The sequence below is a fragment of the Rhinopithecus roxellana genome, chromosome 15, assembly GCF_007565055.1.
Source record: "Rhinopithecus roxellana isolate Shanxi Qingling chromosome 15, ASM756505v1, whole genome shotgun sequence".
NCBI lineage: Eukaryota > Metazoa > Chordata > Mammalia > Primates > Cercopithecidae > Rhinopithecus > Rhinopithecus roxellana.
Genome location: NC_044563.1, coordinates 10768595 through 10829542, shown reverse-complemented (window position 1 = coordinate 10829542; position 60948 = coordinate 10768595). Strand labels below are relative to the sequence as shown.

At 45.2% G+C, this 60948-nt stretch overlaps 3 protein-coding genes across 3 annotated transcripts in view; all 3 read left to right on the top strand.

Annotated features, from left to right (window-relative positions):
- The first annotated feature begins 5956 nt into the window (after nucleotides 1-5956).
- Nucleotides 5957-39102, top strand: PLAAT3 (phospholipase A and acyltransferase 3). Its single transcript, XM_010376678.2, has 5 exons — nucleotides 5957-6172; nucleotides 6489-6557; nucleotides 22858-22960; nucleotides 25999-26267; nucleotides 38833-39102. Exons 2-5 carry the CDS (start codon nucleotides 6543-6545, stop codon nucleotides 38932-38934), a joined length of 489 nt encoding a protein of 162 aa, XP_010374980.1. The 5' UTR covers nucleotides 5957-6172; nucleotides 6489-6542; the 3' UTR covers nucleotides 38935-39102.
- Nucleotides 39103-42591: 3489 nt separating this feature from the next.
- On the top strand, nucleotides 42592-42959 carry LOC115893667 (40S ribosomal protein S27). Its single transcript, XM_030918861.1, has one exon. It carries the CDS (start codon nucleotides 42630-42632, stop codon nucleotides 42882-42884), a length of 255 nt encoding a protein of 84 aa, XP_030774721.1. The 5' UTR covers nucleotides 42592-42629; the 3' UTR covers nucleotides 42885-42959.
- A 9712-nt stretch (nucleotides 42960-52671) lies between these two features.
- PLAAT2 (phospholipase A and acyltransferase 2) overlaps nucleotides 52672-60948 on the top strand; it is a 16746-nt gene continuing 8469 nt past the window's right edge. The window contains exons 1-2 of the mRNA XM_010376665.2: nucleotides 52672-52800; nucleotides 56193-56307. Coding sequence (XP_010374967.1) covers nucleotides 52792-52800; nucleotides 56193-56307 — 124 coding nt within the window. The 5' untranslated portion in view covers nucleotides 52672-52791. The remainder of the gene's footprint in view (nucleotides 52801-56192; nucleotides 56308-60948) is intronic.

The following is a 60948-nucleotide window of genomic DNA, read 5'->3' as shown; positions in this document are numbered from 1 at the left end:
TCTCAAAATAAATAAATAAATAAAAAATAAACAAATAAATAAATAATAGATTCCTCCTTGTCACAAGAGGAATGGGGCTTCATAGCCGTGCTATGCAGAAAAGCCTGGAAGCTGTGGAGTTGGACACTAGTTGGATCCTGGCATCACAGTCCACCTGTTCGCCTGCTCTGTGTGGGGGGTAAGGACCGTCTTGTTGGTGATGGCTTGGCATCATGGGGTAGTTTCTTAGTAAGTCCCGGGGCTTTTCTTAGAGAGCTCCTCTTTTGAGAATTGTGTGAGAAGTGAAAATACATAGCCCTCAGTACTGCTCCCCCTTCCCAGTATGATTTTTTGTTTCGTTTTGCTTTTTTTCTGGCACAGTGACAGGAAAAGAAAAGATAAGGGAGGTGACATCTGGGTGCTTCTGGAAGCAGAGGGTGAGGAAAGGCAGAAGTCAGCTTGGCTGCCTCAAAACCGAACCTGTCCATCCTGGGTTTGGATGATCTTACAGTTAGTCTCTGGCTCAGCATGCTCCGTAATTTGTTTGATGAGTGATAAGGCACATAAAACTCTGGTATTTATATTGCCTCTGACTGTCCTTGTCAGAAAGCTAGTGAAGATCATGTGATGCTGATGGGCACTTACCTATTCTCATGTTAATAACAGCCACCATGTGTTGTGCGAGGATTTACCACGTGCCAGACGTCGGGCTCAGCACTTTATTTTTATTTTATTTTATATATTTTTTGGGACGAAGTCTCCCTCTGTCGCCCAGGCTGGAGTGCAGTGGCACAATCTCGGCTCACTGCAAGCTCCGCCTCCCGGGTTCACGCCATTCTCCTACCTCAGCCCCCCGAGTAGCTGGGACTACAGGTGCCCGCCACCACGCCCGGCTAATTTTTTGTATTTTTAGTAGAGACGGGGTTTCACCGTGTTAGCCAGGACGGTCTCGATTGCCTGACAACATGATCTGAGGGCTCAGCGGTTTATAAGCATCATTTCATTTGTTGCTCTCTCTTTGGGGAATGTATTTTTTTTTTAAATTTTTTAATTTTGAGACAAAGTCTCACTCTGTTGCCTAGGCTGAAGTGCAGTGGCATACCTTGGCTCACTGCAACCTCCATCTCCCGGGTTCAAGCGATTCTCCTGCCTCAGCCTCCCGAGTAGCTGGGACTACAGGTGTGTGCCACCACACCCGGCTAATTTCTTATTTTTGGTAGAGATGGGGTTTCACCATGTTGGCCAGGATGGTCGCAATCTCTGGACCTCATGATCCGCCCGCCTCAGCCTCCCAAAGTGCTGGGATTACAGGCGTGAGCCACCGCGCCCGGCTGGGAAATGTATTCTTATACAATATCACCAAGGCCTCATTTTACAGACAAACAGGTTCAGGGAAGGAACCACGGCCTGGGCCCTACAACTAGTATAATAAGTAAAAGGGTCAGGATTTGGTCCAGGCATCCTAACTGCAAGACTCAGTACTGGCACTGGAGTGGTAGGAATACAGAGATGAACAAGAGCTGGTTCTACTAGTATGAAGTCATATCCCAGTGCAGAGAAAGAGCCTGCATTGGTCATTCATTCTTCATTCATGCATTCATTCATGGAATGCCTATGGTGTGCTAGGTTTTTTTTTTTTTTGAGTTGGAGTCTGGCTGTATGGCCCAGGCTGGAGTGCAGTGGTGCAATCTCAGCTCACTGCGACCTCTGCCTCCCAAGTTCAAATGATTCTCCTGCCTCAGCTTCCTGAGTAGTGGGGATGAGATTACAGGCACCCAGCACCATGTGTGGCTAATTTTTGTATTTTTAGTAGAGACATGGTTTCACTATGTTGGCCAGGCTGGTCTCGAACTCCTGAGCTCAAGTGATCTGCCTGCCTCGGCTTCCCAAAGTGTTGGGATTCCGGGTGTGAGCTACGATGGCCAGCCGATGTGCTAGGTTTTGTGCAAGGATTTGGGGATATGTGATGGCATTAAGACCCAATAGTTAAAAGCACTTTCTGCTAGATCCTTGCCTTTGAATGGCTTTACATTTAATACGGTTTTGTGAGTCCCACCTCCATCCTCTTAGGGTCTCAGCTGGGCCTAAGGACTAAACTGACACAAGATAGATCAACAGGGCCAGGTGTGGTGGTTCACACCTGGAATCCCAGCACTTTGGGAGGCTGGGGTGGGACGATTACTTGACCCCAGAGTTGCAGACCAGGCTGGGTTACATAGTAAAACTCTGTTTCTTAAATAAAAAAAGAAATTAGCCAGGTGTGCAGTGGGCATCTGTCATCCTAGCTACTCGGGAGGAGGTCAAGGCCATAGTGTTGAGCTATGATCTCACCACTGACTTCCCCCTGGGTGACAGAGCGAGACACTGTGTTATTGCACTGGTACAAATAAATACCTGAGACGGCCTGGCACGGTGGCTCAAGCCTGTAATCCCAGCACTTTGGGAGGCCGAGACGGGTGGATCACGAGGTCAGGAGATCGAGACCATCCTGGCTAACGTGGTGAAACCCCGTCTCTACTAAAAAATACAAAAATCTAGCCGGGCGAGGTGGCGGGCGCCTGTAGTCCCAGCTACTCGGGAGGCTGAGGCAGGAGAATGGCATAAACCCGGGAGGCGGAGCTTGCAGTGAGTTGAGATCCGGCCACTGCACTCCAGCCCGGGCAACCGAGCGAGACTCCGTCTCAAAATAAATAAATAAATAAATAAATACATACATACATACATACATACATACATACATACATACATACCTGAGACTGGGTAGTTTAAAATGAAAAGAGGTTTAGTTGGTTGCAGTGGTTCATGCCTGTAATTCCAGCACTTTGGGAGGCCAAAGTGGGCAGATCACCTGACTTCAGGAGTTCAAGATCAGCCTGGTCAACATGGCAAAACCCTGTCTCTACTAAAGATAGAAAAATTAGCTGGGCATGGTGGCACATGCCTATAGTCCCAGCTACTTGGGAAGCTGAGGCAGGAGAATTGCTTGAACCCGGGAGGCAGATGTTGCAATTAGCTGAGATTGTGCCACTGCACTCCAGCCTGGGTGACCGAGGAAACTCCCTCTCAAAAAAGAAAAGAAAAGAAAAAAAAAGAGGTTTAATTGGCTCATGGTTCTGCAGGCTGTACAGGAAGCATGGGGGAGGCTTCAGGAGATTTCAATCATGGCAGAAGGAAAAGGGGGAATGAGGACCTCACATAGCTGGAGCAAGAGAAAGGGAGAAAGGGGAGAGGTGCTACATGCTTTTAAACAACCAGATTTCCCGAGCATTCACTCACTGTCAGAGAGCTGCACCAAGGGGGAAATTCACCCCTCTGATCCGGTCACCTCCCACTAGGCCCCACCTCCAACTTTGGGGATTACAATTCGACAGCAGATTTGGGTGGGGACACAGATCCAAACCATATCACTCTGTCTCAAAAAAATAAAAAAAGATTAACAGGAGAAAAACATACACATTTCTTTAATACTAGTTTTACTGGCGCAGGTGAGGCAGAAATTTAAAAATAATAATAATAATAAGTACTGCATTCATTCACTCCAAGAAAAGTAAAAGCCAAAGCCCAGAATGTGGCAAGGCAATGGTTAAAAAGAAAAGAAGAGCAAGTTTTCCTCTGCCTAGCGAGCTCACTTCAAGGACAGTTATAAGATAATGCTGTTTGAGAAGTCAAAACCAAACAAATAGGCTCCAGATGCCCCACCTCCGGAGCAAAGGGGAAAGGGGGAAAAAACAGGACAAATGTCTGTATTTAGCCAGTTCTTGTTTTTTCTTTCAACGCAGCTACAAGGCCACCAGCTATGCAAGGCCACAAGTTATGCCAGGTCATCAGTTATGCTATAGATGATGTGACCTGTCATTATATGGTTAACTGCCTTTGTTTTACTTCTGTAAGTTTGCTTATAAAAATCCTGCTTGGTCTTTGTTCAAGGCTCAGTTTTTTTGGATGTGAATCCACTGAGCCGGTGCGCACCTTAAAATAAATATCCTCCTGTATTCACCCATACTGGTCTCTGTAGTCCTCTGCGTCCTGCAACACAGGAGCCCTCATAAGGAAATGAAGACCCAAAGAAGCAGCTGGTGTCAGTTACTTCTGTACCTAATTGGACAAAGAATAGTAAGTGCAAGGAAGCAACTAAGAGCGAGGCCGGTAGCTCACTCCTGTAATCTCAGCACTTTGGGAGGCCGAGGAGGGAGGATCACTTGAGTCCAGGAGTTTGAGACCTTGTCTCCATTTAAATTAAAATTAAAATTAAAAAGAAGCAACTAAATTATGTGGGGGAGGCTTACCAGATAAGAGTTATTTTCCTGGAGAACATTATGTTCAGTGAAATAAGCCAGGCACAGAAAGACAAATACTTCATGATCTTACTTATATATGGAATCTAAAAAAATGGAACCCACAAGTAGGGAGTAGAATGGTAGTTATGGCTGTTGGGGGGAATAGAGGGGTGTGGAGAAGATGTTGGCCAAAGGATACAAAATTTCTGTTAGGAGGAATAGAGTATTAGTTCACCAGATCTATTGCACGACATGGTGATTATGGTAAACAACAATGTAATATCTTCTTGAAAATTACAGAGAGGTTTTGTGTTCTCACCACAAAAGAAGTATGTGAGGTACTGCATATGTTAATTAGCTCAATTTAGTTATTCCAAAATGTATACATTATTTCAAAACAACATGTTGTACATGACAAATACATGGCAATTTTTGTGAATTAAAAAGTAAAAAATGGGCTGAGTGGTGGCTCATGCCTGCAATCCCAGCCCTTTCAGAGGCTGAGGCAGGTGGGTCACTTGGGGCCAGGAGTTCGTGACCAGCCTGGTCGACATGGTGAAATACAAAAATAAAAAATACAAAAATTAGCTGGGCATGGTGGCGTATGCCTGTAATCCCAGCTATACGGGAGGCTGAGGCAGGAGAATCACCTGCCGGGGAGGCAGAAGTTGCAGTGAGCTGAGATCAAGCCACTGCACTCCAACCTGGGTGACAGAGTAAGACTGTCTCAAAACAAACAAACAAAAACCCAAAAAAGTAAAAAATGAAAAAATTATTTCAACAAGGTCTGTACTGAATTCTTTCCGTCTCAATGCCTCCTCTTTGAGGATAAGGATGTTGCTTTTTCTTCTAGTATAAGGAAGGTGTCCTTCAACATGGGAATTTCATCTGCTTTTAAGAAACAGAATGGCCGGGCGCGGTGGCTCAAGCCTGTAATCCCAGCACTTTGGGAGGCCGAGACGGGCGGATCACGAGGTCAGGAGATCAAGACCATCCTGGCTAACACGGTGAAACCCCCGTCTCTACTAAAAAATACAAAAAAACTAGCCGGGCGAGGTGGCAGGCGCCTGTAGTCCCAGCTACTCGGGAGGCTGAGGCAGGAGAATGGCATAAACCCGGGAGGCGGAGCTTGCAGTAAGCTGAGATCCGGCCACTGCACTCCAGCCTGGGCAACAGAGCGAGACTGTCTCAAAAAAAAAAAAAAAGAAAAGAAAAGAAAAAAAGAAACAGAAAAGGGGTCTTCTTGCACCTGCTGATTTTTAAATGGCTTTAATTCAAAACAGCCAACATGCCATGGTGGTATTTACTCTGTCACGCAGGCTGGCGTGCAGGGGCGCGATCTCGGCTCACTGCAACCTCCGCCTCCCGGGCTCAAGTGATTGTCCTGCCTCAGCCTCCGGAGTAGCTGGGACTACAGGAGCACGCCTCCACGCCCGGCTACTTCTTTATATTTTTAGTAGAGACGGGGTTTCATCGTGTTAGCCAGCATGGTCTCCATCTCTTGACTTCGTGATCTGCCCGCCTCGGCCTCCCAAAGTGCTGAGATTACAGGCGTGAGCCGCCGCGCTGGGCCCATGGTGGTATATTTTTAACTCCTTCAGTTTTTAAACTATAAGCCCATTCTTGACTGAAGGCGAAAGTAAACTGATCATGGCCCTGCAGTGTGATGCGTGTGCAGAGGTCGAGTGTGTGCGACTCCTGGATGCTGGGCGCGGAGGGCACGGGTGAGGCGGGAAGAGGCGGTGCCAGGGACGCGGGCGTCCTGCAGTCCCCGGGGCTGGGGCCGGGCGCTCTGCGAGGCTCTCATTAGCCGGCGGCGCGGGGAGGGGCCGGGTGACCTTACGCTGGCCCGGCCACTGCGGCCATTAGACCCGGTCCAATTGCTGAGGCGGCAGCGCTGCCTCGGAGTCCGCGAGGTGGGTGGACAGGGTCTTCCTGGAAGGGTGCGATAAGGCCGGGCGAAGTGCCTGGGATGCTTCTCCCCGTCCGCGAGGAAGAGATGAAATTGGGTGGGGCGGGTGCAGACGAGCCTGCCGAGCCGCCCTTTGGCAGCTGCAGCCTCCTGGGCGCCCGCTGGGCCCCGGTGAGAAAGTTGTTAAAGGGAGCGAGGTGGTTGTTCCCGGGTTCCGAGGCGCGCCTCGAACGCTCTCCCCAAGAGAGGCCGCCGTCCCCTGGGGTCTGGGGATGCAGTTTCCTGTTAATGACAATAAATCCCTGCTCCCCCTGCCTCAGACATCTACGAAGCGAAATCGAGCCTGGCCTTGAGGGTCCACACCGCGAGAGAAGATGCGTGCGCTCATGGTAAGTGCGGGGCGCGGCTGGGCAGGCGTGGGAGCCCCTTGTGAGTGGGGACTCGTTGTCTCGGAGCCTGAATTACTGCTTCCGAGAGAGGAACCTGGAGGATGTGGGGCCCACACCTCTGTCAGCTGCGGGGCATTGGTGTCAGCTGCGGGTCGGCGCGCACCTGTTGGAGTTGTCTCGGCGCATCCTTCCGGGGGCCGGTGTGGGGGCGCCCTGCCTGAAACGCGCCCAGCGGAAGGCGGAACCCTCAGGAGGGAGGTGGCCAGGGGGGCAGGTCTGTCCGCAGAAGTCCGGCGCTGCCCTCCGGAGCCACACCCGGACACCGGGACAGGCCTTGGGGGCTGTGTCAGCTGACTCATCCCATGACCAGCCCTGCCAGCGGACTCCCAGCGTAACTGTGCCGGGCGACTGCCCCCCTTCCCCTGGCCGGACCGCAGCAGAGGGATTCAGAGGACAGGATTTGGAGGTGGACCCACCTAGTGCTGAGCATCTGGCTGTGAGACTCCGATGAAGTTCAAATCCACTGTTTCCCAGAGTGAAGGTTTTGTTTTGTTTTGTTTTGAGATGGAGTCTCACTTTGGCACCCAGGCTGGAGTGCAGTGGCGCGATCTCGGCTCACTGCGACCTCCGCCTCTCGGGTTCAAGCGGTTCTCCTCTTCAGCCTACCGAGTAGCTGGGAGTACATGGGCGTGCCACAACGCCTGGCTAATTTTTTGTATTTTTAGTGGAGACGGGGTTTTACCGTGTTAGCCAGGATGGTCTCGACTTCCTGACCTCGTGATCCGCCCGCCTCGGTCTTGCAAAGTGCTGGGATTACAGGGTGAGCCACCGAGCCTGCTGCAGAGTGAAGATTATATGACTTAACACTCACGAAGTGCCCAGAACAATGCCTAGCATACATTTTGAGTGCTCAACCATAGTTCACTGTTGTTATTATCTCAGTCCATATAAAGAGTTTTGCCTGGCGTCAGGGTGTATCTGGCATGTTTGACACCTGGAGTGGTCACTTTTTAATATCCTTCTCTATCTGACAACATTATTTTTAGCAATAATCATGCAATGAATAGTAATAATGTCCAGAAAGAAACACAGTGAACATTTTCTTTTATTGAACCTTCTATATGTAATCATGACAGTTAAAACCTCATATATGTAAGCATGAGAGTAAAAAAATGAAAAATGAAAAATAAAGTAAATGTGATAGTGCAAAAACAGGAGAAAGTAATGGATTAGTAGGTTTGAATCACATTAATGTATTTTTGAAAAAAGGAAAAACTTATTCTTAGGTGTAGGCTGGTATCAGTGATGAATAATAATAACATTACAATTTCTGTTTTGGAAATTTCTGAAGAGTTGTCCATGACATTGTCAAAATCAATCTTCTTTGCATATTCATGGTTAGTATTCAGGGGAGCTATATCTACTGGTCCATCTTTGCTCACAGTTGATTGAAGAACTTTTTTATTAATTTTAATTTCAAAAGCTGCTTTCATATAAAACTCGAGAGACAAAGGAAAAGCCTTAACCATCAGGATTAGTTTGGCAGAGATTTATAAAAATCCCATTTCATAATAAATTCCAGACATTGCAATACTGCCCAAGTCATTTTTCTTTAATCATTTCTAGCAGCCTAAATATCTCCTTTTTAGAGACATTTTCACTAAGACAGGCTGGGTGCAGTGGTTCATTACTGTAATTCCAGCACTTGGGGAGGCCAAGGTGGGAGGATCACTTGAGCTTAGGAGTTTGAAACTACCCTGGGTAATATAGCAAGACCCCATCTCTAAAAACAAAAACAACAACAACAAAATCTTCACCAGACAGTTCCTCATACTTTTTTTTTTTTTTTTTTTTTTTTCTTGAGACGGAGCCTCGCTCTGTTGCCAGGGCTGGAGTGCAGTGGCCGGATCTCGGCTCACTGCAAGCTCCGCCTCCTGGGTTCACGCCATTCTCCTGCCTCAGCCTCCCAAGTAGCTGGGACTACAGGCGCCCGCCACCTCGCCCGGCTAGTTTTTTTGTATTTCTTAGTAGAGACGGGGTTTCACCGTGTTAGCCAGGATGGCATACATTTTTTTTTTTTTTTTGAGATGGAGTTTCACTCTTGTTGTCCAGGCTGGAGTGCAATGGTAAGATCTCGGCTCACTGCAACCTTCATCTCCTGGGTCCAAGCAATTCTCCTGCCTCAGCCTCCCAAGTAGCTGGGATTACAGGCATGCGCCACCGTGCCTGGCTAATTTTGTATTTTTAGTAGAGACGGAGTTTCTCCATGTTGGTTAGGCTGGTCTCGAACTCCCCACCTCAGGTGATCTGCCCGCTTCGGCATCCCAAAGTGCTGGGATTACAGGCGTGAGCCACCGCGTCCGGCGCATCATACATTTTAATTATATTTGGCAAAATCCCCCAAGTTTTTCTTCTGTAAAAATCAGAGAAAATGACTGAGTGATAGTGAACCTTGACATTTATTTAATCCATTGCTTTAGAAATGATGAAAATCACCTAGGCTTTCAAACATCATTCTTTTTGTTTCTTTTGGCACTGGGAGACAGGCTGTTTTATGTTTAAACACAGGAAAATGCAGGACCACAGAGACTGGCTACATAAACTGTATAAATGGAGTTCAAATTATTCTGAGCCTTTAGGAACTGATCACTGAAACAGAAATTGTTGCTGAGTCTGTGTTTCAGGAACTGACTGTAACTTTGTGTTCTCCGATTTAACTTGTAGAAGACAAAAGTTTTAGAAGGATAAGAAATAAAAATGTGCTAACTGGAGGCTCACATGTATATGATTAAATCTCAATGGTAACTGCAGCAATTAGAATTTAGGCAAATAAGACATTTTTTGGGGCAGTGGTATTTTATCACTGACATTGTTTAAAGTGGCCAGCACACGGTAGTAATAAAAGGCAGACCGAATTTTTTTTTTTTTTTTTTTTCAGACTGGAGTGCAGTGGCGGATCTCCGCTCACTGCAAGCTCCGCCTCCCGGGTTCACGCTATTCTCCTGCCTCAGCCTCCCGAGTAGCTGGGACCACAGGCGCCCACCACCATGCCTGGCTAATTTTTTGTATTTTTAGTAGAGATGGGGTTTCACTATGTTAGCCAGGATGGTCTCGATCTCCTGACCTCGTGATCTGCCCTCCTCGGCCTCCCAAAGTGCTGGGATTACAGGTGTGAGCCACCGTGCCCGGCTGGCAGACCGACTTTTGATAGGTTTTATTTTTGTTTTAAAATTCCCTTTGGGCCAGATGGGATGGTTCGTGCTTGTAATTGCAGCACTTTGAGAGGCCAAGGTGGGTAGATCACTTGAGCCAGGGAGGTCGAGGCTGCAGTAAGCCGTGATTGCAGCACTGCACTCCAGCCTGGGTGACAGAGCGAGACCCTGCAGAAACAAAACAAAACAAAACAAAACAAAAAACTCCAAACAAAACTATCCTCTACAGAAATCTTGCTCATATTTGTCTACAGTGGGGAAGGACAGCTCCTGCCTCCCCACTGTGGGCCTTTATGGCTTTTATGTTAGTTGTTGTTGAAGCAGCTCCCAGGAGCCTCCTGGGGGATGGAAGAGGCTGTGTCCACAGTTTCCTGAGCCTTTTAGTTCAGCCTGTGATGCCTCCTGCTGTGATTATTTCTTTCCTCTCTGTGTTCCAAATTTGCTAGAATGAGTGGGCGGGGAGCCTTTCCCTTCCCTCCTCCACCTGCCCCATCCCTGAATCTGTGGCTTGTTGAGCAGCTGCTGCCAAGGAAATGAAACCCCAAAGTGAAAGTGAGGCTCCATAATATGAGGAAATTGATAGGCCTTCCCTGTTCTCTGAGTCTAGACTCCGTCACTGACTGCTCTGTAACCTAAGTTTGCTTGATGTTCTGATGGATCTCTGTGGAATTAGTTAAGGTGCAAAAGGGAGGGGAGAGAAGAAGAAAAGAGGACCCTTCTTAAATAGCAGTTGGGGCTTCAGGCCTTGCAGGGTTTCATCCTTATTCAGCCACAGGCTGAGAGGGGCTTGAGGAGGAAGCCGTGCATCCCTCTGCCATATACCTCTGCTGAGAACATTGTCAGTGCCAGGCTGGATAATGGTGAATGAGATGGAATCCTGGCCCTTGGAATGCTGGCAGGCTGGGCAAGGAAATTGATCACTTCTTCCCACAGGCTAGGCTTAACAATGAGTCATCCAATAATAGGGCTATGGCTTGGCTCTGGTGGCAGCAGCAACTCGCTTTGCTGAGGCATCAGGGGATGCATTGAGGAGTGGACATGTTGAACCCGTCTGGAGGGATGAGTAGGACTCTTCCAGGTGAACGGCAAAAGGGCATTTCAGGCCGAGAGTGCGGTGAGGCAGAGGCCAGTTTTGCCATGGGAGCACAGTTGTTGAATGTCAGTACCTTGGTGTGAATTACTTGGTGTGGTGGGAAGAACCTCACCTTGAAGCTCAGGCAGGTCTGCTGCGGAATCCTGGTGCTGCTTTATGGGGAGCTCCGAGACCTTAGGGAAGTTAATTCCCATCTCTGAGCTCCGTTTCCCGACTGGTAACATGGGGCTCTTATAAGGATTCCAGGTAACAGGTGAAAACCCCCAGCAGTGCTTGCTGGTAGTAGTGGGGGTGAGTAGAGGGGCAGTTCTGACTCAGCAGAAGGTGAGGTTTGCCCTGTAGGAGAATAGGCCCGGGCCTGGTGGTCAAAGCCTGGGAGGGTGGATGAGCTTTGCTTCCTTTTGCAGGATGTTTATGACCTTTGGGCAGCTGAGGCTGGGCCTGATGCCTGCCAGAGCTGCCACTATCTTTCCCCCATTTGCTAAGAGGCCTGGGCACAGGGTGGCAATAAGGGAAAGTGTAATGTGTCAGGCCAGCTGCTGTTCATCCCTCCTCCTCCTTCTCTGTGTGCCCGAGGCTGGGAATCTGGGGAGCCAGGCCTCCTCCTTCTCCTACCTGTCCTCAACCCAGCCTGTGGCATGGGGTCTCAACCCTCTCATAGGCATAAGTGCTTTTACAACTTTCACTTCCATTATTTCAATGATTCCTTACACAAACCCTGACAGATGGGTCTTAGCCCTGTTTACCAGAGAAACTCAGAGAGGTGAAGTGATCCCTGGAGATCACACAGCAATAGAGTACAGAGGGGCTCAGTTGAGGCCCCCGGGGGTGAGCTGGGCCCTGTTTCTGGGAATGCAGCCTCAGAAAATAGACACCTTGCTCCTCATGAGTTTTTTCTTTTCCTAAAACCTTGCCACCAAAACTCCCAACTGGGAAACCATTTCTCAGTACCCACCTTGGACTTTAGCCTTTCCTTGTATCACAAGCTTTTCTCCCAGGGCGTCAGAAGTGAAGGGGGTGAGTTTAGGGGTTTCCACACTCACCACAGAATGTGATTTTGCGAACATGGAGAATTGGTTTCATTCTGGGTTTCACAGCCTCCACCGTGTCTCCAGCTGGTCCCAGAGCTATCTGTGACCTTTCCAAATCAAAAATAATGACAACATCCTGGGGAACGGTGGCAGTAAAAGCTGCCAGTTAGTGAATGACTCCTATGTTATCAAGCCCTATTTACTGAGTGTCTTTTAGGTATTAACTCCATTGATCCTCAGGATAATCCCACAAATCAGGTGCTATACCTATCCCCATTTTACAGCTGAGGAAACTGAGGCTAGGAGTAATTAGGTAACTTGGCCAAGACTATATAGTTAGTAAGTAGTAGAGCTCAGATTTGAACTCAGAGCCCCAAGTGTGTAATGCTGTTTCTGAAAATTAAATCCATCTTGATTTAAAAGTAGAGCACTCATGCTCTTTGTCCCACTTTCTGTATTTTTTTTTAGTCCGGAAATATGTCATAAACAACCCCAAACCTTCAAACTCTGATGAGACAAATGACACGTAGGTGGAGTGGAATGCTTCCTGCATAGCCTTGAGTGAAAGAAAAACATTCTTTTTGTTTTGTTTCAACCCTTGGGTTAAAAAGTATTCTGAAAGCATCCTCACTGTCCTCCCTGGTCCTGCACAGTGGCAGAGCCGGGGGTCTGGGACTGAGTCAGAGTTGCATGGATGCATCTGGAGGGACCTTGATTGGAGAGAGGTAAAGTCCGCTGTAGGGCAGGGCTGTCTTCTTTCTCTTTGCAGGGGCAAGGAAGAGGCTGGTTGCCACTTTCAGGTTGCCGTGGGCAGGTGACATCACCTCCCTTAGCTACAGTTTCCCCATCTGTGAAATGAGGCATGACTGCCTATCTCAACCCAGCTCTTCAGTCTTCCCCCACTTTCCCCTTTAGACAATGCATCTCCTGTGGTCTCGCTCCAGGCTACACAGTAGAATCACCTGGGAACTTTATTTTATTTATTTATTTATTTGAGACGGAGCCTTGCTCTGTTGCCCAGGCTGGAGTGCAGTGGCACGATCTCGGCTCACTGCGACCTCTGCCTCCTGGGTTCAAGCGATTCTCTTGCCTCAGCCTCCTGAATAGCTGGGACTACAGGCACATGCCACTACACCTGACTAATTTTTTGTGTTTTTAGTAGAGACGGGATTTCACCGTGTTAGCCAGGATGGTCTTGATCTCCTGACCTCTTGATACTCCCGCCTCAGCCTCCCAAAGTGCTGAGATTATAGGCATGAGCCACTGTGCCCAGCCCACCTGGGAACTTGAAAAAAATACCAGGCTTGGGCTCCACCCCGGGGACCCTGCTTCTGACCAAACCCCAAGAGCACCTTGAGATTCCCACTCACCACAGTGGAAGCCCCTGCCCTGCCTGCCTCTCCTCCCGTCTCCTTATCTCCTGCTTGCCTGTCTCCATACATCTCCTTAAAGGCCACTTCCTCCCCACCAGCTTCTATGATTGCAGTATGGTGTGTAGGATTTGGATGTCCTTAGATCTGGGTTAAAATTATGTCTCTACCACATACAAGTTTCCTTCATCTTTCAAGACCAAAACAAAAATTTCAGGTGCTCAGGTGTTCTCTTTGACATCACCTCCAGTTCATCTTCTCCCATTCTCTCCCTTTATTTTCTTTATTATTATTATTACATTTTAGAGATGGGGGTCTCATATGTTTCCCATGCTGGCCTTGAACTCCTGGCTCAAGTGATCCTTCAGCCTCAGCCTCCTGAGTAGCTGGGACTACAGGCACATGCCACTGTGTCCCCATTCTCTCAAACACATTTCAGCCAGGCGTTTGCCTCCAACTCTCAGTAGGAGCTGCTCTCATAAGGATCACAGATGATCCTCATTCTAAACCATGATCCATCTGATGTGTGCGCTGTGTCCCTGCCTCTGGTTGGGATACCTGCTGCCCAGTGTGAGGGCCCGGTTCTTCCCCAGCCTACTCTGTCTCTAAACAGCCCCATCCCAGCCTCCCAGTTGCTCTGTCCAGACACCTTGGGGTCATCTGACTCCTCTTTCCTTCACATCCTACCTCATTCTGTCAGCACAGTCGGTGGGCTGCAGCTTCAAGGGAGATCCAGCATCCATTACTATTCATGCCCGGATCCCCGCTCTCCGCAGTTTGCCTCCCAATAGGTTCCCGCTTCCTCCTTGCACCCTACATCTCATCTCTTCTCAACACAGCAGCCAGAGGGACCCTTTTAAAACCCAAGTTGGATCCTGAATCTCCTGGGTTCTAAACTTGGCAGTGGCTCCTGCCAGTGACAGTCAGAGGCAAGGGTGTAGCGCTGTCAGGCGCTGCGTTGCCTGCCGGCCCGGCTGCTCTTCTTCGACCCTCCGTTCCATTCCCGCTTCCCACCCTCTGCCCTCCTGGCACCCCTACTCCAGCCTCGCTGGCCTCCTTGTTGTTGCTCAGACATGCGCCCGCTGGGGCCTTTGCTCGGGCTTCTCCTCTTGCCGGAAGTGTTAGCCACCTGCAAGGCTCATCCCCGGCCTTTCTGTTGGTTTGGAATCTCTTCTCCTATTCTAGATTATTTATTTATTTACTAAATTATTTATTTAAAAAAATTTTTTTTCTTAGAGACGGGGTTTTGCCATGTTGGCCAGGCTAGTCTTGAACTCCTGACCTCAGGTGATCCACCCACTTCAGCCTCCCAAAGTGCTGGGATTACAGGTGTGACCCACCGTGCCAGCCTAAGGTATTTTAAAAAACTTTTTGTCTCCTGCTACTGAGCAAAAGCTCCACACTCTGGTCACAGACAGAGCCCAGGTGCCTAGATTGGTGCTGGGCGCACAGCTCACCCAGTATATGGGTTTCTTGGCCCTCCAAAGCAGAGGTGGGCATCCTCCCAAGGTGAAGGGATTCTCCAGGGTGTCATTGACTGCTTACACCATGCCCTTGACGGGGGAGGAGGGGAACTGCCAAAAAGCTATGGTGACCCTCTGTGTCAGCAACCCCCTCTTCTGTAATTCGTGCAGGCTCAGGTCTGAGAACCACAGCTGCGGATCAAGGCCGCAGGCTTGGAGTCAGGAACCCCGTGAACTAGAGCACAGAGTGCGGGTCGGCTGTGTTGTCATTGCCCTGACATCGCCTTGGACTCCCTCAGTGCCTTGGTTCTTAAATTAAAAAAAAAAAAAAAAGGGGAGGGGGCCGGGTGCGGTGGCTCATGCCTGTAATCCCAGCACTTTGGGAGACCGAGGCAGGTAGCTCACAAGGTCAGGAGATGGAGACCATCCTGGCTAACACGGTGAAACCTCGTCTCTACTAAAAATACAAAAATTAGCCGGGCCTGGTATGGGCGCCTCTAGTCCCAGCTACTCGGGAGGCTGAGGCAGGAGAATGGTGTGAACCTGGGAGGTGGAGCTTGCAGTGAGCCGAGATTGCCCCACTGCACTCCAACCTGGGCGACAGAGCAACACTCTGTCTCAAAAAAAAAAAAAAAAAAAAAAAAGAGACACTGGATAGAGGGAATAAATAGATAAACATATTTGTGATGAAGCAAATACAGTCATATAATCTCACAATCTGTGTGGCAGGTATACAGAGGTTCATTAAAAAGCTTCCTTTAACTTTGTTTTGTTTTGTTTTTTGAGTCTCGCTCTTGTCACCCAGGCTGGAGTGCAATGGCGCGATCTTGGCTTACCGCAACCTCTGCCTCCCGGGTTTAAGTGATTCTCCTGCCTCAGCCTCCCAAGTAGCTGGGATTACAGGCGCCCGCCACCATGCCAAGCTAATTTTTTTTGTATTTTTAATAGAGATGGGATTTCACCATGTTGGCCAGACTGGTCTCGCACTCCTGACCTTGGGTGATCCACCCGCCTTGGCTTCCCAAAGTGCTAGGATTACAAGGCGTGAGCCACCATGCCTGGCCTCAATTTTGAACGTTTGAAAATTTTTCACGATAAAATGTTGAGAGACATGCTGTAAACTTAAAGATGCTCATTGCAGAAGACCTGCAATATATAGAAAAATAGAAGGAAGCAAAAATTATCACAAAAACCACGCTTAGGCCCAGTGCCCAGCACCCAGAAGGAATGTCCATTAGGATATTGCTATAGACATTTCTAGTCTTTTTGCTTGTGTCGCTTTTGCTATTTCTACATGATAGTGATTGTATGGATTACCACTGATTTTGTCAAGTCTTAATTTCTGATTCAAAAATGAACACATGCTTATTTAAACATTTTGGAAAGCTAGAAAATACTTTTTTTTTTTTTTGAGACAGTCTCACTCTGTCTCCCAGATAGGAGGGCAATGGCACCATCTGGGCTCACTGCAAGCTCCACCTCTTAGGTTCAAGCCATTCTCCAGCCTCAGCCTCCTAAGTAGCTGGGACCACAGGCATGTACCACCTCGCCTGGCTAATTTTTGTATTTTTTGTAGAGATAGGGTTTCACCATGTTGGCCAGGCTGGTCTCAAACTCCTGACTTCAAGTGATCCACCTTCCTTGGCCTCCCAAAGTGCTGGGATTACAGGTGTGAGCCACCACGCCCGGCCTAGAAAATAATTAAAAAGAAAATTAATACCTTCAATTGAGAGGGAAGTTTCATGAGTTTTGGGAACAGACAATATCCACATTTCCCAACTTAAAAACTGCAAGTCCATCAACAATGAGTATTTTTTCCCCTTTAAATACTTTTTAACATTTTTATTGTCAAAGTAATTCATATTAATGAAAATTCAAACAATAAAATAACATGAAATATAAAAGTTCCTGAATCCCAACCCCCCACTGTTGTGTATGTAATATACAACAGCTTGGTTATTTTCCTTAGCTCATATGTAGTGTATAATACGTTTTATACATACATGTATAAAAAAGTATATATATATATTTTATTGAGGCAGTCTAAGTGCAGTGGCATGTTCTCAACTCACTGCAATCTTCACTTCCCAGGATCAAGTAATTCTCTTGCCTCAGCTTCTCAAGTAGCTGGGACTACGGGCATGTGCCACTATGCCCGGCTAATTTTTGTATTTTCAGTAGAGACAGGGTTTTGCCATGTTGGCCAGGCTGGTCTCAAACTCCTAACCCCAAGTGATCCACCCACCTCAGCCCCCCAAAGTGCTGGGATTACAGGCGTGAACCACTGCGCCTGGCCTAAAAATATATTTTAAGCAACAGTGGAATAATAATGTCTTTCAACTTGCTTTTCTCAATTAATATTTCCATGCCTGCTCATGTAAATTCACCGAGCTCTCTCTAATGTCTGTGTGTGTGGATGTAGGATAATTTACTTAACTAGTCCTTATTGATGGTTGTTAGGGTTGTTTTTTTCTTTTCTTTTTTTTCCTTCAACTTTTATTTTAAGTTCCAGCATACATGTGCAGGATGTACAGGTTTGTTACAAAGGTAAAACTGTGCCGTGGTGGTTTGCTGCACAGATCAACCCCATTACTTGGGTATTAAGCCCGGCATTCAGGTTGTTTTTTTCAATATGAATTTCGGAGACCAGAAATTGCTCCTCAGTTTGCTTGCTAAGGAAAATGGTTGCTATGCAGCTCTTGGTGACACTGCTTTTGTGCAGAGATAAAGGCTTTTTGTTCTGAAATCCCGTGGGTGCAGAGTCTCAGCTCTGCCAGTCGCTTTGTGAGCTGTATGGGAGAGCCTTGGTCACTGTGTGGGCTGGGGTTCCCCTGAACTTTGCCATGGAGGAGGCAGTTCTCTTCCCAGGCACTCTGCTGGCCCTGAGCTTGATGCTGGAGCAGAGAACTACCTGACGACGCAGTGCAGTGGCATTCCTGGAATCACTGTAGGTTTTTACAATAGGGGCTGGCAAACTTTTCCTGTAAAGGGGCAGATAGTAAACATTGTATTATTTTATTTTATTTATTTTTTGAGATAGAGTCTTGCTCTGTTGCCCAGGCTGGAGTGCAATGGCGCGATCTCAGCTCACTGCAACCTTCCGCCTCCGGGTTCAAGTGATTCTCCCTGCCTCAGCCTCCTGAGTAGCTGGGACTACAGGTACCCACCACCACTTGTGGCTAATTTTTATATTTTTAATAGGGTTTCACCAACTTGGCCAGGCTGATCTTAAACTCCTGACCTCAAGTGATCTGCCTGCCTTGGCCTCCCAAAGTGCTGGGATTACAGGCATGAGCCACTGCGCCTGGCCATGATAGTAAACATTTTAGATCTTTGTATAATTTTCATCTGTCACTAAATACTATTCCTCCTTTGAATTTTCCCCCAAACATTAAAAAAAAAAATGTACAAACCATTCTTAGCTTGTAGGCGGGCCATATGAAAACAGGCAGAGGTCCAAATTTGGCCCATGAACTGCAGTTTTCATACTTCTAAATTTAGAACATGAGTTTTTGGATTCTTAGTTTTGATTCAGCTGAGATGGGTGATGTGTATAATGATAAGTACTTGCTTTTCTAGGCGGATCTTAGCCATAGAGGTGAATTATTCATATCCTCAGTTCATAGCACCCTGTCCTTGCTGGTCCCTACAAGACCTCCCTCTCTTGTGTGTTTGTTTTTTTATTTGTTCCCTTTAATCATCATTCTTTTTTTTTTTTTTTTTTGAGACAGAGTCTCTGTCACCCAGGCTGGAGGGCAGTGGCACGATCTCGGCTCACTGCAACCTCTGCCCCCTGGGTTCAAGTGATTCTCCTGCCTCAGCCTCCCATGTAGCTGTGCACCACCATGCCTGGCTAATTTTTGTATTTTTAGTAGAGATGGGGGGGGGGGGTTTCACCATATTGGCCAGGCTGGTCTCAAACTTCTGACTTCAAGTGATCTGCCTGCCTCGGCCTCCCAAAGGGCTGGAATTACAGGCATGAGCCACTGCGCCTGATCCCCTTTTGTTTGAGACAGAGTTTCACTCTGTTGCCCAGGCTGGAGTGTGATGGTGTGATCTCTGCTCGCTGCAACCCCCACCTCCTGGGTTCAAGAGATTCTCCAGCCTCAGCCTCTCGAGTAGCTGGGATTACTGGTGCACGCCACCATGTCTGGCTAATTTTTATATTTTTGGTGGAGGCGGGGCTTCATCATGTTGGCCAGGCTGATCTTGAACTCCTGACCTCAGGTGATCCACCCGCCTTGGCCTCCCAAAGTGCTGGGATTACAGGTGGAAGCCATTGTGCCTGGCTGTGTATCTTTAATTTATACAAGTGGCATTATGTTACAGAGCTCATCCCCATTTTCCCACTCAGCTGTGTCTTTTAAAGATATCCAAGTTGCCAAGTGAACAGTAACTAGTGTGTAGGGCTCCATAGGTGGGTCCACTGTCTTTTACTTCATTTTCAAAACAAAGTTGTCTTGAGTGAAATTATGTGTTGAGCTTGAGCATAATTATGTGTTGAATGTGGGAATATGTCTCTCTTGCCCTTACAAAGAATAGGTAACTTGGCTGAGTGTCAAAAAAAAAAAAAAAAAAAAAAAAAAAATACAGCTTTTTTCCTTCCAAACTGTAAATACATATTTAAAAATTATTTAATTTTTTTTGTTTTACTTTGGCCAGGCGCGTTGGTTCACGTCTGTAATCCCAGCACTTTGGGAGGCCGAGGCGGGCAGATCATGAGATCAGGAGTTCGAGATCATCCTGGCTAACATGGTGAAACCCCGTCTCTACTAAAAATACAAAAACAAAATTAGCCGGGCATGGTGGTGGGTGTCTGTAGTCCCAGCTACTCCAGGGGCTGAGGCAGAGGAATGGTGTGAACCCGGGAGGCGGAGCTTGCAGTGAGCCAAGATCGCACCACTGCACTCCAGCCTGGGCAAAAGAGCCAGACTCTGTCTCAAAAAAAAAAAAAAATTTTTTTGTTTAATTTTTCTTTATTTTTAACATTTACTTTCTTAAAAAAATTAAGTTATAATTTACCCTTTCAGTGTTTACTTCTGTGTCTTAACGAACACTTGTAATTGCAGAATGGTTGCCACAATCAGGATGTAGAAGAGTAGGCTGGGCGTGGTGGCTCACGCCTATAATCCCAGAACTTTGGGAGGTTGAGGTGGGTGGATCACCTGAGGCTGGGAGTTCAAGACCAGCCTGGCCAACATGGTAAAACCCCATCTGTACTAAAAATACAAAATATTAGCCAGGCGTGGTGGTGCATGCCTGTAGTCCCAGCTACTTGGAAGGCTGAGGCAGGAGAATCGCTTGAAGCCGGGAGGCGGAGGTTGCAGTAAGCCGAGATCGTGCCACTGCACTCCAGCCTGGGTGACAGAGGGAGACTGTCTCAAACAAAACAAAAAACAAACAAACAAACAAAAACAAAAATGTAGAAGAGTATAGAAATTTTACCCCTGAAATTCCCTCATGCCTCTTGCTAGTCAGTCCCTCTCCTCAACCCCTGTGACAATCATGGATCACTTTTCTGTGCAATAGTTATGTCTGTTCTAGAATGACATATAGATGGAATCATACAGCATGTGGCTTTTTGGGTATGACTTTTTTGCTCTTCCTTTGTGGATAACGGAATACTTTTTTTGCCTGAACCATTATAATATTTTAAATTATTTTTTGTCATTGTAATAACTTCTGTTTTAAAATGTGCAGCATGAGGCCGGGTGTGATGGCACATGCCTATAATCCCAGCACTTTGGGAGGCCGAGGTGGGAGGATCCCTTGAGCCAGGAGTTTGAGACCAGCCTGGGCAACAAGGCAAAACCCTATCTCTACTAAAAATATGTAAAAATTAGCCAGGCATGGTGGTGTGCACCTGTGCTCCCAACTATTTGGGAGGCTGAGGTGGGAAGATGACCTGAGCCTGGGGAAGTTGAGGCTGCAGTGAGCCATGATCATGCCACTGCACCCCAGCCTGAGCAACAGAGTGAGATCCTGTCTCAAAAAGGAAAAAAAAAAAAAGGCAGCATGTTCTATGTGAGGGCTCCTCTCATTAGTACTTATATGGAGCAGGTGAGCTCTTTGGCGCTGCGCACCACCGGCTGCTCATTACTCAACATGGTCTTACTGATGTCCACACCATCTCCTTTTCCAACCTGCACGCTCCCTCGAGGATGGGAACCCACCCAGTCTTCATGTCCTTTTCTGTTTGAGGAGATTCCTGTTTAAATTTCTTTTCGGGGATTCTTGAATCCCCAAACTCTGACCAAACAATCAATACTCTTTTTTTCCCCCTGGAAAACAATAGGATTCATAAATCATGACCATTGTCCATTGTTCTGAAATAGGTTCTCAGTAAGAACTGGGTGCCTTCTGTTTTGGAAAAGAAATTATATTTACTGCAACAAAAGAACATGATTTATCTGTAAAATTCCCTGCCACACATGCTACCGTTTGTAGTTTTAACGTTTCTGTGAAATAATAAGCAAACTGGCCCTTGACCCTCCTTCACAGGCATTGTAGAGTTGTGATTGGCTATTACCCACAGATTGGCTATTATCTGTGCCCAGGGGAGGTCATCCAAGGATGAGCCCTCCCCATCCTTCATCCTTGATGGAATGTCTCTGGTAGGCCCACCGAGCTTGGTGGTGAGATATGGGCAGACCCCTATGGATCTACCCCTATGTGCAAGCAAGCCAGAGCCCCTACCCCATATCTTCACTGTACTGAGGGCAGTTTAGCCCTGACTGTGGCTGAAGACTCCAGCAAAGGATGAGGGGCCAGAACCAGCCTCTGATGGGCTCTGTCTCTAGGTGTTCTAAAAGGTTGATTTCTTTGCTTATTAAAGGGTTTTATTTTTTATTTTTTATTTTGAGATGGAGTCTCGCTCTGTCACCCAGGCTGGAGTGCAGTGGCACTATCTCGGCTCACGGCAAGCTCTGCCTCCCGGGTTCACGCCATTCTCCTGTCTCAGCCTTCCAAGTAGCTGGGACTACAGGTGCCCGCCACCACCCCCGGCTAATTGTTTTTGTATTTTTAGTAGAGACAGGGTTTCACCGTGTTAGCCAGGATGGTCTCGATCTCCTGAGCTCGTGATCCGCCCTCCTCAGCCTCCCAAAATGCTGGGATTACAGGCGTGAGCCACCGTGCCTGGCTCATTAGAGGAGTTTAAAGGTTGGCCTGGACCAGAGAAGGTCGTTACCCCGATTCTGGTGAGAATCGGAACTCCCCCTCCCCCAGCACTTAGTGCAGGGTCTGATGCTGGGACTGGATAATGTTGAATGGATGTGATCTTGAACCTCTCTGAAGTTTTCTCAAACTCTGCTCCATGCTCCCCTAACAGGGTGAGAGCGTTTACTGCACCCTCCCTACCTTCCTCTTCTCACATATGCACACTCACACTCACACGTAGTCTCACACTCACGCATCTACCCTCACACACATACTCGTTTAATGTGCACGCACACACCTTAGCATCAGGCTGAGCAGCCAGGGGACATTACTGCCGGAGACTGACACCAATTCTCCATTAGGCCCAGGCCAGGTGTTGGGGAGTGTCTGTGGGATGCCCTCCAGATCCCTCAGCCTCTGGCACGGACCCCAGGTGGGCAGCTCTAGTCACATAACTGGTAGTGTTTCCCGAACGGTCAAACTGGGCTGAGAATCAGCCAGCTGGGCGTTGAGTCCTGGCCAAGTCACTCATGAGCTGTGTGTCTTTGCACAAATTCTTTTGCATTTCTAGGCCTTGATTTTCCTCATCCATAAAATGGGGTTCATCATTGGATGGTTGTGTGGATTTATTGAGCCATCTTGTAAAACACGGAGTGCAGTGCTTGGCTTAGAGTGAGAGTTCAATACATAATATTCCTAGAAATCATAAGGCAGAGACTCCAGCTCATGAAGAAACCTTTTAGGTTTGCACTTGGCAATTTGTATTGACAGAAGAGCAGGCCCATGGTGCCTGCAGGTCTGGGTCACAAGCTTGTGAAGTTGGACTGGCATTGGACCTGGCAGAGCAGGGCTCAGGACATACGTTCTGCTGAGCTGATATCTGGGGACTACTCAGCTGCACCTTCCTCACTGAGCCCTGCCTGGGTTCCATGATCTCACACTGCCTCTAACAGCCCTGTTCTTGGTTTTACAGCCGGAGCCTAAGCCTGGAGACCTGATCGAGATTTTTCGCCCTTTCTACAGACACTGGGCCATCTATGTTGGCGATGGATATGTGGTTCACCTGGCCCCTCCAAGTAAGAACACACAGGACCTCCACTGTGATGGGCCCCAGGGACTGGGAAGAGAGGGGATGGGGAACTGTGGGTAACAAATGACCCCAACATTCTTCTTGTTTCCCAACTGGCAGCTGTCTCTGAGTGTTACAAGAAGTTTGATGTGGGGCAGTTTGGTGTGGGGCACTGGTTTTCAAGGTCTGCTCCTTGGAACCTCAGGGGGTTCTTTAGAGCAGGGGTCCCCAACCTCCAGGCCACGGACTGGTACTGGTTAGGAACTGGGCTGCAGAGCAGGAGGTGAGTGGCGGGCAAGCGAGCGAAACTTCATCTGTATTTACAGCTGCTCCTCATCGCTTGCATTACCGCCTGAGCTCCGCCTCCTGTCAGATCAGCAGCGGCATTAGATTCCCATAGGATCATGAACCCTACTATGAACTGCACACGCAAGGGATCTAGGTTGCACACTCCTTGTATTAGTCTGTTTTCATACTGCTATAAAGAACTACCTGAGAGTGGGTAATTTAGAAAGAAAGGAGGTTTAATTGACTCACAGTTCTGCATGGTTGGGGAGGCCTTGGGAAACTTACCATTATGGCAGAAGGTAAAGGGGAAGCAAGGCAGGTCTTATACAGTGTCAGGAGGCAGGGGAGTACCACACTTTTTTTTTTTTTTCGATAGAGTTTCGCTCTTGTTGCCTAGGCTGAAGTGCAATGGCACAATCTCGGCTCACTGCAAACTCCACCTCCCGGGTTCAAGTGATTCTCCTGTCTCAGCCTCCCGAGTAGCTGGGATTACAGGCACCTGCCACCACACCCAACTAATTTTTCTATTTTTAGTAGAGATGGATTTTCATCATATTTGTCAGGCTGGTCTTGAACTCTGGACCTCAGGAGATCCACCTGCTTCAGCCTCCCAAAGTGCTGGGATGACAGGCATGAGCCACCACGTCCGGAGTGCCACAATTTTAAACCATCAGATCTTGTGAGAACTCACTCATTATCATGAGAACAACATGAGGGAAATCTCGCTCGTGATTCAATCACCTCCCACATAGTCCCTCCCCTGACACGTGGGGATTACAGTTCAACATGAGATTTGGGTGGGGATACAGAGCCAAACCAAATCACTCCTTATGAGAATCTAATGCCTGATGATCTGTCACTGTCACACATCACCCCAGAAGGGACTGTCTAGTTGCAGGAAAACAAGCTCAGGGCTCCTACTGATTCTGCATTATGGTGAGTTGTATGATTATTTCATTATATATTACAATGTAATAATAATAGAAATCAAGTGCACAATAAACGTCATGTGCTTGAATCATCCCAAAACCATCCCTCCCCCCTGCCTAGTCCATGGAAAAATTGTCTTCAACGAAACCTGTCCCTGATGCTAAAAAGGTTGGGGACCGCTGCTTTAGAGGGACCGAGGTGGCATCTGAGGGGGAAGCTCTGCTTTGATTTTTTTTATGCTGTGACTTTGTATGCAACACACTCAAAAAAAATTTTTTTTTTTGACAGAGTCTCACTCTGTTGCCCAGGCTGGAGTGCAGTGGCGTGATCTCAGCTCACTGCAAATTCTGCCTCCCGAGTTCACACCATTCTCCTGCCTCAGCCTCCTGAGTAGCTGGGACTACAGGTGCCTGGCACCATACCAGACTAATTTTTTGTATTTTTAGTAGAGATGGGGTTTCACTGTGTTAGGCAGGATGGTCTCGATCTCCTGACCTTGTGATCCACCCACCTTGGCCTCCCAAAGTGCTGGGATTACAGGCATCAGCCACCGCGCCTGGCCGCAGCACACTCAACTCTTAAGCATAAAGCTTCTGGGAAGAGTGCAGGTGTTTGGGCAGACAGATTGGTTATGAATCCAGTTTCCATTCTTCAGCCTTGGTTTCCTTTTTTGCAAACTGAGGATATGAATACTTAACTTGGAGAACTCTCGTGAGAATTCCTCACCCTTCTCTTAAGCCTTTAACTTAAACTGGGGTATAACATAAATATTGTAAAATGTACAAGCATAGTAAAGTATACAGTCAGTGAATTTAAAAAAAATCCATCTATGTAACAATGTCCCAGATCAACATCTAGAACATTCGCACTGTGCCACTTACCCTGAAAGGCTCTCTCATGCTTCTGCAATATCCCCTCTGCACCCCTCGCCCAGGCAACCATCATTCTAGCTTTTCCTGCCATAGATGAGGTTTGCCTGTTCTAGAACTTCATGGAAGAGGTATCACATGGCCTACACTCTTTTGTGTCTGGCTTCTTTTAGCAAACATCATGCCCATGTGAGTCATCCATGCTGCTGTGAGTAGTAGGAGATCTTTTTCACTGCTGTGTATTTTCCGTTATATGAATATGCCACAATTTAGCGTCCATTTTTCTGACATCAGACTCATTGCAAGTTTGGACTGCTATGAATAGAACTGTTATAGACCCTCTTTTTTTTTTCTGAGGCGGAGTCTTGCTCTGTGGCCCAGGCTGGAGTGCAGTGGCATGATCTTGGCTCACTGCAACTTCTGCCTCCCGTTTTTAAGCGAGTCTCCTGCCTCAGCCTCTGGAGTAGCTGGGATTACAGGCGCGCGCCACCATGCCCAGCTAAGTTTTGTATTTTTAGTAGAGATGGTATTTCACCATGTTGGCCGGGCTGATCTCGAACTCCTGACCTCAAGTGATCTGCCCGCCTTGGCCTCCCAAAGTGCTGTGATTACAGGCGTGAGCCACCGCACCTGGCCTTCTGGAATGTTTTATTTTTATCTTTATTTTTTTTTGAGACAGAGTCTTGCTCTGTTGCCTAGGCTGGAGTGCAGTGGTGCAATCTCGACTCACTGCAACCTACACTTCCCAGGTTCAAGCGATTCTCTTGCCTCAGCCTCCTGAGTAGCTGGGATTACGGGCACACACCTTCCCCCAAGGCCCACAGCCACGCGTCTGACCCTTCCACATGTTGCTTATCCTATGTGGATGGAGCCAAGGGCAGATACCCTGCTGGGGGCCAGCTCTGAGCCTCTGTGGCCTTTCCCAGAACCAATCTGTCTCCTCTTTGTGGATCTGCAGGTGAGGTTGCAGGAGCAGGTGCAGCCAGCGTCATGTCTGCCCTGACTGACAAGGCCATCGTGAAGAAGGAATTACTGTATGATGTGGCCGGGAGTGACAAGTACCAGGTCAACAACAAACATGATGACAAGTACTCACCGCTGCCCTATAGCAAAATCATTCAGCGGGCGGAGGAGCTGGTGGGGCAGGAGGTGCTCTACAAGCTGACCAGCGAGAACTGCGAGCACTTTGTGAACGAGCTGCGCTATGGAGTCCCCCGCAGTGACCAGGTGCGTCCTCCACCCATGTTGCCTTCCCCAGGAACAAGACCATTCCCTCAGCTGATGGAGGCTGGAGATGGCTATGGAAGCATGAACAAGACAAAGTAGCAGAGACAGAATTACTGCCCTTAAGGATGTCACAGCTGGAGTAGGGACAAGGGTGGGGAAAGAGGCAAGTTGGCAGATCAGTGTAGTCGGGGGTGGGGGTGGGTGGCCAAGGAAGGGAGTCACAGACATGGTATTCATTCCTGTTACCAAGCCCTCCCTAGCCACCTATCCCTGAGATGGCCCTCCCAGCCCTAAAGGCAGGTTTGAGGACCCACTACCTTACAGATTGGGAAACTGAGCTTAAGTAACTTGTCTACAGCCATTCATTTCATCAAAATAATCTTTGTTGGGTCTCCAGACCTGGTACCTGTCTTTTCCTGTGCAGATAATTCGCAGAGTTGGGATTTGAAGCCCAGGTCTGTGTGGCATAGCCCGATCATGCTTATAAACAGCACTGTCTTCAGCTTGGCTGAACCCTAAGGGTAAATCTGGGAGACCCTAGGGGATGCAGTTTTGTTCATTTACTTGATTTTATTTTTGTCATTCCTCTCCTTTCAGTCTCGTTTTCTCCTCCCATTTTCTTGCACTTCTTCCCCCTCCCTTTCAGCCATTTCCATCTTTTTTTTTTTTTTTTTTTTGCATAGGTGAAAAGAACATTGGGAAGGTTCTTACATAGCTGTTGAAACAAAAGGACATATTTTTTTTCAGTGAATGATTAGGTTAAGATCCATCAGGCTGTTCACTTTTATTATTATTATTTTTGAGATCAATTTCTTCTTCCCTGGTCAGTGTGGTGGTTAAGAGCATGGGCTCAAAAAAAAAAAAAAAAAAAAAAAGAGCATGGGCTCCTGGAGTCAGGCCAACGTGGGCTGGACCTGGTCTCTGCCTTTTGCCGGCTGTCTGACCTCAGGAGAGTTAGTCCAGCTCCCTACACTTTGGTAAAGTACGAATGATAATACTCATCTTGGAGGATTACCATGTGAATTAAATAAGAGCATGTTTATTCTTAGCACAGTGCTGACTCAAAAAATTCACTGAATACATTGTAGTAGTAAAAATAGTCATAATTATCCTCTTTTTTTTTTTTGCTTGGTTCATCCAGTGCCTGGTCCACTGGCCTCTGTGGGCCACAGTGACTTGAATGGGAAGACATTGACTAACACCACTTGTAGGAATCACTGTTACTCTCTTCACACTGCTGATAACCAGCTGTGCTTACTACACCAACCCTCATGTTTGTTAGGTGGTTCCTACACCTGTCTACAGTGAGATATTAGTTACCTTTAAACGGGTATCCTCTTACCTTTTTTCAATCAGTTGGGTTATTAATATTCAACAACTAGTTATCTATGAATGTTAAAGGTGATCAACTTAGAAATTGAGTAGGTGGTACATAGCTAACTAGGTAAAGAAAGGGCAGTATTGCCAATGTTTGTGAAGACTGCAGTCTGTCGGTCATGGTCTGGCTTCAACTTCCCCGAGAGTTGATAAGAGCTTTCTTCTGGGGAATCAGTGGGCAGGGCCATGAGAAGTTTGTTAGTGCCCGAATATTGGCAGGTTTCAAAAGGTGATGCAATGAAAGCAGGAGACCAGGGGATAGTGGCACTTACCACATCTATCTCTTGGGGATAACAGCCTTCAAAACATTTGTCTCTTGTTTTTCTTTTCTTAAAACAATTTTACTTTAGGCTTGGCACAGTGGCTCACGTCTGTAATCCCAGCACTTTGGGAGACTGAAGCAGGCAGACCACTTGAGGTCAGGAGTTTGAGACCAGCCTGGCAAACATGGTGAAACCCCGTCTCCACTAAAAATACAAAGGCCGGGTGCGGTGGCTCACGCCTGTAATCCCAGCACTTTGGGAGGCCAAGGTGGGTGGATCATGAGGTCAGGAGATCGCAACCATCCTGGCTAACATGGTGAAACCCCGTCTCTACTAAAAATACAAAAACTTAGCCAGACTTGGTGGTGGGTACCTGTGGTCCCAGCTACTTGGGAGGCTGAGGCAGGAGAATGGTGTGAACCCAGGAGGCAGAGCTTGTAGTGAGCCGAGATGGCACCACTGCACTCCAGCCTGGGCAATGGAGCGAGACTCCATCCCCCCCCGCAAAAAAAAAAAAAAATGGCTGGGCGTGGTGGTGAGCATCTGTAATCCCAACTACTTGGGAGACTGAGGCAAGATAATCACTTGAACCCGGGAGGCGGAGGTTGCAGTGAGCCCAGATCACACCATTGCACTCCAGCCTAGGCAACAGAGCGAGACCCAGTCTCCAAAAAAAATAGAGATGAGGTCTCATTCTGTTACCAAGGCTGGTCTTGAACTCCTGAGCTCAAATTATCCTAATGCCTCAGCCTCCCAAAGTGCTAGGATTATAGACATAAGCCACTGTGCCCAGCTACATTTGTCTCTTGAGTCACACTTGATGAGGCATGGCTGTCATCTTGGTATCTCTCTTTACTAGCATCCTAGAAATTCCTTTCTGTTCCCTGCTGTATTAATGCTTTTATCCTCTGTAGTTCACATCTTTCTCTTTTTTGGTTTATGCCCTTGTTTTGGTAGACTACTTCCCCTAATAGTTTACTGAGAAATGGTACATTTATAAAAGGTCCCTAGGCAGGCATGGTGGCATGTGCCTGTAATCCCAGCTACTCAAGAGGCTGAGGCACAAGAATTGCTTGAACTCAGGAGGCGGAGGTTGTTGCAGTGAGCTGAGATCACACCACTGTACTCCAGCCTGGGTGACAGAGTGAGACTTGGTCTAAACAAAACAAAACAAAAAAACCAAGAAACAAACAAACAAACAAAACAAGATCTTGCAATGCCTGAAAATATCTTCATTTTATCATCACATTTGATTAAGGCTGGGTATTGAATTCTAGGTTAGAAACAGTATTTTTTTTTCAGAATTTTGAAGGCATTGGTTTATTGTCATCTAGTTTTTGCTACTGTGGTAGAGAAGTCTGAAGCTGTTCTGGTTTTTGATCCTTTGTATGTGATCGATTCTTTCTTTTCAGAACCGTATAGAATCTTCTCTTCATCCTCAGTGTTCTGAAATTTTATTACCTTGCACGGGTCTCTTTTCAGTATTGTGCCAGGTACTCAATGACTCCTGTCAGTTTGGAAACTCAGTTTCTTTAGTTCTGGGAAATGTTCCGTTTTGTGTTCTCTGGCACTCCTATTATTAGACTGTTGGACCCCCTAGACTGCTCTGCTGATTTTCTTATCTTCTCTCTCTTGTTTTCCATTTATGTATCTTTTTATTTATTTATTAAGACAGAGTCTCGTTTTGTCGCCCAGGCTAGAGCACAGTGGTGTGATGTTGGCTCACTGTAGCCTACACCTTCTGGGTTCAAGTGGTTCTCCTGTCTCAGCCTCCAGAGCGGCTGGGGCTACAGGCATGTGCCACCACAGCTGGGTAATTTTTGTATTTTTATTAGAGATGGGGTTTCCCCATATTGGCCAGGCTGGTGGGATTTCCCCATATTGGCCAGGCTGGTCTGGAATTCCTGACCTTAAGTGATCTGCCTGTTTCCGCCTCCCAAAGTGCTGAGATTACAGGTGTGAGCCACTGTGCCTGGCCCATTTATGTATCTTTTTAAATTTGAAAGTGAACATTGATTGACAGATTTAGGTATAATAGAAGTTTTTGTTTGTTTGCTTGCTTTTTAAGTAGCAGTGACAATATTAGCATAAGAAAGGGAAACATGATAAAAAATTGAGTTGCATCATTAGTGATCTTGCATTATGAGGTTTTTACTTACTCATGGTAAAACTCATGCTCCTATGCAGCAAGAAACTCCAAATACAGAGTATAAGACAACCCTGGGAATCAATAAGACACTTTCTGAAATTCAGAGTGCTACATTAAGAATATTTGGTAGGTTTCCAAAATATATCCTAATTATCTCATTTAGTTATTCTTTCAGCAGTTGTTAATAGAATAAACAATGGGTCTGACCAGGCGTGGTGGCTCACACTTGTAATCCCAGCACTTTGGGAGGCCAAGGCGGGTAGATCACCTAAGGTCAGGAGTTCGAGACCACAGTGGCCAAGATGGTGAAACCTCATCTCTACTAAAAATACAAAAATTAGCTGGCCGTGATGGCGGGCACCTGTAATCCCAGCTACTACGGAGGCTAAGGCAGGAGAATCACTTGAACTAGGGAGGCAGAGGTTGCAGTGGACTGAGATTGCGCCACTGCACAACAGAGCAAGATTCCATCTCAAAAAAAAAAAAAAAAAAAAAAAGAGGTCCACAAGTTTATATAAGTGGAGGATTTTTTGTCAACACAAAATTGTTACATAATTAGTAAACTACATTGTCATTAGGAACAAATGCTATTTTTAATTTTAATTTTTTTAGAGAATGGTCTTTCTCTGTTGCCCAGGCTGGAGTGCAGTGCCACAACCTCAGCTCACTACTGCCTCAACCTCCCAGGTTCAAGTGATCCTCCCACCTCAGCTTCCCAAGCAGCTAGGACTAGGCCAGGTGCAGTGGCTCATGCCTGTAATCCCAGCACTTTGTGAGCCTGAGGTGGGCAGATCACTTGAGGCCAGAAGTTCGAGACCAGCCTGGCCAACATGGTGAAACCCCGTCTCTACTAAAAATACAAAAATTAGCCGGGCGTGATCGCAGGCACCTGTAATCCCAACTACTCAGGAGGCTGAGGCAGGAGAATCGCTTGAACTCTGGAGGTGGAGGTTGTAGTGAGCCAAGATTGCACCACTGCACTCTAGCCTGGGCAACAGAGCGAGACTCTGTCTCAAACACACACACACACACAATAGCTGGGACTGGGGGTGCACATCACCATGCCCGGCTGATTTTTGTATTTTTTGTAGACATAGGGTCTCACTTTGTTGTCTCGGCTGGTCTTAAACTCCTAGGCTCTAGCAACCCTCCTGCCTCAGCCTCCCAAAGTGCTAGAATTATAGGCGTGAGCCACTGCGCCTGGCCACAAATGCTATTGAGAGTAATTAAATAAAATTCCAAATCTTGAAATAGTAAAATAAGAAATGTTTTATACCATTATTCTTTTTGTTAACAATAATTTAACCCTTGCAAAATGAAACAATACAAATTGAACACATCACACTTTTCTTCCTGTGACTTTGGCCCTACCCATCTACCCATTCACTTGAAAGAGGCAAAACAATGATAACCAACAATGAAACAGCATGAACAATTCTACTTGATCCCATCACAGAAAATGAAGCCAGAACATTCTACAACACAAACAGAGGTGCCATCTCTACTGCTTCTAAAGATTTCCTCTTTCATTTCTTGGTCTAGAATGGGGGTTTCTCAGCCTCAGCACTAGTGACATTATGGGCCAGATAATTCTTCATTGTCGTGTCCTGTCCTGTGCACTATAGGATGTTTAGCAGCATCCCTGGTCTCTACACACTATATACCAGTAGCATCCCACAGCCAGATGTAAGAACCAAAAATGTCTGTAGACATTGCCAAATTCCCCCCACAGGGAAAAGCCGTCTCCAGTTGAGAACTAGTAACTTAGGTGAGTAATGATCACTGACACATGCTGCGAGTCAAATTAACATAGAACTTCTGGCTGGGCGCAGTGGCTCACGCCTGTAATCCCAAGACTTTGAGAGGCCGAGGCAGGTGGATTACGAGGTCAAGAGATCGAGACCATCCTGGCCAACATGGTGAAACCCCATTTCTACTAAAAATACAAAAATTAGCTGGGCGTGGTGGTGCGCACCTGTAGTATTAGCTACTCGGGAGGCTGAGGCAGGAGAATCACTTGAACCCAGGAGGTGGAGGTTGCAGCGAGCCGAGATTGCGCCATTGCACTCCAGGTGGGCAACAAGAGCAAAACTCTGTCTCAAAGAAAAAAGAGACCTTTGATGCATGCCCCATCTTGCTAGAGATGATAGATTTAGTACAAACTGGAAAATGTCCACCAGTATTTTTCTTTGTAAGCACTGTCAGTGAAGTGACTTTCCTTTTCATTTAACTCATGAGGATAATTTTTTTTTTTTGAGACGGAGTCTCGCGCCGTCGCCCAGGCTGGAGTGCAGTGGCACGATCAACGCTCACTGCAAGCTCCGCCACCTCCCGGGTTCATGCCATTCTCCTGCCTCAGCCTCCCTAGAAGCTGGGACTACAGATGCCCGCCACCGCGCCCGGCTAATTTTTTTGTATTTTCAGTAGAGACGGGGTTTCACCGTGTCAGCCAGGATGGTCTCGATTTCCTGACCTCGTGATCTGCACGCCTCGGCCTCCCAAAGTGCTGGGATTACAGGCGTGAGCCACTGCGCCCGGCCAACGATATTTTTGTTTTAAAGAGTCTGATCAATCATTATGTTTATTTGTGCTGAGCTCTTTGAAGCAGACTAGATTTTCCTTCAAAAGAATATTTATGATCAATCAAATTTCCCGAGAAGAAAGGGAAACAATGAATTTAAACTAAAATGTAATTTGTGCTTTATATGCCTAAGAATATTCTAAAAAAAGATTCTCCTACTTTCCACCTACCTAAAAATATTTACGTTTCAAAAAAGGTATATTTTAGTAGAATCTTGTAAAGAAGCTTTCATACTGAATAGCACTTAAAAAAAAAAAAGCAACCAGAAGCTATACTCACAATGAAGTCTAGTCTGAGTGAGAGAAAATATTAAGGTAAAAAGAAATTGAAGATGTGTCTGGTGGCAATATATACACACACACACACACACACATATATATATACACACACACACACATATATATATACACACACACACATATATATACACACACACACATATATATACACACACACACATATATACACACACACATATATACACACACACATATATATACACACACACACATATATATACACACACACACACACATATATACACACACACATATATATACACACATATGTATACACACACATATATAACATAAATCTGGATAAATTGTGGGGTATTATTTTGAAATTACTGTAAATGAAACTGAATTTCTATACAAATATTTTATTTCTTTTAAAATGATTTATTTATTATTTTTTGTATACTTGATCACTGTTGGAAAATATACAACTATTTCATAACCATTCTTATATTGTGACCTCTAACAGTCTAAATTCCATTGCTTTCGGAATAATGCTACACTCGCCACTTCTTCTTTAATCCACCCTATAACGTTGTTGAAAGTGAAGGCAGCACATTAGCACTTTCTTTTTTCCAGAAATGATTCAGATTTCCCTAAATCAGGGCTTAAATCAGAAGAACTTTGTAGTATAAATGTATACATGTCTGTAGTCTGGTAGAATTTGTTTGCCCACTTAAAAAAAAAAAACAAAACAGTCTTCTTACTATTTCTAATGAGAGACAGCTTTTCTCTTTCACAATATCCTGATTTAAGACCTGTGACACACACCAGGTAGCCCATTTTCATGATCACAAATCCTGTAATAATAACACAGCAGCTGGACTTTCAGTCTGCAGCATGAAAATGATCAATGGCATCTGAAGGTAGCACTGACTCTTGGAGAGAGAGGTTTTCCCATAAAGTTTGCGCTATTAAGACTAACTAGCTTCCAACAGTCTTGGGTTTAATCATACTCTTTGACTATGTACAAAGCATGACTACAAACAATGAGGTTGTTGTTGTTTTCCTTGACAAAGTATCTTTTGTATGAACCAGTTGCATCAGCATTTGTTTTCACATCTTGAGATTCTATAAAGAACTAGGGACATATTATTCCTCCTCCATTATCTGCAAACTATTTCTCCCACCCTGACACAGAGCTTAGCCAGGAAAATGCTGGATACAAGTGATTTTATGCAGGCTCCCTAGCAAGTTAACCCAACAGAACCATGGGTGCCACAAAACCATGCCTAATTATCTTTTAGAGGAACATTTAAAGACTTATCAGCAGTCAAACCTCAGGTTGGTAGCTCCATCCAAACTTTGGTCATCTGGTCATCATGAATTCTGTCTGTTAAAACTACTTTTTTTTTTTTTTTTTTGAGATGGAGTCTCACTCTGTCGCCCAGGCTGGAGTGCAGTGGCATGATCTCGGCTCACTGCAACCACTGTCTCCTGGGTTCAAGCGATTCTCCTGCCTCAGCCTCCTGAGTAGCTGGGATTACAGGTGCCTGCCACCACGCCCAGCTGATTTTTGTATGTTTAGTAGAGACGAGGTTTCACCATGTTGATCAGGCTGGTCTCGAACTCCTGACCTCATCATCCGCGTGCCTCGGCCTCCCAAAGTGCTGGGATTAGAAGCATGAGCTGCTGTGCCTGGCCATCTGTTGAAACTTATATGTGACCAATGTTGAGAAGAGTTTGGAGATCTTCAGTGGTTAAAAATATATATGTATCTTGATGCTACCGAGACTTATCTGGGCCATAAATGTGTTTAATGTCAGGAAACACATAGCTGTGGTTAACCTCAGGAAACATAGCAGTGTAATTAACCCAAGGTGCCCAGAACTGATCTCTCAGCAGCCAGAACTCATGATGGCAAAACTCACAGCCGAGTGTTGTGGTATATTGTGATAGTTTCCTTTCTGTTTTGGGAGGGAGGTGGAGGGAGTTCTTTTTTCTTGATGATAATTATTACTTCCTTTCATTACTGAGTTTTCTTTGTATCTATTGTCAATTCTTCCCACACGATCCAATTAACTCTCAGTACAGTTCTCCACAAGGGAAATCACATCAAGTAATCTACCAGTTCTTGTTTATTTTGCTTGGACACATCTATCCCAGGGATGGCCCTTCTTCCCTCTGTGCTGGTTGCTCCTTGGCCAATTGCATGGCTGTCATCCTGGACTCCCCTTTGCTGTCATCCTTGGGATTTCCTTTCCTTCTCTTGGATCGCGTTCTCTGATTCTATGATCTCTTAGTTTTCTGGTTCTTTGCTCTTTCTCTTATTTAGGTAGATCACATCCTCCGGAAGTTGCTTTAGGTTAGAAACACAGTACAATGGGAGAGGATGATGGTTATGGCAGTCCTCAACATGCTGGGCTCTGAAGTCACAATGCTCCAATCTGGATTGATAAGTGCATTCTTTTCCTATTGCTGCTGTAACAAATTACTACAAAGTTAGCGGCTTAAGACTCCACAATTTATTAGCAACAGTTCTGTGGGCCAGAAGTCTAAAATGAGTTTCACTGGGCTAAAATCAAAGCATTGACATTCTTTTCTGGTGTCTGTAGGAGAGAATCAATTTTCTTGCCTTTTCCAACTTCTAGAGGTTACTAGCATTCCTTGGCGTATAGTCCCCATCTATCTTCAAAGTTAGAGCAATGGCTGGTTGAGTCTTATATTGCATCACTGTGACACTGACTCTTCGGTCTGTCTTCTACATTTTAAGGAACTTTGTAATTACATTGGGCCCACCTGAATAATCTAGGATAATTTCCTCTTTTTTTTTGTTTTTATTTTTTTGAGACAGAGTCTTGCTCTGTTGCCCAGGCTGGAGTGCAGTGGCATGATTTCAGCTCACTGCAACCTCTGCCTCCTGGGTTCAAGTGATTCTCCTGCCTCAGCCTCCCGAGTAGCTGGGATTACACACACCCGCCACCACGCCTGGCTAATTTTTGTATTTTTAGTAGAGACGGGGTTTCACCATATTGGCCAGGCTGGTCTTGAACTAACCTCGTGATCCACCTTCCTCGGCCTCCCAAAGTGCTGGGATTACAGGCGTGAGCCACCGCACCTGGCCCGATTGTTTGGTTGTTGTTTTTTACTTTGGTTTCTATTTCTTTATTTTTCTGCTATTCCTTTTGAGAGATTTCCTTAACCTTTCTATTGAGTTTGTTATTTCTGTCATATTTTTATTTTCTATGAAAGATTTTTATTCTCTCAATATTCCATTATTTTTTATAGTACCATGTTCTTATTTATTGGATGCAATATGCTCTTATTCTCCAATGATAATTTTTACACTCGATCTTAGCCAAAAGGCTGAGAAGCGATCTAATGATAGTTTTTAAAAGGGCGGTTTCTTTTCTAGATATGGTTTCTGTTTCTCCAGATTGCTATTTGTTTTTGTCTTCAATTTTAGAGGCCTTCTTCAGATGTTTGGTATGTTGGTTGTATGCTCATGATTAAAGGTACGCTTGCTGGATGGGGCGCGGTGGCTCACGCCTGTAATCCCAACACTTTGGGAGGCCGAGGCGGGTGAATCACAAGGTCAGGAGTTCGAGAGCAGTCTGGCCAACATGGTAAAACCCCGTCTGTACTAAAAATACAAAAATTAGCCAGGTGTGGTGGCGGGCACCTGTAATCCCAGCTACTTGGGAGGCCGAGGCAGGAGAATCGCTGGAAACCGGAAGGCGGAGCTTGCTGTGAGCTGAGATTGTGCCACTGCACTCCAGCCTGGGCAACAAGAGCAAAACTCAGTCTCAAAAAAAAAAAAAAAAAAAAAAAAGTGCACTTGCAACCATCATGTTCAGTTGAATTCAAAGAAAACCAATTCATATTACGTAGTGTAAACTAAAATAGTTAACAAATTATATCCTAAAAACAAGGTCTGTTGGTTAAATGTTGTGTGCCCTAGGTTTTAAAATGACAACATCTAAATACAATTTCTGCTTTTAAATTTGTTAAGCTAAATATGTATTGGTTCTTTTTATTTTAGAATCCTTAACGCATCTTAAACAGTTCTTTTTTTCCAAGAGAAATTACAAATAACATTTCTGTCAAGTGGTACTAGTGTAAAGCCACCTTTCTTATATTTATGGTTTTGGTTTTTCAGTTTTACACACAATAATACTCACTGTCTTACTATCAGAAAATTATTTTGACCAAGATTTATTATTCAACTTCATAGGTTAGGAAAGAGATGCTAATTCTTTCTCCCTATGTTTTCTTTGTTATTATTCTCTTGCCCTCTATATATACTGGCCTCTAATGTATACTGTAAAATCATTATGTTGTTGAGATCACTTCATTATGATTTATGTAACAGAGTATCTCACCTCTTTCTTGCTGTATTGCCCAGGATGGAGTCCAATGGTGCGATCTTCACTCACTGCAAATTCCACTTCCTGGGTTCAAGTGATTTTCCTGCCTCAGCCTCCTGAGTACCTGGGACTATAGGCACATGCCCACCAGGCCTGGCTAATTTTTGTATTTTTTGTAGAGACAGGGTTTTGCCACGTTGGCTGGGTTTGTCTGGAACTCCTGGCCTCAAGTGATCCACCTGTCTCGGCCTCCCAAAGTGCTGGGATTACAGGCGTGAGCCACTGCACCCAGCTGAGCATCTCACCTCTTTCATACTGTTTGCTGAACAGTTTTCAGTTTGTCAAAAAAAAAGTGGGAGTTTGCTACTGGATGGAGCTCTGAGTGAGTGGAGGTGGGCATAGGGGCAGTAGCTTGCCAACTTTGAGTTTCACTGCAGGATGATCTGGGTGGGCTGTTTGGGAATTCCCAGTTTTGGTATCTTTTGTTATTTGCATTTGGGCCAGATTCCCCAGAAAAGTCTTCTGGACTCCTGTGTGGAGGGTAAATTTCTGGGAACAGAGAGGGGTAGGAGGTCTGGGAGTCTCACATTTAGCATCTTTACAGTCTCAATCTCTTGTTTGTGGTATGATACCCACATTCTCACATGTGCTTCTAGGTTTCTAGGCCCCTAAGCCTTCTGTTGTACCCTCTGCAGAGAATAAACTTTCAGACTTCTGTTGGGGGTCAGGGAGGAGGTTCAGGGACCAGCTAAAGCTCTCTTTCATTCTTTCCCACTTCCAGAGGCACCTGGGTTTAATATGTGATCCTTTTGGAGTATTCTTTTGTATAGTTAGGGTTTATCCTCAGTTTTTTCCACTGCTGCCTTAGGATTTAGTGTTTTCTGAATTCTTGTGGAATTATGCCTTAAACAAATGCCTTAGTTTACTTTTAGTTGAGTTTCAGGAGGCAGTATAATTGGATATATATTCAATTTTTACCCGGGAATTTACTTTTACTTTTGAAACACTTTTTTTTCCTAATACAAACAAGTCAGATATCCTAATAATTCTAAGTATAACATCACTACTATTTATAGTTGAGTCATTTATTTAAGAACATGTGAAGAGTACCTCCATCCTCCATGCCTGGCAGGACCAAGCACTGGGGATAGAGTGATAAACAAGACAGCCGAGTTCCTTGCTCTTATGGAGGTCATAGGTTACTGACTATTCAATAACAATTCCTCCCTGACTCCACCTTTGCTTCTAGAGCTCCCCATTGGCCAGCCAAGATCTTGACCATCCTTGCATCAGCTCCCTATCCTTTCCACAGCCACGCTCTGAGGATTTATATGCTTTAAATACCCACATGGTGAATCCAGTTTTCCATCTTTGGTTCCATGTAAATCTCAGGCCAGCTGGCTCTAGTCAGGAATTCTTTCCCCATCCAGCTCTCTCCTCCCCTCTTCCCTACCAATGTTTGTTGACTCCTTAGTTTGGCCAGGGAGGCCAAGGGGCATGTGAGGTACCCCAAGCTGAACGTTCCTGCTGAATATGCAGCCTGTACTCTGAATCCTGACGCAGAGTCTGACCCACCCTCCTCTTTGTTGCAGGTCAGAGATGTTGTCATCGCTGCAAGTGTTGCAGGAATGGGCTTGGCAGCCATGGGCCTTATTGGAGTCATGTTCTCAAGAAATAAGCGACAAAAGCAGTAACTGAAAAAGACTGTCCTGTCAGCGATGACTTTATACATCAAGGGGATCTTGTTTTGCTAGCGTTTGGGGTTTGGTTTGTGGATTTCATTGTGATTTATAATAAGGCTTATTTTCACAGAATAAAATAAAGTACAACGAGGGAGGATTTTATTGGGGGAAATGCAGCAAGAACTGCCTGGTGTGAATTCTGTTCAGGGAACAGCGGGCTCTCTTCCTGGCCAGGGTTTTCTTTCATTTTCTTTTTGCGTGCTGTGTTCTTTGCATTGCAGCAAGCAGGGTCCAGCTCCAGTTATCGCAACTAGAGGGCGTTTCTGGTAGTCAGAATACATGTGGGGCGGAAGGGAGACAGACAGACGTAATACACAAGAATAGAAACCAGCAGACAGCTGGGACTCTTGGCCTGGAACTAGATCTGAGATGGCCTCTGAGACTCAGCAGCTGGAGTCCGTAGATGCTCAGCCGAGTTGAAAAAAAAAAGTCCTTGGCTATCAGGAAATTTCGTATAGGTGCTTGCCAATCTTACTAAAATTTCCGTTATTTTCCTCTGCTCCACACGTCTTCCCTCCGCCTTGTTGCTTCCATCTCCTTAGCACTCCTGCTTCCTCACCGCTTCTGCTTGCCATGATCCCCAAGTCTCTGACCCACATTCCTGCCTGCTCTTCTCCCACATCTGCTCAGATTCTTTCCCTGCGGTCTGTCTGCGGGTCCACGCTCCCAGTGCCACCCCCAGGAGATAATCTGATAGGCTCAGTTCGCCGGCTAACTCGACTTTCCCATTGGCTACCTTTGGGTCAGGTGATCTCCACTAGATGTATCACCTATGCCTGATGGTGGGTCACAGGGTGCAAATGTTGCTTGAGAGCTTAGTGGGTTAGGGATGTGGCTGGGCTCATGGCTGACATCCCTGCTGCTGACTCCTTACGGGTCAGGCTGGGAGAAGGTGCCATGTTGTGTGGATGGTCATTTGAGGTCTTGCAGCTGTTGCTCGCTGGGCTTGGCAGGTGTTCAAAGTGACCATTTTTCTGAAGTGCTTTTTTTCGAGTATTCCTCAGACGTACTCCCCTGGGGCCGACGGTCCTTCCTTCCACAGGGTGATGCTTCCCTACTTGCTTGTGAATGTTTCCTTCATCTCCGGGTTGTCTGGGGACGGTTCTGTCTGTTGGAGGCCTGGGCAGGATTTACAAAGGGCTCCATGCCAGCTCCTTCCTGCTGGGTCCACATCTGGTGTAGGGTAAACACCTGCCCATTTAGTCCTAGTGTTGGTAGAAGAATCATTTTCTTTCAGTACAGTCTCCTTTTTTTTTTTTTTTTTTGTCCCAGCTCTTTAGATGTAGCACTTAATGCCAGTTCTCAAGCTCCCCAAACTTAAGGGACACAGGTCAATAAGCAGTGGGTCTTTGGAAGCTCGCTGTCTCACATGGTATAAGGTGAGGGGGACACAAAGAATGTAAACCTCCAAATTAAGTATGGGGGAAAAAAGAATGAGAAAAACAAACACAAAAAGGCGAAACAGAAACACCTGGTTCAGTTAAAAACAACAACAAAACAAAACAAAAAAACCCAAAACCAAACCACACAATAAATGAGAAAAAAATTACATAAAACAGATGACATGTATAGAAATAAAAAAATAGAATGGAGGAACTAATTCCAAATTTATAAGTAAACCTAAGTGGGCTAAATTTGCAAAGTAAAAGACAAACATTACACTGGATTAAAAAACAAATCCAGGGAATACAGTTTACAGCTGATATATTCAAAACATAAAAACACAGATAAAATATAAATAAAATCGGTACGGTGGTGTCTACCTGTAATCCCAGCTAGTTGGGAGGCTGAGGTAGGAAGATCCCTTGAGTCTAGAGTTAGAGAACAGCTTGTGCAACATAACGAGGCTGCCTAAAAAAAATATATATATATAATACCCATATATGTATATATATATGTGTGTATATATACATATATGTATACACACACACACACACACACACAAAGACTGAAATGGAAATGATAGACATTTTGCGTGTCAACTAGTCTGATGTGTTAAAAAGTTATCCAGGAGAAAAATCGGGGGTATGTGAAAGCTGCCCTAGATAGAAATGTTACATGCAAAACAAGTAAATGTGAAAACTATAAGAGCTATCTGGGATAATTGGAACATTTTAAATAGAGACTGGATATTAAAGAATATTAAGGAATTATTTACTTTATTAAGTGTGATAATGGCATTAGGCTTATGCAAACACATGCCCTAATTAAAAAAAAATGCAGATAAAGCAAATGTGGCAAAGTAATAAGTTTTTAATTGCGACAGTGGGTACATGGTAGGTGGGTAGTTATTGCACTATACTAGATTTTCCGGTACTTTTTGTGTGCCAAAAAACTTAACAAACATCTTTAATAATATCTGAAATTGTCGGGCACTGTGGCTCACGCTTGTAATTCCAGCACTTTGGGAGGCCGAGGCAGGCAGATTACCTGAGGTCGGGAGTTTGAGACCAGCCTGACCAACATGGAGAAACCCTATCTCTACTAAAAATGCAAAATTAGCCGGGCATGATGGCGCACACCTGTGATCCCAGCTACTCAGGAGGCTCAGGCAGGAGAATCACTTGAACCCAGAAGGCGGAGGTTGCAGTGAGCTGAGATGGCGCCATTGCCCTCCAGCCTGGACAACAAGAGCAAGATTCCGTCTAAAAAAAAAAAATCTGAAATTTGAACTTGAGATTTGAAATAAGACTTCTAAACCAACTTTAATAAATCATTTAATTTAAAAATTAGAAGAATAAAAACGGTATGCCAGGTAAATACAAAGAACTGGTGTACTAACTAAAAGTTGGTGTAGTTGTGTTGATATCAGAAAATATAGGCTTTAAAGCAAGTTATTAGTAGACAGAGGACAAAAAGGTTCTGATAAAAGTTTTAATTCACTAGAAATATGTAACTTGCTTGCATTTAATAAACCTCAAAATAATGAAATTTTTGACTGATTGCAAAGAGGAATTCATCATCTGCTGTTTAAAACAGAATACCTAAAAGTGGGTAATTAATAAGAAATGATTTGACTTCTTATAGTTCTGGAGGCTGAGAAGTCCAAGGTTAAGGGGGTGCATCTGGTGAGGGCCTTCTTGTTGGTAGAGACTCTCTACAGAGTCTGGAGGCAGCACAGGGCATCACATAGTGAGGAGGCTGAGTGTGCTAGCTCAGGTCTCTCTTCCTCTTTTTATAAAACCACCAGTCCCATTCCTGTGATAAACCACTAGTGATAAACCACTAATTCATTAACTCATTAATCCACGAATGGGTTAATCCATTCATGAGGGCAGAGCCTTTATGATCCCACCACCAATTAGAGGCTCTCCTCTCCTCTCCTCTCCTCTCCTCTCCTCTCCTCTCCTCTCCTCTCCTCCCCTCCCCTCCCCTCTCCTCTCTTCTCCCTCTCTCTTTCCCTTCCTTCCTCTCTTTCTCTTTCTTCCCTTTCTTTCTTTCTTCTTCTCTCTTTCTTTGTCTCTTTCTTTCTCCCTCCCTTCCTTCCTCTCTCTCTCTCTCTCTCTTTCTTTCTTTTTTTCCCCTCTCCTCCTCTCCTCTCCCCTCCCCTCTCCTCTCCTTTCCTTCCTTTCCTTTCTTCCTTTTTTTTTTTGAGATAGAATCTCACTCTGTCCTTTCCGGCAGTGACGACCTACCCACACGAGAACATGCCTCTCGCAAAGGATCTCCTTCATCCCTCCCCAGAAGAGGAGAAGAGGAAACACAAGAAGAAACGCCTGGTGCAGAGCCCCAATTCCTACTTCATGGATGTGAAATGCCCAGGATGCTATAAAATCACCACGGTCTTTAGCCATGCACAAACGGTAGTTTTGTGTGTTGGCTGCTCCACTGTCCTCTGCCAGCCTACAGGAGGAAAAGCAAGGCTTACAGAAGGATGTTCCTTTAGGAGGAAGCAGCACTAAAGGCACTCTGAATCAAGATGAGTGGGAAACCATCTCAATTAACACATTTTGGATTAAAAAAAAAAAGAAAAAAAAGAATCTCACTCTGTCACCGAGGCTGGAGTATAGTGGTGGGATCTCAGCTTACTGCAACCTCCGCTTCCTGGGTTCAAGCAATTCTCCTGTCTCAGCCTCCTGAAAAGGTGGGATTATGGGCATATGCCACCACGCTCTGCTAATTTTTCTATTTTTGGTAGAGATGGGGTTTTATCATGTTGGCCAGGCTGATCTTGAACTCCTGACCTCAGGTGATTTGCCCACCTCGGCCTCCCAAAGTGTTGGGATTACAGGCATAAGCCGCCACATCCTGCCAAAAGCCCCATCTTTCAATACTGCCACATTTGGGATTAAGTTTCAACATGAATTTTGGAGAGGACAAACAACATCATAGTGGGAGATCTAAATACACCTTTCTAAGGAACTGATGAATGAAGGAAACAAAAGTCTATAAAGACATAGAAAATTTACCAACAAACTTACTTAATGACCATATATAATATAATTGTGGAATACAGATTCTTTTCAATTGCACACCATGGAATATTTATGAGAGCTGAGCATAGCTTGGGTCTTAAAGTAAGACAACAAATTTTAGATTAGTAACATAGAAATAATCTTCTTTAACGGTAAAGCCATTAAATCAGGAATCAATAGCAAGAGATAACAAGAAAACCCTATACTTTCAGGAATGCTGGATACATTATGAGTCAAAAAAAAGAAAACGAATGGGAGTTAGATAATATTTAGGGCTGAATGATAACAAAAATACTAGATATCAATATTTGGACCATGCAGCTAAAGGGGTGCTTAGAAAAAACTTTGTAGTGTAAATCCTTACCTTAAGAAAGAAAGAGGTGACTGGGCATGGTGGCTTATGCCTGTAATCCCAGCACTTTGCGAGGCTGAGGTAGGAGGATCGCTTGAGGCTGGGAGTTCAACCTAGCCTGGAGAAAAGAAAAGAAAAAGAGAAAGAAAGCAAAAGAAAGAAGAGAAAGAAAGCAAAAGAAAGAAGAGAAAGAAAGAAAGGAGAAGTGCAAGTTAAGAAGTTAATTATCCAATTTAAGAAGACAGAAAAAGGGGAAGACAGTACAAAGATATGAGCAAAAAGAAATGAAGAAAAACAAGCATATAAAAGAGAGAAGCCACAGCAAATGATTTAGGAGTAAAAAAAGAGAACATAACTCTAAATGCTACAGAGATTAAACCAGCAAAAACAAATATTGATAAATAATTACAAAAAATTGGAAAATTTTGATGGAATTGATACATTCCAAGAAAAGTGTCATCAAAATTGAACCAAGAATAAATTTAAAAATCTAAGCAGTACTTTACTCATTAAAGGATAAATCAGTAGTTAACACTTTTCCCACAAAGAAATGGTGTGCCTGGATGGTTGTATAGGTGAGTTTTACCAGGGATTATGGTAACAAATGAGTGAGACCTCTTTGGAGAAAATATTGAGGGACATTAAAGAAGACCTCATAAATGGAGAGAGATATATCATTCATGGATAGGAAGCCTCAACAGCATAAGTAGGTCAGTTTCTTTCAAAATTCACCTATAGATTCAATGTGGTTCCAAACCAAATCCCAACAAGGTCTTTCCTGGAATTGGAAGCCAGATTCAGAAATGTATTTGGAAAAGTAAAGAGGCAGGGTCAGCTATTTCATTAACAACAAAGGAATATCAGCAGGGAGACTTGTGTTATTATTAAGGCTTATTATAAATTATTATTGTGATCAAGATAGTGTATTTTTGGTGCAGAGATAGTTCAGTTGGCCAATGGATTGAGCCAAATTTCCAAAACAGACTCACAAATAAATGAAACCGTAATTTACAACAGAGACTGTATTGCAGATCATGGGGGGAAAGGATGAACTATTCAGGGATTGGCAAACTTTTTTGGTAAGGGCTAGACAGTAAGTGTTTTAGGCTTTATGTGGTCTTTACAGTGTCTGTTGTAACTGGTCACCTCTGCTGTGGTAATGTAAGAGCAGCTATAGAAAATACTGTATATGAACAAATGATCATGGATATGTTCTAATAAAACTTTATGTGCATTGAGATTTAAATTTCATATACTTTTCATGGGTCATGAGTTATTAGCGTTCTTCTGATTTTTCTCATCCATTTAAAATGCAGAAAACATTATTAGCTACTGGGCTGTACAAAAACGGGTGAAGGAGACCAGGCATGGTGGTTCACACCTGTAATCCGAGCACTTTGGGAAGCTGAGGCAGGAGGATCATTTGAGCTGGGCAACATAGCGAGACCCAGTGTCTATTATAAACAAACAAACAAACAAAAAAAAAAACAGGTGAAGGGCTGCATTTGCCTGTGGGCTATAGTTTGTTGATCCCTAACTAGTAAATGGTATTCACATATAACCACATGGACTTTGCACTGCACAGAATAAGTCAGTTTGGGGAGAATTTCAGACTTATGTGTGAAAGACAAATGTCAATTTTTATTTTTATTTTTATTTTATTTTTGAGACAGAGTCTCGCTCTGTTGCCTAGGCTGGAGTGCAGTGGCATGATCTCAGCTCACTGCAACCTCTGCCCCTTGGGTTCAAACGATTCTTATGTCTCAGCCTCCTGAGTAGCTGGGATTACAGGTGTGCACCACCATGCCCAGCTAATTTTTGTACTTTTAGTAGAGATGGGTTTCACCATGTTGGCCAGGCTGGTCTCGAACTCTTGACCTCAGGTAATCCACCAACCTCGTCCTCCCAAAGTGCTGGGATTACAGGTGTGAGCCACTGTGCCTGGCCAAATGTCAATTTTTAGAAGCAAACACAGGAGAACATCTTTATGACCTTACTGTAGTTCATAAGCACAAAAAATAAAGACAAAAAGTAAGGTACAAAGAGATAAATTTGATTATATCAGATAAGAACATCTGTGTATCAAAACACACCATTAAGCCAATGAAAAGGCAAGCCAACTCTGGGACAAGATATAATAGTTGTAATCCAACTGACAAAGGATTAATATCTGGTATACATAAAGAACTTGGCTGGGCTCAGTGGCTCACGACTATAATCCCAGCACTTTGGGAGGCCAAGGTCGGAGGATCACCTGAGTTCAGGAGTTCGAGACCAGCCTGGCCAACATGGTGAAACCCCTATCTCTACTAAAAATGCAAAAATTAGCCTAGCTTGGTGGCATGTACCTGTCATCCCAGCTACTTGGGAGGCTGAGGCAGGAGAATTGCTTGAACCTGGGAGGCGGAGGTTGCAGTGAGCCAAGATTGTGCCACTGCACTCCATCCTGGGTGACAGAGAGAGATTCTGTCTCAAAGGAAAACACAAAACAAAACAAAATGAAACAAAAAACTCATACAAATCAATAAAAAAACCCAACAGAAAAATGGACAAATATATGAATGGGCCCCTCACAGGAAGAGTAAATACACAGGTCCAATACACCTGTGACAAAGCGGAGCCCTTCAGAAGCATTAAAATCTGGTAAGAGCCTATGTGATAGCTGCAGTGTTGACAAATATTCAAAAAGTTGTTGAGCAATCGCAACTCTCGTATACTGCTGGTGGGAAGCTTCATTTTGCCTTCTTTTTCTTTTCTTTTCTTTTTTTTTATTATACTTTAAGTTCTAGGGTACATGTGCACAACGTGCAGGTTTGTTACATATGTATACATGTGCCATGTTGGTGTGCTGCACCCATTAACTCGTTATTTACATTAGGTATATCTCCTAATGCTATCCCTCCCCTCTCCCCCCTCCCCACAATAGGCCCCAGTGTGTGATGTTCCCCTTCCCAAGTCCAAGTGATCTCATTGTTCAGTTCCCACGTATGAGTGAGAACATGCGGTATTTAGTTTTCTGTTCTTGCGATAGTTTGCTGAGAATGATGGTTTCCAGCTTCATCCATGTCCCTACAAAGGACACGAACTCATCCTTTTTTATGGCTGCATAGTATTCCATGGTGTATATGTGCCACATTTTCTTAATCCATGGTGTATATGTGCCACATTTCCTGTCAACAATCACTGGGTTTGTATATAGTCCATTCTCACACTGCTATGAAGGAATACCCAAGACTGGGTAATTTATAAAGGAAAGAGGTTTTATTGACCCACAGTTCTGCATTGCTGGGGGAGGCCTCAGGAAACTTACAATCATGGCAGAAGGCAAAGGAGAAGCAGGCACCTTCTTCACAGGGCAGCAGGATGGAGTGAGTGCAAGCAGGGGAAATGCCAGATTTGTATAAAACCACCAGATTGGCCAGGCACGGTGGCTCATGCCTGTAATCCCAGCACTTTGGGAGGCTGAGGCAGGTAGATCACGAGGTCAAGAGATCAAGACCATCCTGACTGACATAGTGAAAGCCCATCTCTACTAAAAATACAAAAATTGGCTGGGTTTGGTGGCACATGCCTGTATTCCCAGCTACTCAGGAGGCTGAATCATGAGAATCGCTTGAACCTGGGAGGTGGAGGTTGCAGTGAGCCAAGATTGCGCCACTGCACTCTAGCCTGGTGACAAGGCAAGACTCCATCCATCTCCAAAAAAAAAAAAACAGATCTCACGAGATTCACATACCATCGTTAGAACAGCATGGGGGAAACCGCCCCCATGATCCCATTACCTCCACCTAGTCCCGTTCTTGACATGTGCGGATTACAATTCAAGATAAGATTTTGGGTGGGGACACCGCCAAACCATATCGGGGTGTTCCCAGTGTGTCACCATTACTGAGCACGCTACCGTTAATACTCTCCACAAGCCTCCTGGCATACACGTGCCAGCTTTTCTCTCAGCAGAGGCCTTCGAACTTTTTTGACTAACACCAACAGTAAGAAATACATCTTACTCTGGATGTTTATATGTATATAAATAGAGCAAAAGTTTTACCAAAAAAAAAAAACTTATCCTTACTACGTGAGATACACTCTGATAAATTCTATTCTCTTTCATTCCATTTCATTCGTTCTTTTCTTTTCTTTTTTTTTTTTTTTTTTGAAGATGGGTTCTCACTCTGTCACCCAGGCTGGAGTGCACTGGCATGATCATAGCTTACTATATCCTCGAACTCCTAACTCCTGGGCTCAAACAACTCTCCTGCCTCAGCCTCCCAAAGCACTTGAATGACAGGCATGAGCCAGCTCCCCTGGCCCTTCATGTTTTTTATATTTTGATGGTGACTCACTAAATTAAAGTTAACACTCACTAGAGGGTCACAAGCCAGAGGTGACAGATTGTAGGGTATGACTTTCTTCAGCTTTATTAGAAAAAGAAAAAAAAAAACCCATCGAAAAGTGGGCAAAGGATATGAACAGACACTTCTCAAAAGAAGACATTTATACAGCCAACAAACACATGAAAAAATGCTCATCATCACTCACCATCAGAGAAATGCAAATCAAAACCACAATGAGATACCATCTCACACCAGTTAGAATGGCAAGCATTAAAAAGTCAGGAAACAACAGGTGCTGGAGAGGATGTGGAGAAATAGGAACACTTTTACACTGTTGGTGGGATCGTAAACTGTTCAACCATTGTGGAAAACAGTGTGGCGATTCCTCAAGGATCTAGAACTAGAAATACCATTTGACCCAGCCATCCCATTACTAGGGATATACCCAAAGGATTATAAATCATGCTGCTATAAAGACACATGCACATGTATATTTATTACGGCACTATTCACAATAGCAAAGACTTGGAATCAACCCAAATGTCAATCAGTGACATAATTTTAACAAGAGACACAGCCATAGAGGAACAACAGAAAGCAATGTATTGCAAAAGAGAAAGAACACTCTGAAAGCTAAGTGTAAAAAGAAACAGCCGAAAGTAACTTAGTGCAAAGGTAAAACTCTGAAAGGTACACTCTGAAAGGTACACTCTGAAAGATAAGTCAGAGTGGGCTGATCGGGAGTGAGTCAGCAAAGACTGGCTCTGAGGGGACTCCCTTTATGAGAGTCTTACATGATTATTCATAGGGGTGGGAAGAGGTGTGTTCCCAGTAAGCATGTTCTGGGTGGTCCTCTGGGTGCACGTGAGCAGTTGCTGTACATGCTTGTTCCTGCATCGCATGTCTCATTACCATCTTAAATCTCTACCCAGGGGTGTGTTTTTACTATTATAATGAGCAAAGGGTCATTCTGAGGACAAGCAAAGTTCAAATGCACATGCTCTCTACAGGGGAAAGTCCCCACTCGAGGTAGTTCTGCTTGGATGAGCTTGATGACAATGTGAGTGCTGAGGTTTGTTGTGTTGTTGGTGCGGTCGCTGTGTCCCAGTGAACACGGTTACAGGGCTCATTGTGCTGTTGACAGGGTGGTTGCCATGTCCCAAGTACATGGTCATCTCCTTGATTATCTGTCCTGCCTCAATACCACATAGTTTACTTACTAAATTGTATAATTCAATACCCTTTAGCATATTCACAGAGTTATGAAACTAATACCACAATCAACTTTAAAACCTTCTCATCACCTAAAAAGAAACACTGAACCTGAGTCCCCTGGCCCTTCCATCCCTAAATAATCATTACAATCATGAATTTACTTTGTGTCTCTGTGTGTTTTCCCATTCTTGACAGTTCATATAAATGGAATCATATACTATATGGTTTTTGTGACCAGCTTCCTTCATTTATCATGTTTTCAAGCTTCCTCCATATTTTAGCATGTATCAGTACTTCCTTTTTATGGCTGAATAATATTACATCATACGACTATACTACATTTTGTTATCCGTGAGTTGATGAACATTTGGGTGTGTCACCTTTTGGCAATTATGAATAATGCTGAGTATTAGTCAGGGTTATTAGTCAGGGTTCTTCAGAGAGCCAGAACCAATAGGAGGTTATCTGTCCACCAAGATTTCTTACAAAAAATTAGCTCATGCAGCAGTCACAGAGGCTGAGAAGTCCCACCATTTGCTGTTTGCAGGCTAGGGACCCCGGAGACTCAGGAAAGGCAGTGCTATCATTCTGTCTGCATCAAAAGACCTGGGAACCCAGGGAGCCGATAGTGTAAATCCCAGTCTGAGGGCAGGAGAAGATGAGGTGAGCTGTCTCAACACAAGCAGTGAGGCAGACAAAAAGGGGACGAATTCCTTATTCCTCTGCCTTTGTTCTATTCAAGCACTCAACAGATCGATGCTTCCCACCCACGTAAGGGAGGGTCATCTGCTTTACCCATTCCACCAATTCAAATGCTGATCTCATCTGGAAGCACCTCACAGACATGCCCAGAAATCACACAGCATCTAGGCACCCCATGGCCCTGTCAGATTGACACATCAAATTAACCACCACTGATATGAACCGTGTGGACAGGTTTTTGTGGGACACAGGGCTTATTTAAGAAACTGGTTATTTCCGGCCGGGCGCGGTGACTCAAGCCTGTAATCCCAGCACTTTGGGAGGCCGAGACGGGCGGATCATGAGGTCAGGAGATCGAGACCATCCTGGCGAACACAGTGAAACCCCGTCTCTACTAAAAAAAAAAAAATACAAAAAACTAGCCGGGCGAGGTGGTGGGCGCCTGTAGTCCCAGCTACTTGGGAGGCTGAGGCAGGAGAATGGCGGGAACCTGGGAGGCGGAGCTTGCAGTGAGCTGAGATCCGGCCACAGCACTCCAGCCTGGGCGACAGAGCGAGACTCCGTCTCAAAAAAAAAAAAAAAAAAAAAAAAAGAAACTGGTTATTTCCTATTTCTTCAACTAGGTTTACTGATATCTGAGTGTTTTGTTACTATTTCTAGTGTTTTACACTTACGTTGCAAGTATTCTTCTATACGGATATAAGATTCAATAAAACCCTTATTTATTTATTTATTTATTTATTTATTTATTTATTTATTTATTTATTTATTCTGGGACATAGTCTCGCTCTGTCACCCAGGCTGGAGTGCAGTGGCATGATCTCGAGTCACTGCACCCTCCACCTTCCAGGTTCAAGCGATTCTCGTGCCTCAGCCTCCCAAGCAGCTGGGACTACAGGCACACGCCACCAGGCCCAGCTAATTTTTGTATTTTTAGTAGAGATGGGGTTTCACCATGTTGGCCAGGCTGGTCTCCAACTTCTGACCTCAAGTGATTCACCCGCCTTGGCCTCCCAAAGTGCTGGGATTACGGGCATCAGCCACTGTGCCTGGCCAAAGCCCATTAAAATTATATGTAGCCCAAGATATTCCTGGCATATACACAGAAAGATAACATTGCCTCTAGAAAGGGGAGCTGGGTTGCTGGAGGCTGGAGGTGGGGAGAATGAAGGCTTATCTTTCCTTTTATAGCTTTTTATACAATTAAACAAATATAGAGAGTGTATATGTGAACAAAAATGTAAGTGTTCCAAGCTTCTGTAGGCCTAGAGCTCACCATCTGGCTGGGTGTGACCTGCCCTACCCCGTTCTCTGTTAGTAGAACTTTGACACCTTTCCTGCTCATCATAAACAGTAGGGAGACAGCGAATTCTCAGTCCACCGGCCCTTGATTTGCAGACTCTCCTTTCCTATGGCTCCTGGCCATAATTTCCTGACACTCTGAACAGCTTGGATTTGGTGAAAAGCCACAAGCGCCAGCATGAGTCCAGTGATGTTCCTTCCCAACTCCACCCTGCACGGTCTGGTTGGTCATTGTGCCAACCCTCCTGAGATCCCTTCAGCGGACCGCATGTGGAAGTCCTCCTGCCCAGGGAAACAGGGGTGTGATGTGGTTGCAAGGGGAGGGCAGGCATAGGATGAACTGAGATTGCCGGACTGGAGGTCCACCCCTAAAAAGATGATGAACAAGCCCAAGTGGGACCGGCCCAGAGGGCTCTGGACAATGGTGCAGGAGATAGTTAGCCAAGCCAACCCCACTGTCTCCCTCAGAAGGAATACTTTGAAGATTGTCCCACTGCAACCCAGAGGAGAATGGAGTGGAGGTGCTGAGAGAAGCCGTCTCCACGGGAGCAAGACCGTGTGGGCTGAGGGAGTAGCTGGTCATGCAGAGCTGCTGTGGCTCTCAAAGAGGTTTCCAGTTCTGGCTCCAGTCCATCTGCATCCCCACAGTAAAGCTCTTTGTTTGTTTGTTTATAGCCTGAAGAAAGTAACTTAATGGTCCTTGCCCCCATGCCCCTCAGTGAGGATGCTCAGCTCCCCCCAGCCCCACCCACCCCTTCCTGTCCAGTTTGCTCAGGACCGGACAACTATATGCAGGTGTCAGAAGAGATACTTATTTGGAGCTTGGGTAGCATAAGCATGCAGGTGCCTCAAAGCAGCAACCTCTACACACCCAGTAATGGGTTTTGTTTCCATTTGGTGCGGAATGAGTGTTTCTGAACTGTGGGTGAGAGGCAGAAAGAGGAGTGGTTTCCAAACTGCTGTCCTAGCAGCCTCACTCTGTTTCCAGGGTAGAGGAATGTGCCTCCAATAACATGATTTGTCTAGGGCCATGGGGTTTGAGGTTGGTGGAAATGTCCGCCTCTCCTAGCAACCATCATTCCCAATTCGGAGGCCTGAGTCTCAGTCTCTCTGGGGCTCCTCTCTCCTTTTTGAAAATTTCCCCCATGGTCTCTGTCTCTACATCCTGCCTTGCCCCACAACCACTGGATCTTGCTTGTTCCACCTGAAACCTGGTGATTGTCAGCTCTGCCCCTGACCACACTGCCACTAAGTCCTTCTCAATCTATACCCTGAGCTCTGATTCCTCTTTTCTCTGACTGATTTTCATGCTCCCTTGCCTACTTGATATGTGCTCTGCCCCGTTTGAAGACGGAAAATTTTACATGAACCTTGGTCTATGTTCTGAAGTAGTTGTATATGGGCTGGGTCACAGGGAAAACGAAACTCAGAGCTAATTTAAAGCTGGACACAGAGTCAGCAACACACAAGACACCATCTTGAAGGAAGGATGGCTTTGGTAAGTTCCCAGAAAGGGTTTTAAAGCTTTGATTTGAGGAACAACCACCCTGTTAGTGGTGACTATGTGTGTTCTCCTTGTTGGTCTACAGCTCTGGCATGGAGGGCACATGGGCACACGCTGAGGTCTGGGGGTCTGGCTCTTTCAGACACCGTGGGAAGGAACCATGGCACTGGGTTATGAGCCCGGAGGGTCCCCAGCCTCAGTTACTGCATGGGGTCTGGTTCTACTGAGCCAAATTTGGATTTATGCTTTTCCAAGCCCTCCTCTGGCCACACTCCCAGTGGCTCCGCTAAGCCTCCTGAAGGCAGGAATGGTGGGCTCAGGGAGAGCAACCCTTGGTTCACCACACAGGCCACCTCCTCCGTCACCCCATTCTCAGTGGGTGGGATAAGCTGGGGAGGGAGGGTCCAGGGAAAGGGCTCCATCTGTGTGGGTGGTGATGGGGGCTGTCAGAAAGGGCTCTGTCTCCCTTGCCTCCAGGCAGGGCCAGTTCCTCTACATTCCCTCCTTCCCTCCAATCCCTTCTTAGGTTCCTTCTTCCTTCAGGCCCAATAGCAGCCACATTTCCCGAGTGCTCAGGGTCCAGATACCACGCTAAACACTTATTTAATCCACACCAGGTAGTTAATAAGCAATCCTATGAAGTAGGCATAATACTGCCAACTTCACAGATGGGGGGAATGATATTCTGGTAAGTATTAGAGAGGGGGCTGCCCAAAAGGCAGAGAGGGAATTTGAACTTATGAGGGTCTGACTCTAAAGCTTCAACTTAAAAAAGAACGAATGTATTTTATTTCAGGAGGAATATGTGAACACATTCACCTTATTTGAAAAACCAAAACTTTAGCCTGGGCAGCATAGTGAGATCCCATCTCTACAGAAAATATTAAAATTAGCCAGGGATAACGGTACGTGCTTATAGTCCTAGCTACTTGGGAGGCTGAGGTGGGAGGATCGCTTGAGCTGGGAAGGTTGAGGCTTCCTGCAGTGAGCTGTGATAGTGTCACTGCATTCTAGCCTGGGTGACAAAGTGAGATCACGTGTCAAAAAAAGCCAAAAGCCAAAACCAAAAATGATTAGTATAAAAGCTACTGTCCACTTTGACCATCTTTCCCATCTGTACAGCCTTTCCCCTTGGTACAGCTTGGTGTGTATTCTTTCAAATATTTTTCTATGTTTTTGCATACATATATGGCTACCTTACAAATATTGGTTTGTAGCTTTGGGGTTTGTTGTAGTTTTGAATTGCATTCCCTGAGGACAATTCAGTTAGGAAATGCTTGAATCTTTTCCTTTATTTACCAGCTATTGGAATAATACGGTGATTCTTTTCTGTCCTCCAAAGATGCCTACTGTTTTTAAAATATATTCTTATGAACACATGGGTTTTAACATATTTGATGTGTTTCAGTCTGTGTACAGTTATTATTATTATTATTTTTGATGCTCAAATTGTCCCTTATTTGGTCAAGTTGACTCTTGACCCCTCTAGTCAAAGGCTTTACTTTTTTTTTTAATTTCAAGATTTTTTGGGGGGAATATGTGGTATTTGGTTACATAAATGAGTACTTTAGTGGTGATTTCTGAGATTTTGGTGTACCCATTATCTGACCAATGTGTAGTCTTTGTTTTGTTTTGTTTTTTTTTTTTTTTTGAGATGGAGTTTCACTCTGTCGCCCAGGCTGGAGTGCAGGGGCACGATCTCTGCTCACTGCAACTCCTGCCTCCCGGGTTCAAGCAATTCTCGTGCCTCAGCCTCCCAAGTAGGTGGGACTACAGGTGCCTGCCACTATACCTAGCTAATTTTAGTATTTTTAGTAGAGATGGGGTTTCACCATGTTGGCCAGGCTGGTCTCGAACTTCTGACCTCAGGCAATCCGCCCACTTTGGCCTCTCAAAGTGCTGGGATTACAGGCGTGAGCCCCAGTGTGTAGTCTTTTATTCCTCACCCACTCCCACCCTTTTCCCTGAGTCCCCAGAGTCTGTTGTATGATTATTATGCCTTTGCGTCCTCATAGCTTAGCTCCTACTCATGAGTGAGAACATACGATGTTTGGTTTTCCATTCCTGAGTTCCAGTTCCATCCAAGTTGCTTCAAATGAAAGGCTTTACTTTTAACTCTAGCTCCCCACCAGATTCTGAGTTGACTGGCACTCTCGCCGCCCTCAGCAGCAGTTCAATTCCTTTGTGGCCTGGCTCAACTGAGTTAGGGGGAGGAGGGGTGCTGGCTGGCACCATAGCATACTGGAAACAGAACTCTTGTGGCAAGGGCTGTCTGCCAGCTGCCATTCTGGGTGTGGCCAGGGCAACATTCCTCCCACCCATGCACCCTCCAGAGGGGCACTGCCCTACCACCAACTCCAACCACACCCTGCCATCCCTTGCTTTAATTTTAGCCTGAGCTCAGACTTCAGCTGCCCTGGGCTTGCCTAGGACATTCTGGGATGGTTAAAGGCATTAATGTTGGAAACTTTCAGCCCTACCCTTCATTGCTGCTCTTCTACTTACTGGGCAAGTTACCTAACCTTCCTGAGACTCCATGTGCTCATTGTCAAGTGGGGGTAGTGATAGTTTTCACCCAAAGGAGCGGTGTGTCATGTGGGTCAAGTGTCCGCCTGCCTCTGACATGTTGGGCGTTGCAAGTCAGAGCTCTAGAACTCGTAGGAATCACTTGGGCTCAGGCTCATGGCAGGTGGCCCTTAAAGAGGCATTTTAGGCTTCCTTGGGAATCATGCAGTCACTTGCTGACAAAAACATACTCTGTGCGTAAAATGCACTCACATTCAGCCTGGGCACATTACTCCATCCTGTGCTGCACATTCATGAAAATCTCCCTTTTTTTCTTTTTTTTTTTTTTTTTGAGACGGAGTCTTGCTCTGCCACCCAGGCTGGAGTGCAGTGGCCGGCTCTCAGCTCACTGCAAGCTCCGCCTCCCGGGTTCACGCCATTCTCCTGTCTCAGCCTCCCGAGTAGCTGGGACTACAGGCGCCCGCCTCGTCGCCCGGCTAGTTTTTTTGTATTTTTTAGTAGAGACAGGGTTTCACCGTATTAGCCAGGATGGTCTCGATCTCCTGACCTCATGATCCGCCCGTCTCGGCCTCCCAAAGTGCTGGGATTACAGGCTTGAGCCACCGCGCCCGGCCGAAAATCTCCCTTAAAGATACTCTCTTCATCTCCTCCTTGTCCCCTGAAGAGCACTTTTTCAGTCCTGCAACCCCAGTAAATGAAGGTGCTTCCTACACATGTGAGCAGTGCTCCTTCCCTCCTGTTTCCTGCAGGTGATGAGCAGAGGGAATCTGCAGGCTGGGCTGGGGCTCCTTGCAGGTCAGGCCCTAGAATGTTTCCTGCAGATGACTTACCTCTGCCTGTTTCTGGTTTTTCTGTTGCAGCCTAGACCAAGACGAACACTGAGACCTGGAGACCTGATTGAGATTTCTCGCTTTGGCTATGAGCACTGGGCCATCTACGTGGGACATGGCTTTGTGGTCCATCTGGCTCCCCCCAGTAAGGATGGGTTCTCTTTTTAAGCACAAGGGTTGAGATCAAGAATGTGAAGAGATGCACAATTATGTGCTTGTCCTCACTTCAGGGTCTAGCAGAGTAGGCACTCAATACATAATGCTGAATGAATTGTGCTTTTTCCTGCTAGATGTAACAACTGCTATTCTTCTTTCGCAGTAAGTTGGTGGAGAGACTATTGACCTTTATTCCATTATAGAGTGGGGTTCAGTCTGACCAACTCATTGTGCTTGGTGAGCATCCCTCCATGGGATCTCCTATGTATTTGTTGTTCTGGAGGTACAAGCCAGGGTAAGAAGCAGTTACTTCCTTCAGACAGCTTACAACTGAGCGCATCGTACAAAGGAAGGAGCGCGTAGGCCTCCCAGCCCAACAGAACCAGTTTGGAATTGTGACTCCTCTGCTTACAGACTGTGTGCCTTGAGCATGCGTATTCACATCACTAAGTTCAGCTCCACCTTCTACAGAGCAGGGATGAGAATCCCTATGTCCCACCTCATGGAGGGATGAAATGAAGGAAGGTACAGGAAAACACTGGTGCAGGGCCTGGCCAGGGGCTAAAGCAACCTCCCTTTCCATCTGAAGCATCGTGGCATCAAAGAAAATGCCAAAATACTGGAAACTACTCAAGTGCAAGACATCAGGGGATTGGTCAAGTAAAATAGATATACCTGCGTATAATGGAATGCTATGCAGCCATTAAAATAGTTGTAGAGCAGGTGTATATATACACATTATACACATCTATATATACACACATAGATGTATATATATCTACATATATAGATGCTCTGAGTTTCACTTTCCCTGTGACCCAGCCCAAGTTTCTATGTGTATATGTACACATACAGATTTAACTCTTTTTTTTTTTTTTTTTTTTTTTGAGACGGAGTCTCGCTCTGTCACCAGGCTAGAGTGCAGTGGCGCAATCTCAGTTCACTGCAACCTCTGCCTCCCGGGTTCAAGTGATTCTCCTGCCTCAGCCTCCCAAGTAGCTGGGACTACAGGTACCTGCCACCATGCCTAGCTAATTTTTTGTATTTTTAGTAGAGATGAGGTTTCACCATTTCGGCTAGGATGGTCTCAATCTCTTGACTTCGTGATCCACCCACCTTAACCTCCCAAAGTGTTGGGATTACAGGCGTGAACCACCACGCCCGGCCCAGACTTAATTCTTACAGAGATTGTCATGATGAGTCAGTGACTGCTGACAAATATTTAAGACTTTTGAGAGAATACAGTGCATAACACGTATTATCAATATGACTAATAGGAAGATATGTATATATACACATACAGACTTGGACTGGGTCACCAAGGAAGTGAAACGCAGAACATCTATATATGTAGATATATATGCAACTCTTTTCAAGAGTTATAGAAATATTGATACTTATATATGTATATATACACATATATGTCTATATATAGACGTGTATATAAATGAAATCAAATCAAGTTAGAGAAATTTAAAAGGCTTGTTGCACATACAAAAGAACAGTTTTTGAATCCAGAGGCTTTTTTTTTTTTTTTTTTGAGACGGAGTCTCGCTCTGTCGCCCAGGCTGGAGTGCAGTGGCTGGATCTCAGCTCACTGCAAGCCCGCCTCCCGGGTTTACACCATTCTCCTGCCTCAGCCTCCCGAGTAGCTGGGACTACAGGCACCTGCCACTGCGCCCGGCTAGATTTTTGTATTTTTTAGTAGAGATGGGGTTTCACCATGTTAGCCAGGATGGTCTTGATCTTGTGACCTCGTGATCCCCCCGTCTCAGCCTCCCAAAGTGCTGGGATTACAGGCTTGAGCCACCGCGCCCGGTCGAATCCAGAGACTTTGAACTAAAATGACAAGAAGCTTGGTTCACAGCAATTATAGCTCAGTTTACAAAGTTACATAAATGAAGAAGTACATTGTTTTCTGTTGTGATTGACTACAGACTTACATCCTTTTAAGGTAGCAGTGCTGCATAAACTTACTTATTTGTATCTGAGTGGCGAAACTGTGAGGTCATGTTGACATGTGACTTTAAACAATTTGGATGTGCCCTGGTTACTAGGTCCAATTACAGGCTATAATAGGCTATAGGTCTACTTCTTCCTTGACGTTTTTGGGTGAGAAAAGCCTGATTGTTGCATTCACAAACAAACATGTAGAGGGCTCAGAATAGTTGGGTAGTCCTAGTGTGAAAGGATTCTGTAAAGTCTGTTTAAGTTCAGTAAAGGTTTTCTCATGTTTTATTTACCATGGAAGAAGTTCCTTAGTGCTATTTTTGGTTAGTTAATAGAGTGGAGATGGCTGGGCACAGCGGTTCACGCCTATAATCTCAGCACTTTGGGAGACCGAGGTGGGTGAATCACTTGTGGTCAGGAGTTCAGGACCAGCCTGGCCAACATGGCAAAACCCCATCTCTACTAAAAAAAAATTCAAAACTTAGCTGAGTGTGGTGGTACATGCCTGTAGTCCCAGCTACTTGGGAGGCTGAGTCATGAGAATCACTTGAACCCGGGAGGCAGAGGTTTCAGTAAGCCAAGATTGCACCATTGCACTCCAGTCTGGGTGACAGAGCGAGACTCTTTTCTCAAACAAAACAAAACAAAACAAACCATCAGATCTCATGAGATTCACTTACTATCATTAGAACAGCATGAGGGAAACCGCCCCCATGATCCCATTACCTCTACCTGGTCCCGCCGTTGACATGTGGGGATTACAATTCAAGATGAGATTTTGGGTAGGGACACAGCCAAACTATATCAGGCATGTTCCCAGTGTGTCACTATTCTAAACAGGCTACTGTTAATACTCTCCACAAGCCTTCTGGCATACACAAAAAAAAGAGTGGAGAGGCCAATAAAGAATAACTTGGGTTCCAGGACTTGCAATATCCTGCAAGCCTGAGGAGTCCTCTGAGTTGTCTTTCAGTTACAGATCAAGGAAAATTTGGATATTATTTATTCTTTCTGGGCACAGAAATATTCCTTTTTTAGATAAATTATGACCTAGATAACAAACCATCTCTTATGAAAGTTGAAGCTTATCTTGAGAGGTCTTATACCCCTTATAGGCTAGTTGTTATAAGAGATATGTTGCCGGGCGCGGTGGCTCAAGCCTGTAATCCCAGCACTTTGGGAGGCCGAGACGGGCGGATCACAAGGTCAGGAGATGGAGACCATCCTGGCTAACCCGGTGAAACCCCGTCTCTACTAAAAAATACAAAAAACTAGCTGGGCGAGGTGGCAGGCGCCTGTAGTCCCAGCTACTCAGGAGGCTGAGGCAGGAGAATGGCGTAAACCCAGGAGGCGGAGCTTGCAGTGAGCTGAGATCCGGCCACTGCACTCCAGCCTGGGCGACAGAGCGAGACTCCGCCTCAAAAAAAAAAAAAAAAAAGAGATATGTTGAGTAAATTTCTGAGTCCTCTTTAGATGAGGAACACAGAAACAAATCATCTACATACTGCATTTCTGGGAAATTTCAGGGGTTTTAAATTTTTATGTAAAACTTGTGAAAAGTATAAGGGAGCCTCAATAATACTATCCAAGTATACTGTTGACTTCTCCAAGTAAAATTAAAAAAATATTGACTTTCTCTGTCTATTGGGCTCCTAAAGAAAGCAGAGCATAAGTCCACAATGTTGACATGAGGATAGCTTAAGTTTTATTTATGGTTACAGCTAGCATTTTGGGGCAATCAGAAGAATTTTAAGTTTTTCGTTACATGATTATGAGTGGTCTAGGACTATTCAAACTATGGCCTCCATTTTAGTTTCTCTTTAGGTGTGTGCATGTGTTTAGTTTTTAAAAAATTAGACTTATTTAAGAATAAGTTACAAATAGTAAAATTTATCCTTTTTAGTATGCAATTCTATGAGTTTTGACAAATGCATATGACTATGTAACCATTACCATAATCTAGTTATAAAATAATTCCCTAATGTTCTCTGTTCAGCTGAACCCATGGAGTGGCCCGAAAAGTGGTGTCAGGGGAGTTTCTTCAGGGGACTGCCCCCAAAAATCCTGAGATGGGGCCATTCCAAAGAAAGAAGCACTAAATGCCAGGCTGATCAGTCCAAAGCATTTATTAGGCGAACTTATGTGCAGAGGGCTGAAGTGTCCTCTAATTGGACAGCAGGACAGTAGATGTTCTTCCCAGGAATGTCCAGAACAAGGGGGTTGGGTTATGAGGTTCACAAAAGGGTTTCAATAATTTGGTTCAAAGCTGGGATTAGTTTCTACGTGCTTAGCAACACATTGCTCTTTCAGCGTTTCATGCAACAACCTAAACCACTTTATCCACGCCAGGGAATGAATGTTAGAGGCTCCAGCTTGGGTTCAAGCCTGCAGAGGGCAACACGTAGCTAGTCGGGTCACAGAGTGTCAAGGCATTCTGTGTTAGTCAGGACAAAGAAAGAAAGTGGGGGAAAACTGGGGAACACTACACCTCATCCCGCGAAAATTCTCCCATGCCCTTTGTTGTCAACACCCATATATATGCTCACACCTCCAGTTCCTGGCAAGCTATGATCTTTTCTCTGTCCCTGTAGTTTTGCTTTTTCCAGAATGTCACATAACTGAAACCATACAGAATGGAGCCTTTTGTGTCCAATTACTTTAACTTAATGCATTTAAGATT

Excerpts from the sequence above, each read along its gene's own strand:
- LOC115893667 (XM_030918861.1), top strand. The coding sequence starts at position 42,630 with ATGCCTCTCGCAAAGGATCTCCTTCATCCCTCCCCAGAAGAGGAGAAG.
- PLAAT3 (XM_010376678.2), top strand. Across the intron at positions 22,961-25,998 it reads GGTTCACCTGGCCCCTCCAA|GTGAGGTTGCAGGAGCAGGT; the intron begins GTAAGAACACAC and ends GTGGATCTGCAG. Across the intron at positions 26,268-38,832 it reads GAGTCCCCCGCAGTGACCAG|GTCAGAGATGTTGTCATCGC; the intron begins GTGCGTCCTCCA and ends TCTTTGTTGCAG.